We start from the raw sequence: 72,089 nt of genomic DNA on the forward strand, positions 1-72,089 counted from the left end.
GCTTATGACCCCACCATATTTTGGACCATAAGTAAAACCTTGTGTCCCAACAGGCATTCTGGGAGGTGCTGGGCATGGCTTCATGTGAAATTTCAGGGCACACAGTTCCTTGAGCAATCAGATCTGATATGACTACAATCGTCATCTGCAGAAGTTTAACACATCTCAGACCTTTCTGACAGCGCTAGAGTTTTTGCTGATGCTGAGAACATTTTGATGCTAGTTTATATCTTTTTCTGAGGAAGCACAGAAAGAGAAGCCAAAGCTTTAATTCTTCTAAGCTATTCTTTTTATTTTTCTTTTGATATGCATTTTTACCCATAGGCCACTTGGTTTCTAGCTGTACTTGCCAGTCCCACAAGTGCTTTGGAACCCTTCTCAAAGGAAGCTTCTTCCTTGTCATTTGTTTGCAGAGAGCTCACTGAATAAAACACACTCATCTCTAACTTCTCCTTACTGTCTTTTCTAGGAAGACATACTACTTCTAACTTCTGCAAGCTTCTAGGGTACGTAGGGTACTACCCATAGCACTGCAACACACGTTGTGTTGTTGGGAGAGGAGGGCTGTGCGAGTGTCGCTCCTCTGTGCTATTAAATACCACAACCAAAGCCTAAATACTGTGCTGACATGAACTTCATGAATACAAAAAAGAGACTCACAGGTTGGTAAAAGCAGCAAGGATTCTAAAAAGCACATTCCCACACCCTAGGATATCTGTGCTCTCAAGAATATCTGTTTGCTTCTGTTCCTGCCCTGAGTGAAGAGGGACAGAAACAAGACTTGCTGCCATGATCCACAACTGAAATACAGAAATGTTCTACAGGGCAAAGGAGTGGTAGGATAAGTGCTACAATAGACAAGCAGGCTCAGTCAGCACATTGTTGCGAGCAGATGACGTGCCAGCAGAAGAGAACAGCAGTCCCAAGACAATTGTGGCTGGCCCACAACCTCAGTCTATGTCAACTCTGTGGCCTGTAAGCCAAAGGTTTGCTTTTTTTCCCACTCCCTGGCATACCACATGGCATCTCCAACTTTACACAATTACTGACTTCTCTCTGGATCTTTGGGTGAAGGAAACAAAGCCAGGAACGGACTCCAGAGAGCAGCAGACAGTATGTTAAACATCTTTCTGAGAGCTGAACAAGGGTAAAAGCTGCTCTGACTCTGAAGAACCCTCCTACCTCATTCGACCCAGCTTCCTTGAACCTCCTGCACATGTGACAGCAATCTATATCCAAGAACAAAGCAAGTCCCTTTTCTGGTCATCCAGGTTCTTTTTCACAGATATGTAGAAGGTTTTCCTTTTTCATGATGCTCTCAGTCTTTGCTGGTCCCTGTCGTAGGTGACTTTGGTTCTTCATGCAGTTCCTGTATTGCTGGAATTCATCCATTATAAGAGGCTGAAGAATCCCTTGATTCTTGTGGAATGGCTTGAAGAAAAAAACCCTCTAGTGGATTACAGCTCACTGAACATAGCTGAAGTTATTTAAATGAATGAGAATTATACTTATACCCAGGCTGTTCATTACTTTCACTGCAAGGCCATTACTCTAGCTACTGTGCCTTTGTAAGTTGTGCATCCTCTAACAATGGTTGTGGTGTCAAAACAGTGAGATACAAACATTATTTTTTCTCAGCCAAGAAATCAATTATAAGGCTGCTCCTGAAGAATCTCCACATGTACCAGTATGTAACCAGCATTAAATTAATCAGATTAACAGGTCTGGGGCTCCTCTGCAGCAACACACACTGTTAGAACCAGGTGCTTGGAAGAGATGAGAAACGATAGTTCAAAATGATGCTTCCTTCAGAAGAACAGAGCAATACTAAGGGGCAAACCCAGACTAATGCCTATCTCCACACACTGTCAGAGAAGCCGGTGATAGAAAAGACGTAAGGTAATTCAACCTTTCTCTGGGACACTAAACAACATAGCTGAAAAAGGGAGGATTTTCAGCTAGTGGGGAGGGGGGATAGGAGGAGTCTGGGAAACTTGACAGGCCAAGTTTGAGTGCTCAGCAACATCCCACCCACAGTATGGGGTTCTACCTACATACACCATAGGGCAGGATAAAGGCAGCCCCCCTTCCCTCCCCTGACAGTGTCCCCCGCACGGGCGGCGCGGCGGCCCGCGCCAGAAGAGGGCGCTCCAACACCAACCAAATCCGGGAATTGCCTTAATCAGCGCTTCGAGCTAATTAACGCTCGGATTAAAGGCTCCGGTTTTGCGGGCACTAGCTCGCTCGCACTGAGAGGCGGATGCAGGCAGCGGACGTTACAGACGTGCTGCAGCGAAGCAGCTGCAGTTTATTCACAGAAGCCTCCCTTTTTGTTTTCCTTTGGTAAATGCAGGCCAGATTCTTTGCCAAAGGCAGAGATTGAAGAACATGACTCAGGCAGGGGAGCAATAAGGCTATTTCATACCCTATTTTATTCCTGGGGGCTGTGAGTTTCCTCATTGATCCCATTGCTGCCCCTTCCCCAGCGTGCAGTAGCTACAGGGACAGACACGCAGCGAAACCACAGCTGCTCTTGCAAGAGCCATGGCATGCTGGCTCCTGTCCTCTTGCTGCTCTCACATGTGTCACCTCTCCCTTAGGCTTGGCATGTCTCCTGCACAGTGAGGAGACAGCCAAGGGGCTTCTGGAGTGCAAAGCCCACATCCCACCTACCTGCAATGCCAAACCCTAGCCTCCTGTAGTGCCCAGGATGCCAGAAGCATCCCTTGAATGCCTGCATCAGGGACTAAACTGCCCTGTGGGCTCCCCCAGCCCCTTCCCCCTCCCCCATAATCTGAATCACAAGGTCTCAGTGCTGGATAAATATAGGTAAAACATCCTTATTCCCATTTCATACCACAGAAGCAAAAGGTTTATACAGGTAGATCAATTTTGAGCAGATCATAAAATAACTAGGAAAACTTCAGGTGGAGCCAGCCATAACAGGACCGGTAAGCTGATAGCCCCAGCAAATCACTGCCTTCCCCTCTGTTAATGTTTCTTTTATAAACTCTCTAAAGAGGGGATGGGATAGGTTATGTTAGATTATATATGGGTTACGCTCTTGGATTCACTGTACATATGAACATCAACAACTTAATTGATGGTGTATGTCCATCCCGTAGGAAAATACGGCATTTGCTGATGGGCCAACCAGAAAAATATCTCATTTGAAATGATGAAAAAGTTTCTTTCAATGCTAGCAGGCAAAGGACTGTCACTTTTTGTCACTGCAGCTGCTCACTGGTGTGCATCTGCTCGTTCACTCCTTTAAGTTCCACTACTGCCATAAATCCAAAATTTGTTTATTGAAGTCCCTGAGGTTTGATCAGCCTGCTTTTGTTACAGCCTGGTAAGACAACCTGCCCTTAGCTATCGATTTGATTTAATTGCATAGATATATTATTTAGGAAGAACATTATCCATGCTTAAACTTATTTTTTAACCATTTTCAGTGTCCTGAGGGGCCAAACTTAGAAGTGTGTTAATGTATAACAAACAAGGTTGCTCTTTGTTCCTGCAACTGCTCTGATAATATGGTGACAGGATAAGCTTCACCTAGTGGATGCTGCTATGAACTTGTACTTATACATCCCAGGAGTCCCTGGACAGGCCACTTGCTCTGTGCTACACTCCAGTTTCCCATCTGCAAAATGCAGCTGGTACTTCCCTGCCTGTCAGGGGCAGTGGGAATAAAACCCTTCTAGGATTGCAAGATGTTTGAAGACTGCATTAGTGAAGGCCATATAGGTGCCGAGAACAGATATGTATCTACATATCCAGACAGCTACAGACTTATTGTGACTCAATGAAGTTTAAATATTGTAAGATAAAAGCTGCTATTTCAAGCTTATTAGTCTCAAGGAAATCCATAATAAAAACAAACCATCAGCACAGAAATAACTGGGATTATTCACACCCAGAAGAAGTGAGAGAAATCCCTTGTCAAGGTCACTTCTGAGACCTCGACAGACTGAGGAGAAAAAAAAATAATTCCAATGTATGAAATCCATGACAGAAAAAAGATGTAAGATTAAAGCTTCTTTCCCCATTACTTATTCAAATAGAGAAAAAAATCCAATGTTTTATCTCCAGCTGAATACTCCTGAAGGCTGAAACACTGAAAATGAGTTTATATATACCAGGCCAGATTTACCTTTTCTACAATGCCTTGAGGAACAGGTCTGCGGCATAGATGTGGTCCAGAATATTCACTCTTCAGGGAAAAATCAGTTAATCTTGAAAGCACACCAGCCTCTCATTTGCTATACATTGCTGGAGTGTCAGGAGACAACTGTCTCATGATTTACCCTCTCCTCAGCTCTGGCCCGGTTGAAACTGATAAATTACAAGGCTGGCTAGCCTTTAACCCCCTGGCTAGAGATTGTCCTTCTAAGTGCTGGCACACAGGAAATTCTTGTTTTAAAATATGGGAGTGACACTAGCAGAGCATTTCAATCAAAAGGCAATTCTGATCCAGCAAAAGCACAAGACTGGTCTTATTGCCACCTTGGCTCTATTGTTTTGAAGCCTTAGATACACAGTCGCTTGTACTGACACCCATAATCACCACCATTCATTCACCCACAGTCACACAAGCTCTTACAGCAGAGATGAGCCCGAGCTACAAAATACTGCTCTGGATCCAAAGTCCACCCTGTGTCTCCCTAATCGTGGATTTAGTTTTGTTCAGCCTCAACTCTAATACACAGTCACAATTACAGACACAGCACAGAAACATAGACATATGAATCTCCCTAAGGGGGAGCCTGTAAACATATATGGGCTTAATCAGATCCTTATCCCTGTAACTAACAACTAAAGGAGCATGAAACACAGTATTACGCACTACGTGGAAAATGAGCTCTTCAGTACTACCCTGACCTTGCCAACTAGAATGTATTTTGTGACTGCCTGTCCAACCTGGACAAGCTGTACACTCACTGTAAGGGATTACTGTGGTAACTGTGCACGAGTTACTTGTTACAGGGAAGCTCTGGGACCTTTCCTGTACCAGATCCATTGTTCTCCCACTTCTGCATTTCAGTGACCCTCTTTGGTCCGAGGCTTCCCCCTACGAGGTTGCTTCATTCCTCTGCGTCAGAGTGCATGTGTGTGTGTTACGTAAAGCATGTGGGAATGTTAGTGTGGACTATTTACGCAGCAGAAAAGTGTCATATGTCTGTTTTGCAAGATATAGAGTGTTTCATATGTAAGTTACTAGCAAGGTATAGGTACAGATAAAAACATGGATATAGACATGCACCTGTATAGTTTTGGAAAATGTCAATACTTTCCTATGGCACAGGGTAATGTGATTTAAATCTACTAATACCAGAGAAGAGGCAATACACTGTTCTTAGATGTTGTCTGAAGGATGAAAACATTTGGTGAACTCTTGGTTTGGCAGCCGGAGCAAAGCACTGCTATTCAAAGCAATATGATAAAAATACAGTAGTGAGAACCTTCTAACCAACTACGGCAAAATAATTTCTCATGCTATTTCTTTTTAACCTTGTATTACACTCTTCTGCAGTTGATTTCAAGTAATGTATTTTGCCTTCTTTATTTCAAAGGAAATGGAGATCGAAGAGCGTTGTAAATCCACAGAAGAGGAGTTACAGGGATTGCCAGTTACCTTTTGCTGCAGCTACCCTTCTACTGTAATAGAAACGTGAGAACACAGAACTGGAAAGGACCATCTGGAACCATCTGTGAGCCGTTCCTCGCACTGTAGGCTACTATGAATTAGATGTTTAATTGCATACAGTGCATAGAACATGCACTCCACATGTCACAGGCCATAAAACAGTTCCTGCGTAACACAATTAAGAAAGATGATGAATAATAATAAGCACCCACAACAGTAATGTGCCATAGATAGAATATAGCATCAAGCATCATAGCATCTGAGTCCTGTGGGCTATCATCATTTTAGGGTGGAATGTTTTTAATAAATAAAGCATGAATTTTGCTGTAAGAAGGTAAAACCAAGAAAACCCCAGCATCCACTACTCCTACCCAGGGGAGGATTTCTTCTTCACCTCGAAACTGGCAATCCATTTAGCCTGGAGCGTGTGAATCAGATTCACCTCCCACTCACTTACAGGAGAGCAGTTCATGATGAAAGCATGTGTTATTGCCTGTAATTCATCTCCTTTTCATTTCCCCCCATCAGTAGTACTACAGCCACTGTATTTCAGCCATAAGGCAGGTCTGAAAAAGCTAGAGAAGACCATACAGGAGATGCGCAACTCTGGACCAACTCACTTTACATGAGTATGTACTACAAAGGTTTAAGGGTGTCATAGCAGCGCACTGATCTGCTGCCAGTGGCCTTGTAAAGAAAATATAAGAAGCATTTGAGGTTGCGTTAAAGGTATAGCCGAAAAAGTGCATCAAAAATGCTGCTGTTTTGTGGGCTGGGCTGAAAGGCGGCCTTTCTTCCTATCCATTCCCAGTAAGTCTTCCTTACACACTATGACTATTAAATCTAAAAAGGAAAAGGAACGCCTAATGGAGCTTTTAACTGGATGGCTTTAGGGTTTTGGAGGATGTTATCTTCCAGGGTTAAGGCCAGACTGAATCCCAGCAGCTTCAGTTTGCAACAACCATAAAACAGAGCATAAAACAACTGTCCAGAAGTAAAAAAAAAAAAGGAAGCTTACTGCTTCTTTTTCTCTCCCTTGATCCTAATGGGCTGATCAAGAAAAATGTGGTCTGTGTAAATGGAAGGTATTCCATAAGCACATTGAGTGGAGCTTACAGTATCCCAAAGGAGCTATTCATCAGCTCCAACAGGAACATGCACTGGGAGGCCTTCACTGAATTAAAAACAACAAAAAAAGAGCTATCCACTTATCTTATCATTTGGTTATCTCTGATTTCAAGGAACGCATAGAGAAATGTTAAGCACTCACCAGACTTTTAAAAAGAGCTCCTTAAGCCCAATGTCTTTTTTTCCCAGTAAGTACAGGAGAGATATCCAAAGATTTCTGCATGTACTGTCTTACATTAAAAGTACTTTTTAATTACATTTACATTACGTGGGATTTAAATAATATTTTTTTACTGATTTAGAAAAAGCTATTAAAATCCAGACTGTGCAATTCAATACTCTATTGACAGACAGTTTTAAATACCACTGGCGTGTACTAGTGTCCATTCTGCCTGAGCTTCAGCAGAATTTTTTTAATTAAATTTAAAATTCTTTAGGGACTATAAAGTGAAAAAAAATAATTGGTCAAGGTTCAATCTTACGAAATACTAAACATTTTCAAGACAGATTGAGTGTCCTCAGTTTTATCTTAATCCAAATGAAAGTTGATGGTCCTCAGTGTCTATCAGAAATGCTCAGCACTTTGCAGGGTTAAATCCCCCAAGAACAAGCAAACAATATGCTCTGAATGCTGACAAGCCTTTAGAAAACACTCTAATAATGACCTCAACCATGACCTGGAGGGACTATTTCTTGTGGGGCCAGAGATAATTCAGCCTCTATGCGAGTTCACACTCAAGACTTTTCCCACCAGAAATGGTCAAGTTGCACAAATTATGAGTTAACAGTCTTAGGTTTTAAGATACAAATTCCTGTCTGTCAGGAAGCAAGAGCTATAAATGAATTTTATTTAGGAGTTGAACAATGGTGAAAAGAAGGGTACTCTATCTGCTAAGTTGCTGTTCTCGGGAGACTTCCAGCTTCCATTGAGAAGGTATGGAAAGAAGAACCTTGTTATATTGCACAGCTTACTCAGTTCACAATCAGTAAGGCATGTTGACTCCACGGTACGTATGTAAGAACTTCCGCACTGTGTTGGTTACTGATCTATGGGGTATACAAAGAACAGACGTGTTTTAAATTTCACTGAGGTACACAAACTTTTTTTGTCTACAGAGTAACAGGGGAAACTAAGGAGACAAGTGTTAGAAATCCACTGAGACTTGTGGAAGTTATTAAGGCAGTTTTGAAGTCAGCTGATCCTTCTACAATCAGAAATGAAAATGAGCATTATAAACTTCACTGACTGCACAACCTTTTTCCCAATAGTTGCGTACAATTAGCTCAGAAGTGAAGGGTGACAGCTTCTAAACATCATACCTTTGCTGTGCAGAAGGGCTTTGGAAAGGGTAACATGCAGGTAGAACTGTGATGGAATGTTAGATCAGTGGGATATAACTGTCAGGCAGAACTGGTCAAAAAGGCAAGACTGAAGAGGATCATTTGTAGAAAGTGCCTTTAAGCTGGGAACCTTAATGACTGCAAATGGGCAGAAATTTGGCCTTGCTTGTTTCCCAAAGACATTATCTCTATTCCAGGATTAATCCTTTCAGCTTCTGACGTACTGGTACAAGTTCTGTCAGGAGAAAGAGCCTCTTTTTCCTCAGCCTCCTCCATTCACACAGATACCTTTCAGCTAACGTTGACCCACTCACGTCACTTTAACTGGGTACGACACAGAATGGTGGGACTGCCAGGAGGCAAACCGCTACACTTCTTCTACTTTAGCTTGTATGATTAAATCCCTCAGAATCAGAATACTACAGCATATAATGAACTTGCATCTTGTCAAATCAAAGGGATAGCCAAGTGACTGAAGGTAGTGGCTTAATATGACACTGCATTATAATGTGGCCCTGGAGAATAAAACTCAGATGAAATTATTTGGATAGAAAATTTTTGACCATATAAAGGTTTTTTCCAGACAAAGATGTTGACATGTCTAAACTGAAGCTTAGCAGAAAAGGGCAGCTTCCTGAATATCTTTACTGGGAAACAAAGATGGAAAAAGTACCTGGAATTTCTGTCCTAGGTAGAAGTGCCAATTATTCAGAAATTGACAAATGGGTTTTGAAAGACTTTTCAAATTACATTCTCAAATATTAATAATATGGACATTTAGAAACAATACAAATGATTGAAGTAGCCAGAAAATGTCATAAACTGAGTAGTCCAGAACTTTATTTTTTGAACTTTCAGTTTGATTTTTTATTCTGTTGCAGCTTGGGAAAATTTTAAAAATTCTAGCAGCTTTCATGCTTTATCCTTTTCTGCCAATCCTGCAGACTTCAATAGATACAAAACTTACTTTTCTTTAACCATGGACTTGTATTCTATAAAAGTAAAAATGACATCTGACAAAGGCTTCAGACCTAACTGGGTGGACAAGGATAGCAGAAGAAAACCAGTAACAAAGTATGCATGAATAAGACTGTATTTTGGAGGTCAAGAAGAGTGAAAGTTGCGAAAAGTTATATTGAGTTACACAAACTTCATGAATTTCCTGACTTTTCTTAAAGCAAACAGCAAAAGGCCCTTTGTTCAATACAAATGAGAATAATTATTATTGTTGTGCAGAAAGGTTAGGATAAGGCTCAAGATACGGCTCCAAAAATGAACTGTGTTGCCTCACTTTTCACGGAAGATGCATCTGTTAAGTGTAAAGGGCAAGGTTACAGAGTGAATGCAAATAGAATTCCTAACAGACACATCTGAAGTAAAAACTAAACTGAAACAACTAAGCATGCTCAAATCACAAGGTAACTGCCACCCCCCCCCTTTTTTTTTTTTTTTTTTAAATTGGCCTGTTAAACAGTAAGCCTGGTAACAATCTGTTAGTAAATCTGTCAAGCTGTGGGAGCACTGAATTACTAGCAATTTTTGAATGTGGCAGCCAGAGATAACTGAGGGAAACGTGATCCAGGCAAAAAAGGGCATTTGACTGATCTTAGGAGTACTTTAAAGAAGAGAATAATTGAGGGCATGCAGCTACATGCAGCTGAGTAGCAAAAAGGTAAAAAGTAGACACAGTTTCATCAGAGGTACTTCATGTCAGAACACCCATGAATCTTTCTTTGATACAAACAAAAATTTCCTAGAAAAGATAGTTTGTATTTCAGTAAAATATTTGGTATGATGCTACAACAGAAATTACTAGGAACTTGAAGAGGAATTGTGCTTTAAAGATCAGTCATGTCCCAGAACAGAGTATGTCCCATTTCTGACATTTCCAAACCTTCTCCTCTGTGTGGAGTAGAACTTCTTTCCCAGTGATTTTCTCAGGAACAAAATCTGGGAAATAAAACATTTTACTTCAGGAACTCCAGGAGAATATGATGCAATGATGGTTGAAAATTGGACCTGTGAATAGTTAGGACTAACAAAGGACCGTTAGAAAAAAAACCTTTGAAAGACAGCTACAAAGGCCAGAGATAATGGTTATAACGATATTTATATTACTGGCAACAATCTGAGCTATCATCAGAAGAGGCTTTAAATCTTAGACACAAGGAAGAAATATCCAAGAACAAAGATGCCAGTTAGGAGTCATATCCAGCTTGGCAAGCATTACAAATGCACTGGAGCTAGAGAACTCTTCCCTGAAAGAGATGGGAACTGAAATGGCCTAGCAGGTGGAGTCATCATCTATCTATTACACAATACCAACCATGCCACATTTGATGGCACTGAGCACACAACTACTGAAATAGAAACGCGTGGTGTGTGACCACAGCTGATAGATCTCACAGACCCATGGTGACAGCCATGCCTAGCATCAGTGCCTCTGATAAACTCAGAAGTCTCTTGACTTCTTCTTGACTGGCATGAAGGATGATGACCGGTGTCTACACTTTCCTGCCTGACGTGTCAGGAGCTGTAACAGTGTGGATTGCCCTGCAAGCTCTAAGAAGTATGATATTCCTACTGTGCAATCTCTGCCTTGTTAGCACAAAAAGAGAGGCTAGTTTCAAAAAGAGCAGAAACCTGTTTTAGAAAAAGAATCTCAGGAGAAGGGACTCCATAAGGGTTAGTCCCTCAAAAATAGTCTTAAATGAATGTCACTGGCTGAAACTGAGAGAAGATGCAAGCCCTTGACAAGGGGGCAATCACAGGAAAAATGACAAAAAACATTCAGCAAGACACTGTACAAACTGATGGCTGCTGTACTGGCCAGGTGCACCTTCATATGAAAAAAGGCAGTCTCAGTCATCTATAACTATATCAGAAGATTCAATGAAATTAAGTGGGCCTCATCTACTTGAATGCTATACAATGCAATGTTTCTTACTGCTCTAGTCTACTATCACAACCATTAGGAGGATGCAGAGTGCTACAGGGGCAGACTCATTAACTCTGCCCTTGCCGTTTGGTCTGAAGGAATGACATGGCATTTGCAGTGCATACACAGCCCAAAGAAACTGGGCTTAATAAGCATAAATTGACATGACAAAACCTGCAGGACACCACATGTAGATGTGCTTGAGAAATCCACCTCCCTTCTGTTACTTCCTAACACCTGGCAAGTGAAGCACTTGGCTTCACACACACAAAAAAATTCATCATCATCTGTTCATGTCTCTGTATATATATGTATGTAGATGTAACCATATATGAACATACAGAAACTGATTAAAAGAAAATAAAATTTCTTACAACTCAAGTTATATAATGTTGTTTGGTGCTACATTATATTTTGCAGCATGATGCTAGTACATCTTCAAGTGTATCATCTTAGAAAATGCAAATACTGGAGTGAGGTCATACAGGGGCAAGTTATCAAATCTAGGCATACTGAATTTATGAATAAGCATGTTAAGTAATTCCAGCCAAATTCTAAACTGGGCAATTAACTTCTGACTGCCTGTATTTTCCTTGAGATGTGAAATGGATACAGACTTCTTTATTTCCTAGGCTGAACCTTTTTGGCTTTGAATTTAACGTTCATAAAAGGTGCCAGATTAATGGCCTGGAGACTAAAATGCCTTTTATGCACAGAACAAAGTACATTACAGGCAGAAGGAGCAAAAGTTCCTTGAATTGTTTCAGTAACACTGTCCAAACATGACATGGACAGCTTCTCTTTAAAGGTTATAGCATATTTCAAGACAGACTGGAGTAGAAAATTAGGCAAAATGGTAAATATGACAAATAACATGATGTTAAATTTGAATCAGACAGCCTTGAGAAGGACTGACATTTAAACGTTACGGCAATTTATGGTTAACCTAAGTGGACCAGAAGATTAAGCGTGGTCAGTTGACATGAAGTTAAGCAGTCCTTATCTATAGTAGTGTGTATTTCTCTAAACTGCCTTATTTTATAGGTGTTCTTTAGTGATACGATTTCTTTTTTTCCTAAAGCCCTTTACTACCTATTAAAACCATAGATTCTGCTGAAATATTGAACAGCATGTTATTTCAATAAATTAGACACAGAGGAATGCAAATAATTGATAAGGGAAGCTAAAAGTACTCATGAAACTCCATGATCAATAGGAGTTAACTTCAAAAATAAATACTTCTTGTCCCAATTAGTTTATAAATCAGGCAGAAAAGGAATACTAGCAATACATCAGGTCAAATTCTATTTGAAGTTTTTCTGTCAGCAATAATGACAGAAAAAGGGCAAACATGTATGATAAATATTTCTCTTCTGTATTTTTCTGTAAAAAAGAAAAGAGACTGCATGCATGTTTTATAATGAATTACTTTGTGTTTTAGCAATAACTACAGATATTGTTCAACTTCACGTATTTATGTTAACCATTCCCAGGTCAAATGCATTTTTCCAAGCTATTTTAAAGGAGTTGACTTCAGTGCTCTCTTATCTCCTGAGTGTTGGGTTTTAACGTTAATAAAATAAAGAGAGAATTCAGATTATTACAAAAAGGACCTAGATTCATTACACTCTGCTGGATTCTTAAAGATCCAGATAAGTCAAACTATCTTTTCCTATGTTTAAAACGGGTACATAGGATGAGAATCATTATTGCACATTGGGCACATTGACACTGAATAGGACAAAATAACTGGTTTTGGATTCCTTCAGTAAAAAAATTAAAGAGTGAAAACATAAATAATACCAGTCTCTATGATTTTATGGAATACCGATCTGATGAGTATTTGGAATGGAAAATCAATGTGATAATATCAACATAGCAGACATTAAATGTGTTTATATCAAATTAAAAATTGGTTGATAAACTTAACTATTCATGAGGAACTGTACAGAATAAGGCAATTAATTTTAATTCCACTGAACCTTCCAGTGTCTCAGTGTTACTTAGTATAGCAGTTGAAAACATTACATGGAATATAATATTAAATCACTACGGGCAATGGCTAAAGGTAATGAAAGTTTGGTGCCACAGTAATAGTAATAAGAGTAGATCACTTATGCAAAGTACTCAGTTGACAGTGATCTGTATAGATGACCTTGTCTTACATACTGACCTGACTTCCTAAGTTCTGCTCAAGTGCATTACAGGTGTCTTAGTGCCGCAGAGAGTAGTGCAATACAGCTTTCAACAGAATTTATGTCATACCCACGGCAAAAGGGGTGGGGGTGGGGTGGGGAAGGGGAGGGGATGTTAAAGAGGGGCACAAAATCAGAACGGTTTCAGGAAAAATACAAGAATGACTTGACCTGGGAAGAGTGTTCATTAGTGACAAACTTATGAAGCTCAAAAAATTAACCTTCCAAAGAGAATGTTAAGATCTAATTTTAATGATGATTTCCAAATCCCTACAATAAGAGAAAGTATCAGACAGTAAAAACATCTCTAAGTAGCTGACCAACACATGACAGTGTAGAGTGGCTGGAAGCTAATGTTAGCTAAATTTAAACTGGAACTAAGGGGCACTTGCCTACTAATAATGACAATTATTCACATCAGTAATTTGCCATGGAATCTGTCTTATTCTGTATTTGTTTTATTCAGATTCAACAAATGATTTTATGAGAACTTAGGAACTTCTTATGCTGTTGAACCTGGTCCTTAGGATCTTTGTCATCAAGAGTGGACATATTTGTGAAAACAGCATTTGGTCACATTGGAGAAATGGGAATGCAGGTATCATTGAATTAATTTCTACATCTTTTATCTTATAGAAGGTGAGACCGGATTATATAATGATAAATTTATTATTCTGCAACTATATCATGTTGTGATGTTTTCTTGAGGAACTACACAGTCTACTTGGAAAAAGAGACCATTATTTTACAGAAGTTTAAACACCACAGAATTGAAGAGCTAGAAATGACTGTTGGCCATATCAAGAACAACCCAAGACTTACTCCACTTCAGCTGAAGTCAAGGAGAGTTTTGCTATTGATTGAAATAGAAATTAAATTAGGTCTTTAGAGAAAAAGGTATATATCTGTGACCAATCTCTCCAATAATCTATACTGCCCAAAAGGAAATTTAGCCATTCTAACATAATATGTGGAAAAAAAAAACCAGTCAAAAGCTATAGAAATACCAATCTCAGATTGCCAGGTGTTTTGTTGAAATTCATCTACCTTTATGTTTGATCTGTCTGCCTAGTACTTCCCATTCATCCCATTCTTTATTCTTTTCCCTGACCCTTAACAGATGAAAGCTGTCTAACTCAAAGTCCTACCTGTATTTCCTTCCCCAGTGTAAATGAATCACCTCCTCTAATGAAAATACTCTCCCTTACTGTCTAAATACCCCTTCTCAGCTGCAATTCTCTTAAAGTAAGAAGGTGTCTTTTGGCCTCAAAATGTCTGCAATATGGAGTTAAAAGTAAAGGGTAGAGTTTGTCTCTTCCTTGGTCTTAGGCAATAGGTCAGCAAGACTAGAAAGATATTGGCTTCTTAGCAGATGACTAATTAAATATCCTTCAAAAAAATCATCAACAACAAATTGCCCTTGGAGTTTGGTTTATTTGCCTTTTTATACAGATAGATTTACAAGCAGGCAAACATTTTATGTTATCTAAAACAAAAAAGGAGAAAATACACAGTGGAATGTACCAGTGCTGAAACCACATTCAGAGTATGATGATAGCCTATGTCTGAAGAGCTTTAATATGTTATACGACAGAAGATGATGTTTTCACTATAATAAATACCACTAATGTTTTATATAGCAAGTGATTTCATCCTATGAGGATCTCCTGGAATGTCCCAGCTTCCAGTTAAAGATATTCTCTTTCATCTCTAAATAGATTACACCTTTAGCAGGTGTTTGAAATAGGCAGAGGCCTGTAGCCTCATAAAGAGGAAAAAAGGGGATGATTGGTCAGACATGAAAAGTGAGAGCTGCTAATTATTTTCATATGACACGCAAGAACTGTTATAGCAAAGTTGACTAAAGCTGAGCATGAGTTAGCCAGTCCAATTCAACAATGATGTCACCCAGTTTTTGCTTTCTGCAAATTTATGATTAATAAAAGGGAAGGATTATTACAGTAACTTACTCTTAGTGGGCAAGGAGTGACATCAACAGCAGCTGAGCAAACCGACCAAACTTAGTTGTGTGTTGTTGAGGTTTTTTTTCTAGCAGTGACTAACAAGGGACTAACATCATCTAACAGCACAAAGGGCCCTTGAAACTGGCAGGATGCTTCTGGTGGAAGTTTTGAATAGAAGCCACCATTTTAACTCTTCTACTTCATTTTACAGTTGCAAGATATTTTGGTTGGCCTGCAGCAAGCTCCTGCCTTTCTCCAGTCATTATACGCACACACACGCAAACTCCAAACTGGCCAAAAACTACCAAAAATGCTATTGCCTTTCCAACATAAAGCTGCACGACCCCTGTTTTTTGCCTCATCTGCTGCTATAATAACTTCTTTCTTCATTGCTAATTCCATAATATCTTTGCAAAAGGAACTTAACGCATCTTTGGAGCATGGATTTTAAAAGGAACAACACAAAAAAGCTAGGCGTGGAATGTAGAATGCCAAGCCTCTGGTTAATCTCTGCAAGAATGCTGTGTTTAATTACATTTTCTTTTTTCAAATTGATAGAGACTTACAGCAATCCTGCTTGCTTTTTAACCTTTGAAAATTTGCCCTCCTAAAATTAGCCTTGGCCACCTGGAAATATTTACCAACGGAACTGAAATTCTCTTGTGAAAGCACCACCAGTGTAAATTGAATTCTTACCTTTGTAGTTTAACAGCACTTGCATTATACAGCCCTGAATATAACTATGAGGTGCCCTGAGAGAAGGTCAGATACTTTGGACTCTTTCTATCAAGTTAACTTTTTCATGTGAGGTGGACAGCATTTGCACTGATAATAAAAAGGGCATATGATGCTACTTTCAACTTCTCTGTTCTGCAGGCACTAAGAAAACAGCTCCAAATGAGAGCCACAGAGGTTTGATGTTACATTACTAAAAAGTTCTCTGAGCTGGGACAATTCAAATGCCCTTTTTGAACATCAATTAAACAAAAGATAGAGTGTGCAAGCTAATCATTTACTTGGCCAAACGCTAATAACTTTGTGCTTCTCATTTTCACAAAGACATCTTTTGAGCAAAACAAGAACTTTCTAAACTGAATCAGTGAATAATAGTCCCAATGGTAATATCTGGAAACTCAGCCAGAAGATGAGCTGTGGAGTACTACAGATACTGAAATGTTCAATCACAGAACAGTTAACTGTATCCTAAACATTTTCTGTTGGAGGCTTTGTGCAGCTTGGAATGGTTTTACAGTTCATAAGTAGGTATCAACATATTTTAGCAAGTAGGAAGACAAACTTGGGAAACATGGAAGGTTCCAATTTCCATCCTGACCACAGGCTTCTTTGGTAGCCCTGGACAATGAATTAAGCACTATGACCAAGCTCCCACGTTTTATCTTCCAAGTTAAAAGACACATACCTATTTCAGAGGATACAGTGGTGATTAATCAGTTGATTTCTGAAAAGATATGCATACCATCTGAATACCAAGTATTCATGCTACCAGTGATCAGTCATTTTATCCCTTATACTTCACAGTTAGAACCAAAAAGACAAGTTTAGATTCTGTGCAGTTCTTGCTGTGTTTTAGCCTGTTCTTGAATCTCAGAATATGCTTGGGAACATTTTTCTTGGTTTTTTTTTCATGGTGTGACCAGATTTTCAGCAGACACCTAAAAATGTCTCACACATCTGCAACTCTAGTAATATATGCCCAAGAATGTCAATATTTGCATGTCTAAATAGATCATTGTATGTAGAGATCAGGTAATGAAAACTATCACTTAATCGGTTATTTCATTTCTATGAGCTGGAGCGGTCAAAGGAAGCTACTGGGGTAGCTTTACATAAAAGAATCAACTCCTGACTTTCACCTTTATTTCTGATTCAGATATCGTCCTGCACTTCCAGCCTTGCTGCCCGCCCGTGTCTGTTTCCAGACAGTGACATGCACCAGGCTTCCCATAAACGTTAGGACATCCAGCCATACCTGGGCAATTTAGAACAGCAGAGGCAGTCTTTCCCAAGTGATTCAGCTTTGAGACTATGAGAAAGCAGTCTAATGTATACAAAAGATGTTTTCTTAACTTTTCATCTTAACCAAAGCTTGACGTACTGCTTCAACATCACTGGTTAAGGAAATGTTTCCAATTGCCTGTGATCAAAGTTAACTAATAATCCGATACAGTGGTTTTGCTCTTAAAAACACTCACCAAAATGACTGTGAGGGGTCTGGATTGAGATTTTGTATATGACACTTTTTTTAGTCCTTGATCAGCCGTTCAAACCCAGCCTGTGTCAGTTGTGACTAACGTGGTTATTCACAAGACTAACTTTTGTCTACGGTAGATTTTCTTTGAAATTGATGGTGAGATATAGGCTTTTCTGAGGGTGATTCAGGGCAGGAACAGTTAGGTTTTGCTGTGAATCACCTTCAGAAGCTTTCTTCTTCTTTCCACAGCATGAAGATAGGAGCGCCTCACTACCATGTAAGGACATGAGAAACTTCCTGCAGGGTCCCGCTGGTGGTCCATCTAACCCCCTTTTCTCATGCCAACAGTGGCAACAGTACATGCTATTTGGAGAGAAAATGTGAGCCTGGCTGCTTTCCGTGGGCCTGTCCCTTCAAACTCCCCAGCATCTGCAATTGTTGTATTAAGGATGTTAAAGGATATGTCCCTGCCTATTCCCTCTGGTAGTTTTTTATGGACTTTTTTTGAATCTTCTGATACTGTGTGCCTCCACAGCCTCCTGTGGCAACAAATCCCAGAAGCTCAGTCTCCATTGTGTAAGCACTGTATCTGTTTTAAATCTTCTACTAGTTTCAACGAGTTCTCCCTAGTACTGCAGGATTTGGTTCGGCATTCACCTTATCTGCCATCTTCATGATTTTCTAAACTCCAAAGCATATCTTCTCAGCCTTCTCTCTTCCAAGCTGCCTTTCAATTTCTTATTAAGCAGCTGCTCCACAACCTTAATTATTTTGATGGCTCTTCCCTAATGCTGCTATGTCCTTGAAATGCGGAGACCAGCACTGCATACAACACCCACCTTGTGGGGGCACCAGGGCTTTATATAGTTGCAAAGTGGTGCTCTCTGTCTCGCTCTCCCTCTCTTCCTGACACCACCTAACATTCTGTTGGCTTTTTGGTCTGCCACTGCCCATTAAATTTATAAGTTTGGAGACCTCTGAATACCTCCAAGACCCTTCTCTCCCTAGGCTGCAATTACCCATTGGGAATACTTCCCTGGATGTCACTTCCAGATTGGCTGTTTGCTGGTTTGTATGAAAGGATTCACTTCTCTCAGTTCAGTTCCTACTCAAAGCAAGATACTAGAGCAGGCAGCTCTGCTAAGAATCCCAGAAACTTGTTGGACCAAGGACATGAGCTAACTTCTGCATACCCAAGAACGAGGGTGAGGAAGGCTGTCCTGTGGCTGTCCCTGCTGCACCTCTCCTGTAAGCAAGCAGATTAAATTATTGTTCAAAGCTGTCAATTTGGCTCTGATCACATGAGCTAAATTCAGTTTAAGGGGAAAAAAAAAAAAAAAATCAGAACTAACCCTCCCCAAAAGAATCTTCTTCATGAGAAACATCTGAACACTTCTTTGTTGGTTTTTATACTTCCTAGATGCTTGGTTACTGTCCCTGAATGGGCAGCTTCAAAGGAGCAATTAAAAAATGTGTGCATGGACACACAGATGAGCCCTGTTTGCACACAAAAACTTTATTCTGAGCTACCTTATGTCACCCCTTTTAGCAGGAGTCATCACGAGGGCATGACACCAATAAGCAGACAATGAATAAAGAAAATAACTGTTTATAAGTTCATAGTTGGCATACAAAAGTTATTGAAGAGGAACTGATATTCTAGGCAACTGGCCATCGCTGCTGCCTATCAGCTCTCTGTTCCTCCAACTATTACTGGGTGTTATAACGCTCATTTTAAAAACACTTTTACAAGACCTCTAAGCTTGGCAGGTACAATTTTGTGCTCACTAATAAATACACTTAAACTTTATTGTTCATGCACATTGTAGTCTGTAGACAGACACCAGGCAAGTAGGTATTTAACTGTCTATGTGTTACACCTCCCACCTGCACAGAACTACAAGTATAAAATTTCAACCATAAAATGTGAAGTCACATGAGGAAAATTAACGGAAGTGGATTAGTGAATTAAATCCAGATTTGAGGATCTTATATCCATTCCAAAGATCTAACCTCAGTGCTACTAAGTCAAATCTCAACTGTTATAACCCCAGATTTGAGTAAAATTCTAAGAAAAATTCTCAGAACTCAGGCAGGTTTAAATTTGAACCTGGAAACTGAAGGTCATCTCCAATGCTTGCTAAAAGGGGGGGGTGGGGGGGTGGGGGGGGGGCGCGCACAGCTTTATTACATAAACAAATGATGACTGCTTATTTTACTCCCGTCACCTCCCCATATGTCAAATGTTTTCAGTAATTTTCTGTGTTTCCCTGAAAATAATCACCAAACTCCAACCCACCCTTCAGAGGTGACCTGTGTCTGTATTGGACATCAGTCCAAATGTTACTTTAAATAACCAGCATGAAAATCAGTGCTGGCAGTAAGAATACAGCATGGTGCTGCTCATTGCACATTACGTGCTTTAACTGGACATCGTGTCAAGTTGAGGAGGTTCTGAATTGGGTGATTAATGGCAAAAATGCTAGACTGAGATTTTCAGTGAAGACACAGATATTTGTTCATGCTCCTGGGGGAACCCCCACAGCTCTTCCTTCCTGTGTGATGCAGTGTTGGAAAGTGTCTCCTAGAAGATCACTGGCACCTCAGAAAGGAGCACTGAAGGACACCAAGAACAAGTGGTGCCAAGATGGTACTGAGGCAGTACCAAGGAAAGGTAAAAGGCATGGGGAGCAGTGACACTCGGCTTGATGTCAGACAAGCTCAGCTGGTGCCTATGCACTCACCTGCACCCTGCCTCCCCTTATGGTTTCTTTTATTCAGATCCCAAAGGGTCATGAGAAACCAAACAACAGCAAGAGCTTGTTTGTAATTTCTGACCCACAGATCTCAGATGAGATCTTGATTCTTTCCATTTTACAGGTGGGGAGTTGAGGTAACTCTCTTCAGCAGTTGAGGACAGAGCCAGAGAATTCAGATTTCCTGGGTCCCTATCTAACACACTCTTCAGTAAACAGTTGTAAGCAGTCAGGTTTCCCCTTACCATTTTCACTTCAGGATATATTTCCTTTTACATTGTGATTTGCTCCACAGGGGATTTGCAATGGACAAAGCAGCAATGATGCACAAGATCAACATATCTGTTCTAAGCCACCTGTTGGTGTCCTCAGTATTTCACTTATGCCAATTCTTTGCTGGCCACTCTCACAGACAGGGAATGTCTGTCCATGTGTGACACTGCAGCTTTTCCCAATGGCCTGTCCATGACTACTGCCTTGGAAGATTTGCCAGTGTACCCTCTTGTTGAGTTCAGCTCAACGAAAGTGGCAAGCTTACAAGCTTCATTCAATTCCCTCCCACACATCAGCAGATTTAGAAGTAATCAAAATATAACAGGTAAAATGTATCTCCATCATCAAGGGAGTTAAAACAAGGTGAAATTGGACCTTTCTTAGAATACAAGAACTGGGATCTGTTTTAAAAAGGAAAAGCCACAAGCCAGACATTAATATGTAGAAGTTAAGAAAACAAACAAACAAAAGAGGGCTTTAGATAGGATCTACTGATGTAACCCAGTCTCTTAAGTCAGGAGAGCTACCCCAACTTACATTAACTAAGGGCCCAGCTCTCCTCTTGCAAACAGACTGGTAAATCTTTCTCAAATCCAGAGGCAACATTACTTGGGAAGTACATCAGTGAGAAATTATCTGAACAGTTTTTATGTAAGACCCAGTTTCTTGTTTCTCTTTCCATCCACCAATGGTTAATATTAACCTTCAGAGTCAAAGCTTGATTCAACTGACTTCTGCTCCCACAGTCAGCACTAGCTTCAGTGGCATCAAGAATTGGCCCCAAAAGCTGAAAGATAACACGGTCTGTACTTACACCATTGTGTCTGCTGTGATTTGGCTAACTGTAGTAAAAGGAACACAGAAAAGAGAATTCAGGGCTTGTCAGAGAAATAAAATAATTCCCTGTTATTTTGCAGCTGGCCAAAATATATCCTTGATAAAACTCCACTGATCAAAGTGCAACTGCATAAGGAATAATTTTGATTTATGTACTGTACAACAGTCGAAGTTTTCAACAGCATGCAAATTAATTTAGTGGAATCTACCTTTCAATAATAGCTTTCATTTACCTATAAATGTTAAAAGCTGCTCCAACTTTAGCCATAAATTTTTCACCCTCCTTGGAAACAAATAGAATATGTCATTTGGGGCTCCCTCCCTGTGTGGTTTAAATAATCGATGTGACTCTAATCATAACCTCTGGAAATATCTTTGAAGACAGCATCACTCAACATTTTACACATTACAGGGCTATTTCTCAATTTAAAAATATTACTTTTCCAGTAATGTACTGAGAAATCACCTGTCAGATGGACAACCTGTATGAACAGATTTAGCTCTTTGGACCACCTTCTGCAATCGTAACCTAACTCCATACTCCCTATAAATTCAAGAAAATTGTCTTTGAAAATAGGTCTTCCCCCAAATGCAAAGTTTTGAACAAGCTCTGATTACAGAACACATTTGTGTCTTATCACACTAATAAAATCGTCTGTGTCACCTGACTTATGCATTCCTATCTCCAGGTTTTTATTTTTAACTGTAAAGCGGTAACACATATGCTAAAATAACATGGACATAAAAATATCCCTGTAAGAAACAGCTCACTGTTCCATGAGTTGGCAAGAAAAAAGATCAATGAATGATACAGCAGACGACATAGGTATAGTTTAAAGAGAAAATTAAAATACTTGCTTCTATTAGTCAGATTGACTTTATATAATATTCTCTTAAAACAGACTTACCCTTCCCCCCCTGCAAAGTGTCATCCATTAATACTAAAAAAAAAAAAAAAAAAGTCGAGAACTTGAAAGCTATTCTTTACCCCACCCTCTAGACTGAGTTCTTATCCTCAGATGAACTTTATTTTTTGACCAGCTCACTAATTATGATTGAAATCACTGGCCCCTCTAAACAACACATAAGCATTAGAGTTAGCAGCAACAGCAAGATTGGCCTTAATTGGTCCACTTACATAAAAGTAGAAACATAAAACTTCTAAATATAAGTTTCTGGCATATCTTTTCTTGCTACTACAGTAAAATAAGGTACAACAGAGTGAGATTCCAGCTGATTTGCACAGAAATCTGTGCCAATGTGTTTTCTAGTGACTGCTTTGCAAAGCAGGAATAAAGGTGCAGAAATACTGTTGTGAGCAATTCAGGATTCCAAAATAGCCAGTAAATCACACAATCTCCACTAGGTGAATAATGAAGTGGCACTGGGTCATTTTTCTAAATGACTTGTAAGATAAAATCCACAATTAGGAAAAAAAGAGACAGGTTGCTGGAATACTAACCTTTCTTTCTCATTCCTATTCCTTTAATTATTTCTGATCCAGCAGGGAACTAAAACATGCCCGCGAGCCAGCAAGATAGGCTCAGCATCACTCCGATGTTTTATGTGGTCTCAATCGGTGGCATCAGAATTTAAGTTAGAAATCCCAACTTCCCTAAATGAACAATGATTATCTGAATTCTGAAGCTGCCAGAAAAAAAAAAAGAAAGAAAGGAAAAAAAACAACCAACAACAACAACAAAAAAAAAAACCAGCTACAGTCTTTCCCAAGAGCAATTGCCCTTTCTGGCAGGAAGGGGTAAAAATAGAGGCAGCTCATTAATATGGCTTGGCAGTGCTTAATGGCAGCTGGTCTGAAGAGTTAGATCAGTGGGTCTTTCCAGCAGTACTCCCGGACCACTGCCAGCAGGTGTTGCTGTGTTCAACAAAATGAAAAGAAGTGGAGGGGTGGGGAGAAAAATATTTGTAAAGAGAGAAATAGGTGTGAAAAAAAATTAGTCACTGAGTAAAGCTTTCATTAGGCCTTTGGTAAAGCTATATACAAATTCCCTGAGGCAATAAGGAGCATGCTCTGAAATGAGTAATGCTTTTCACTTCTCCTAATCTCCTTTCAGAAGTTATCCTGCACTATAAATCACGTACATGTTTGCTGTGCTTCACTCGGTAGCCTTCTCTTTTTGTTTGTCACGGACCACACACTTTCACACTGGGAATTCTCTGATCTGCTGCCGTCGTGGGAGAAGCTACGGACCCGCTTGGGTGCCGCATCAGTAGGGGTGTGATGGGCAGCAGCCGTCATGCCAGCTGCTGCGAATGCAGCACCGTGCTACCCCGAGCCCAAGGAGAAGATAACTCTGTTACTTTCAGGGCAATTTTTCTATTCTCTGTAAAACTAATGCAATACAAGATCTCTTGCTGAGCATATGTCTGCTGCCAAATTACAGCAGTCACTGCACTACCAGTACATAACTAATTTCAAAGAGTTTTAGGATGCCAGCTAAAACCAAACTCAGCCTGGTCCTGAGAAAAACAGAGTTCCATTCCTTTGCCAAAACTCATGTTTAGGTTCCCTGTTAAAAACACAGTCCTGCAAATAACTAGGTATGTGCATGCTTGTTATTTGTTTCTTCAAGTGTGTCTTGCACTGTCCCTGAAGGAAAAAAACAACAATAACCAAAAAAAAAAAAAAGAAGGAAAAAAAAAGCACTGTTCTTTGTAACAACTGGAACCACCAATGTCAGATCGCAGGAAAGCTACTGAAACCTTTTTCAAGAGGTTCAATCCACAGCACGTTACAGCCTGAAAACTTATTATATGCATATTAAACCTGGGAAACAAAACAACCTATCTGGTCATATGTTTCATATTAACTCCTGAATTTTGCTCATTCTACCAAAGCTGTCGTGAGAATACAGCACACACACTGGTTGGAATCAATGTTGCTATTAGGATTCCCTGGTATCACTTTAAATTGAAATTTTAAAATCTTTCTTCCCTGATCCAGATTAAACGTACATTACCACAGGACATAAAAATACAATTATAAGTACGATTCAGGCCAAAAAAAAAAATCTGAAGGATGGGGATTTTCTGGTAATCAGTGGGTGTTTTGAATGAGTAAAGACTGCATGATCATGCCATTTGTCATAAATGGTACCACATAAAGCCAGCTATTATGTGTGTTCAAGAAAGAAGATGGATTTTGGATTTACTTTTGACCTTATATATATTACTTTTGTGCTGCCTAATTGGCATAGTTGTTTCTGATTTTCACTAAACTGAAATGAAAATTGCATTTTATTTTATTCCACATGTATTAATATCACACTTGCAAAAAATGTGACTTGTCATTCATTGTAACTTATTTTTAGATGTCTAAACAGTTTTTAATAGTGTGATGCAATCTGCACATCAAGAAGCCAGGAGACTTGGACAAGAGCAATATGATTCATTTTTTAAAAGTGTTAAAGAGATCCCTAAGTTAACAGAAGGACATATTTGTACAAAGATTGATTTAGAAAAAAATAATCCACAGAAAAAGGATTCTTAATCAAATGCATTTTCCTGAATTTGAAAATAATCCAAATTTGCAAATAGATTATCTGGTATATCCTTAAGTATGAAAGAAGAAGAAAACAATTTGGAAACTAGTAATTAAGTATCTGGCAAATACTGTAGCTGAACTAAATCAATGATATCTACATCTAATAATATCTATATCTAGCTATGCAATAAAACAAGTTGGAGTATGTCTTCCTGACTCATAATGTTTGCTTTCAGTCTGATTTTAAGTTCTATTCTTTAAATGGATACAGAGATCACCACTACAAGTTGAATCCACGATATTTTGTCATGCTAGACAATTAGGAGTTTCCATTAGATAATTACCAGAAGTATGTCTCATACAGGAAAAACAGTCAATTGCTGATGTAACAGGATTAACCAATCCAGCACAGTGATCCGGCCCACTTACTTTTGACAGACATTATATGTGAGTGTACACATGAGAAGTACAGTATAAAGCTTCGCATTATAAATACCACAAAGAGGAACTTCAGCAGTTCTTAATGCACAATACAGCAGTCTCCTTCTGAGAGTCAGGACTAGAGAGGTAAAACTTTAAATCAGCTTTTTTTCTTTTAAAATTAAAACTTTTAATTCCTGTGCATGCTGTTGCATACTGTTAGGGCTATATTGAATGAATGCATATACAAAGCTTTGCAGCTCAGGTAATTTTACAGAAAGAGTCTGAACCACTATTTCTGTATTTATTAAAACACTATGCTTTTTCCTACATATATCTATATGTATGTATGTAAGTACAAATGAACTATATATAAGCGGTATCAGTGGACTTGCATTTAGAAAACAGTGGTTTTTAGAAAGTTATGCTTTAATGTTAAATCTGTCATCATCATGGCATGCAAGTAAAGTATGCTATACCTATATGTAATAGGGACTGTTTGTGATGTGTACCTGTTATATATGGCAAGCAACGTATACCCCACAGCAAGAACCTAAATATACCTACCTGTATTTTATATTGATTTATGCCTATCCCTTACTTTTCATTAGACACTGTTGGGATAGGTGTTATATTAGAACTATAAATAACTCCTTTAATTATGTCTTCTGTTAGTACATCTAATCATGAATGCATATTTTCGTCTGAAATTATTTTTTTCGTCCAATTAAACTTTTAGTTCTATTTCAAGCTGACTTTCAGACTTCACATAATTACAACAGACTTTGGGCTGTTCACAAGATCCAAGAAATTTAGATGTATTATAGCGAGGTTTGTGTTACAAAGATGTGTTTATAAGAATGGCTGCAGGGTTTATAATGCTGACAGACCCGTAAGTGTAACAGTATATAACAGTATAGCAACTGAGGTCAGTAAAACACAGATGAGGGTGTACTGTGGATGCCTTATAACAGTGAAAGACTTATAAAAGAGCTTAATTGAAAAGGACTTGCAATATATAACATTTGTAAAACTTTGGTTGATTATTCAATTACTTCTGTATGTTTCATTTACTCTAACTATAATTCCTTGCCTGTCTCTCAGCCTATGTGCCTGTAGTCATCTCATGGAAATTAGAGACCTTACAATGCTTGTATTTATAAATTACTCCTTTCCACTAAAATACAATGGTCAGCGGTAATATAGCAAAAGTGGAATAATTGCTGGGTAGGAGGTAAGCACACCTGAGAAGACAGAGATGTGTGAAAGAGAGAGTGAAAGGAAGGAAAAAAAAAGGGTAAATATTAAAAGAGCAGAAACTCTTCCAAGAAAATCTGTAGAAGTTAAAGTGTGGAGGGGAAGAACCTCAAAATTACAGTCTATCAGCTGCAGTTTTCTCATTTTCCATTACCATGTTCAAATGTGAGTGCGTCTGCTAGCTAAGGAACAGAATGGCGAGGCTACAGAATGTAAAGGCGACATGAAGCCATGGCAGTGACACAGGGAATGTCTTTTCACTGCAGAGCAAAACCTTCACTGGCATAAACTGACAAGGGTCTACCAACGCTGGTTGAAACTCCAGCTTCTACCAGTGTTGTAGATTGCTTTTCATTCCCAGTGTCTTATTCTGATATTATGATTGCTCTGTGTGGTTTAAATGAATGAAAGAAAAAGTGCCTTCTAAAAACAATGGGCCAAATGTAGAAGATCTTACTAAGTCTTCAATCAGGCAGAATTATTATTGGCACCGATGAGGGATTTGCCTGAGTCAGGAGTATGATTTGGCCAGATGACATGTAACACTTTTCACCTTCAAAGCATTTTTCAGACATTACTAAATTAACCCCAAACCTAAATATATCTGCCTGAGAACTTCTAGGCACAGACTAGCATAGAAGTAGTGATATTTCTGGTGGGAGAGCACAACCTTAGCATGTCACAAATATGTGCTGTACCAACTCCTGCTTAGCCTTTCAGTGCCTGACTGCATATTGCAGCTGGGGAGTGTATCATGTATTATATAGCCCTACAAACAACAGTGTTATTTTGCTCCTGTCAGATCTCTTGCCAGTGTTGATAACCTCCAGCATTTAGAACTGAGGATGAAAGATCTTTTTTCTTCTACTCAAGGCAGAATAATGTTCTGCCCAAAATATTCAGAGCCCCTGCCCTCATCCCCATCTCATTCACAAGCTATTTAGCATCTCCTGCTATCCTAACAATAGCAGGCAGGACCAAGAGCAAGGTGCTTGTTAATATAAGGTTTCTCTCTTTTCATTCATTCATATTTCCTCTGTTTAGTTAAGCCAGTGATACCGCTGAAGGAATAAAACAAACAAACAAAACAAAAAAAAAAAAAAAAGAGGAAGAAAGAAAGGGGGAAAAAAAGGAGGGGTGGGGGTGGTGGGGGAGCTAGGAGGGTCAAATGGAGGGGAAAAAAAAAAAAAGAAGAGTAAATTTACAGGCATGAAAAGAGATTTTAGAAAGGGGGGAGGGCAGAAACCACGAGTAGTGATATTTGAAGAGAGGTGTGTTAGGGGAGCAATGAGCATAAGGAAGCCAGCCTGCCTGTTCCTCCCCCTTCCTAATCATAGCCTTTACTCACAGACAAAACTCCCTCCCTCTCTCATTCACTCACTCACTTTAGGCCAATCCGTCCTCTCTCTCTCTCCCCCTCTCTCTGTGTCTCTCTCCTAGTCTGAGACAGAGTCAGAACTCTTCTCCCTGACAGCCACAAACATCTACAGCACTTATTGCATTCAGAGAGGGAACCTGCAAACAAAACTTCACAGAAAACTTTTGGTTCTTGTTCCAGAGAATTTGCTGAAGAGAAGGAAAAACAAACAAACAAACAAACAAAACAAACCAGCCCCAAAAAAAACTGTGCGTGAAGGGGGAGGAAAAGCAGGGCCTTTTAAAAAGGGAATCACAACAACTTTTGCTGCCAGGATGCTTTTGCTTTGGAAGAGAGGATTTTTGTTGGTGCTTTGCTGGATTATAGTGAGGAGTTCCCCAACCCCAGGATCCGAGGGGCACAGTTCAGTCACTGACTGTCCATCATGTGCCCTCGCCACGCTCTCAAAGGATGTGCCCAGCTCACAGCCTGAGATGGTGGAAGCAGTAAAGAAGCACATACTGAACATGTTGCACTTGAGGGACAGACCTAATATCACCCAGCCGGTGCCCAAGGCAGCACTTTTAAATGCCATCAAAAAACTCCACGTGGGAAAGGTGGGAGAGGATGGTTATGTGGAAATAGAGGATGATGTTGGAAGAAGAGCCGAAATGAATGAAGTTGTGGAGCAAACCTCAGAAATCATCACTTTTGCAGAATCAGGTGAGTGCTTGAAAAACAAACCTGTAAAATATCCTTTGTGCCAGAACTGCAATTAACTTCTTTTCTTCTCCTCAGCAATAATGTTTTCTGCAAGGTTGTAGGATGAGACCTGGGGGAAGGGAGAAGGAGGAATGGGATGGGGGGGTGGGGGGTAGGACTCTGAAGGAATTTGATTTTTCTGACTTAGTCTTGGCTACAGATTACACTTGCTAAGCACAGTCAGCCACACAGGGAGGAAGCTCTCTAACCAATCTTGAGCAGAAAGTCAGGCTGCAGCGGGGTCCTCCAAACTGTGCCTGTGAAGCCAGAGTACTTACAGTAAAGTACTGGACTGCAGAGCTGATGGTGAAAGAAAAAGGGCTGAAGCCTTTTGGGGAGTTTATCAAGACAGAAAGTGAGCTGCAAACTAGAGAAACAACCCTTTCATGTAAAAAATTATAGTGGAAGCTAGAAAATCAGATGAAGCAGCTTTAACTTCTAGAAGTGAGAGGGTTTTATGTGTTTGGCTTTGGGTTTTTTTTGGGGGGTTGTTTTTTTTGTTTGTTTGTTTGTTGTTTTTTTTTTTTTTTAATTTAACACAGCATCTTTGGCAATAAAGAGTTGCAGGGACTGTCAGATGACTTCAATAGAACCGGACAAGTTGCTGTAGCTGATCCAATTTGTAATGCAGACTTCTGCATACTGGAAAAAAGATTCTGTTCCTAAAACACTCCTGCCAAAAAATGTAACCTTGGTAGGGTGTGTTTTGAACTCTTTCACAGTTCTGTCTTCTCTAACTCTTATACAGTAAGAGCTCAGAATATAGATATTTACTAAGTAATAGCTTAATAATCACATCAGCTGCCTACAGGAAACAGCTCTAAAGTTTTATTTTACTGTCCTGTTTCTACATGAATAGGACCAGAACCCATTTTAATTCAATGTGTATGTATGTGCATATATATCGGTTAGTATATGAGAGTATGTTTATACATGCATCAATAGCAGTATCTTGCAATAACTCTATCATCTAACTAACAGCAACTTTTTATGATGCTGTCTAGCCAAAGTATTTTTCTTGTTGCCAAGATGGTTTTAAAAGAATGTCATTGTTTTGTTTGGTACAGCATATGGTAGGCAAAGTATGCAAAGGAACTCCAAGCATTTTTGTTTAAAAGTTTGCTGCAGCAGTATAAACAATTAAGACAACACTCAGAGTTTCCAGTCCTGAAAACCTGTTGACTCAGATGTTCTGTTTGCAGGGAAGCCATGCACAAGAAGTGTGCATGCTTTTAAGAGCAGACATTCCTGCTGGCTGTCTGATTTCCAACTGTACAAGGAGCCCTTGATTTTGGAGTCCTTGTTAATATACACATTATCAGTTCTTTCAGTATCAAAGTTCAGGCTTTTCGGTTTTTCCATCCCCTCCACTTCAGAAAGCATGCAGAAGGTGTCAATGCCAGTGGTCATTAGAAGCAGGGGCAGCTCAAAATTAGTTTAGAAATGAGTTTTTAAAAGCAAGGAAATCTCTAAGCTGTCTATGCGTCGGATTCCCCACCTGGTTTTCAGCAGCTCGCTCTAAGCACAGTGAAACACATATGGCATGAGCAGTGTTTTCTCTTCACTGTGTGAGTCCCAATCATTTGTAAACACATTATTGTCTCTCCTGAGCTCTGACACAAAGGAATTTGGAATTTGATATATGCCTACTCAGTACGACACCCTCCAACAGCGACTCCTGAAGCTATTGGCTCTCAGGGTCACGTGAGCAGCAAAATTCGTGCCATTACCCACACGCTGGCCAATAGTCCAGTCACCGATCCCCCTCCACAAACTACCCAGCATTAACACGTCACTTTGTTTGATTTGCATTGCATTGACCTACCACTGCTAGCCAAATTAGTTTAAGAAGACATATGCTATGGCGTTGCACAGCTGAAGGATGGGGGGCATCTGCTGTGTTCCCATGCCTTTTCTTCCCTGCTGCTCTTCTCCACCTTCACACTAAGCCCGTCCTGCAAGCCAAGGGAGGAGGGCTGCTCCAGCCTTTTCCTATACCCACTAGAGTTTGATTTTGGGAGAGGAAGGAGTACTTAGCAACCTAGATACTGAGCTCTAGGGTTTGGGCTTATAATGGAAATGATAACTCCACTCTGCGGAGTAACGTCAGACTGCTAAAACACATTTCTCATCTATAGCCATTCATATCTGGTGTCTTGCTAACGTCAGAAGATCTACCAGATGCCAATGCTGCAACAGCTTAAGGAAACTCTACCTGGGATCTCTTCCACTCATGCAACAGCAGTATTGCATGGCAGATATTAAGGCATTCTTATTTTTCCTTACTGAGGAAAGTGAGGCAGAAAGAAGGCCAGTGACATGCCATATAAGAAGTGTGTGTTATAAACATAGGAATAGAATCTAACCACGTGGTCAGTCCCCACTTTTCACTCTGTGAGAACTGGGAAGAGTACGGATAAGTTCAGAGCAGCGAGCAGGAGAGTAAACATGCTCCTCTCACAGTCAGGTTAATGTTCTTCCTGCTTTTAACATGAAACTCGCTGTGTCGCGAAAGAGGGCAATGGGAAATCAATGAAAATGAATGGAAACATCTCACGTTGTATCAAATAAAGGTCTATGGAAAGAGAAATAAGACTTTAGGCTTTTTGTTCCTTTGGGCATGACTTGACACAAACCAGCCATTCCCCTGACCTTCCAGAAGCCACATTTACTACTTGCCTTCATAAAAAAGTAGTATTTCCATCTTTCATCAGCTGTATCGTCAGACATACAATGAAATGGTGTGAATGAACAAACAGTGCCCTGTGCACATGGCTCTGGCTTGAGACTGCTATTTTCTAAAATAGACCAAAAATCAAATGAGCACAGGCTTTGGACAATTAGAGGGGAAACTAAATGCAGTGAACTTGTCTGAAGCACAGGTGTAGTTATGTCCAGGAAATCAGCAAAATACTTGGCAGGTACTTTTCACAGCTAACAAATCCAGGCAGATCTTTGCAGAACTAATGACCGTGAGTATTGGGCAAAAGTTTACAAATGCACCCTACTGTCCTTTGGCACTCTTACAAGTAAAACATGAAAATGATTTTCTACTTGCATATCAAAATAAGATTACTAACCTCGATTAGTTCTTCTATGAGGGTAGCTGTGCCAGAGTTGTGGGTTGCTTCAAGGTCTTAAAAATAGTCTTTTGAGGAGAGGGGTCATATAATTTTGTGACAAGCAAACCCAACAAGTTCTATAACTGAAATACCTAATGCCCATAAAATATGCTTGGCTACTAACTCTTTCATTATTTTAAGTAGATAGCTTATTAGGCAGAGCTGGGATTTTGCCAAGTTAATTTGATCCTGGCAACTAAACTACCAATGAAATGGGTTGATAACATCAGCCCCCGAGAAGGTGATAGGAATTACTGGGTGGAAATACTGAAATCCAAAGGCTTATCTTTATGAAAACTATAAGGAGAAAATGAGAAGTCTGACAGCTGTTTCGACTGCTTCTACCTTCTTGTATCACTTCATACTGACTTCAGGGTGAACCGACTTGATCATGTGAGACCTACTTTCATGTGCAGATACATGCGTGTACACACTCATGCCTTTTCTTAGGATGACACCTACTCCTATATAGCCAGGCTGGTAGTTCAGGAGGAAAAAATGGATGGGTTGCTTGTGTCTCTTTAAATCATTTAGTCAATTTTCTTTTGAAAGCGAATGTATTTAATGGCACAGGTATCCGTGCTGAATAAAGAATGGCCACGAGAGGGCACACTCCAAAGACTTTTTGCTCCACGCAAGGCAACCTTCCTGCAAGCTCTTATGCTACCTAATTAGATCCTGAATCCCAGAGATCTTTATGCTTATCTGTAGCTTCTCTGAGTGGAGCTCATTTCTTACTTTTAGCTTATTTAAAAGGCAGAGATTCACTGGAGTGGAAGACTGCAAGTAAAATAGTGCAGGAAGGAAACAGGCAAAGGGAAAAAGATGGACTAGACACTAGAAGTTCTGGGAATCTAGAGAGATCAGAAATTATCATTATTATTTTTTACAAGATACTGAGAAATGTGACCGTGAATCATCATCTGAGCTGATTTTCTCACATTTTTTTAATGCAATCTCCTTGGGTTTTAGAAAACAAGCCTATTTCCCCTGATTTTTTGGAGGTTTTGGGGGTTTTTTTGTTTGGTTGTTTTTTGGGGTTTTTTTGTTTGTTTGTTGTTGTGCTTTGGCATACTGTATCAAAGATTTCAAGTTTACCAAATGAAAGGAAGTTACTTCCAGAAGAAGAAAGCCATTCTGTATTTATCTGTTTCATTGTAACAAAATGTGAGAGTTCAGGGAGGTTGGTTAGTTTGAGAACAACTTAAGAAAGCACAGACAAATCTGAGAACATGGGAACCAGTTTAGAAAAAGATACCTGAGAGAGAGACAGAAAGTACTATGTGTGCCAATCTTTGTGTGCAGTCATGCACACAGTTTTGCATGCAAATGTAGTTGCGAATAGCTGAATATGCATTTTCCTGTATATAGTGCACATATGTCCATATGTACAGGTATGCCAAGGCAGACATGCTTATACACCCATGTAGCTATACCTACATCACTGCAATATGAATAGATTCCTGCAGATAAGTACATGCATCCATGTGCTCTGCTGTGTGCATGATGTCTCTATATTGCATATGTGTAAATGATGCATGGTGAGGAGTTCTTATAGCTAGATATGTCTATATGGGTATGAAAAGGCAATGTCATTTAATGCAATGGAGCTTTGCAAGATTGATTTAAGATTGACCATTACTCTACTGGAAGCAACTGAAATTTCTGTTATTCATTTCAATGGGCTTGGGATTTCAACCTTAGCGCACAGAAAATAATTATTTTCATGAAAACAGACTGGCAGCTTCTGATCCACTTAATGTTATGATTTAAAACAAATTATTAAAAGTATGTAAAAAACCACAAAATTCTCCCTTTTATTAGAGAGAGTATGGTAATGTTTTTACCTTGAAATATATTATTGGTGCAAGTGACCCTAAACTTTGCTTGAGCTATTTTAGAGGTAAATGCAAAAATCAAGTAACAAAAAACTTCAACCAAACAAACACCTTTTTTGTCTCTAAATATTTAAAGCCATGTGGGGGAAGGGCTTTCAATTTGGAACAAACTAGGCTGTGGATGTAAAGTACTTCCCTCCTAACAAAATAGCAGAAGAGAGTCAACGTTCACTAGAACTGAATTATTTCACATTCTGAATGACCTTGTCAATGCTCCTTTGGGTTAACTTTTCAAGAGAAGGTATTTAAATAAGGTTGATGCTGCTTTTCCCCCTCATGAACACTTGGGGAATAGTTCTTTTTCCTGTTTTTCTTTTTTGGTTTATTTTTTCTTACAAAAAAAAAATCTCCTTTTGCTGGCAGCAAAGGGTATGTGAACATAAAGATAAGGTGTTTGTTATTTGTGTCATAGTTGCTTATCCCTTTGTAAGAGGCAAATGTCAGGCAGTCAGGGAGCAGGAACAAAAGTATGTAACCTGGATGACCAGTCACACATGAGGGGTGATGAATAGTTAGAATAAATCGTTTGCCAGTAATCCATAGGCTGAAACGCATTCACAGAAACAGCCACTGTCTAATCGTGGTAATAACACATTTGTAATAATCAGTCTGCCTAGGGGATAATTGCCAGACGATAACAGTGCTAAATTCACTGAATAAATTCTACACTGTGAACAATTCATCTAACTCTAGTGGTCACTCATTAGTAAACATTTTGAGCAATTATCTCTCAATAACCATGCTCTTCTCTTCACTCTCTTTAGAGGAACCTTTCTAGTAACCTATTTTTTTCTGTCTCCTGGGGAACGGAAATGAGAAGTGAAGAAAAGGATGCTTTTGAATGTAATTACAGATTGGCACGCGGTACAAATTCCCCCAAATCTAAACATAGGCAGTAGTAAAGTTAGCAACTAAAAAAGGGAAAAAAAAGGTTGCTTTGTATGGAAAAACAGTTCACTTACAGTATAATGCAAAAACAGTTCAAAATTAAGCACCAGCGGAGCATGGAAATTTAAAGTAACAGCACCTTCTTACACAGTGAGCATTTTTCAAAGGAAAATTTAAATACTGTGTATTAAGAGGAATTAAGAATAAATCATATTGTAATGTCAGGAAGGATAATCACTTTCATTACAAAAAAAAATAATCATTTAACAGCATATAGTAAAAAAAAAAAAAGTAATGTTAAGTATAGTAGCATTTTACTCAAAAAAAGATCCTCGTAAATCATATAGTTTAGACCCTACCTAGTGTATGTATATAGCTTGAAGTAACAGGGCTCGGTCTTGAATCCCACTGCAAATTGCAAATAAATCAGTTTCAATTGCATAAAGCCAGCGACACCGACGGAAGGACCCTTAGCCTCAGAGGCAGAGCGCTGGAGCCGCAGGCTCCTGCTGTGAGCCCAGTGCGAGCTGCCCCACACAGGGCTGCCCCACCAGCCTCCCCGCGCCTGGGCCCACGGGGCTCTGCCAGTCCCTCACATTCTCCTGTGACTCGACCATGCCCATCGCCCAGTGCCGCTTGGGAGTGGGTCCCGAGGGCAGAGTCCCATGTGTGAGCCCTGAACAGCCCTTCCAGAGGTGGGGAGGAGGGTACCTGTGCAGGCACACCTCTGCTCCCATGTTCAGGGCTCTGGCCTAAAAAGGTGCGCGAGCACCACTGAAGAGAAAAACAGATACGAGCAAACTCTCATGCTATATATACTGATGCTACACTTTCTTTCCATTCAGTAACTCCTTCCATTAAAGCTTTTACCATATATGCACTACTTCTTAGGGCTTGTATTTTTAACCATTTCTCACAGCATTTGTCGGTGTCACTTGTGCTGCTAGACTGCTCCCTAGGCGTAACAGCCCTCTTCCTGGAAGGGACTTTGCTCAGCAGTAAAGCAGAGAGGTGGCCTCTCCAAGGCTTTGGGAAGGGGAGATGAGGAAAAGCAATCAAAGGGGGCCCAAAGTAATCCCTCATCTCCTTTTTCAGCTGCTTTCCGCTATGATAACTATCCAGGCTGTTGACATCGCCGTTTATATGAGCATGGAAGTGATGAAGGCATTACCACTGTTGGGCTGTGGGTCTTTCCACAGGAATCAGGCAGGAGGAGCAGGATGATTAGAAATGGAAAAAGACCCTTGCAAATCAGCTGTGTAGATGAAAAGGCAGGACAAGAGGATAAACAAAGTGTAATTATGGAAGTGATACCATCCCCAACTTTCAGGAAGGTCTCCTTTTCACTTTCAGTTAGATTAACAGTATATATTGCCAAAGCTTTGAACCTGGTCATTAACTCAGACCAAAAAGGAAAGACTGTTAAATCCCTAAGCAATATTTGTAGAAAATGAAATACAGCATTTTTTTTTGTCTCAGAGCATTTAAAGTATTTATTTTATTGTAGCACCGAACCTATTGGAAATAAAGGTCCTGTTATAAAATGCATGTGTAATCATTACAAGCCGGATCCAGAGATCTCAATTCAGTTTTATCACAGGCCAGACTCTGATTTCAAAATGAGCTTCTCTGAGCATAGTGACCTCGTAAAGACTGCAGGATTCATACAATTTGTGCTGTGTGATCGCAACAAACTAGTTGTGAATGTGGAGAGAATTCAGAAAAGCTTCGTTTTTTCCTAATGTGAAAGCATGCTTTTTATCCCTAACTTTTCACCATTCCCAGTCTCCTTCTAAAAAGATCTGTGAAAGGGAAAGGTTTTTTTTTATTGCTATAAAACCTTTTATTAGCTATGCAGGTTTGAGGACTCAGGATTTTGTTTCTTCCAGAAATATTAGGCTCATATAAGCTTCCTGCATCTTTTTTCTTTAAAATCTGAATCAAGCATTCGTATGTGAAAACGTAACTAACCACATCCAGAGAGGCTGTTATTGTAGCTAACAACCTACAGGGAGGCTGTTATCCTTGTATAAGGACACGTCTTATACTACCTTGTTCAAGCTCACTTCTTCCCTCAAGTGAAGAAAAAGCAAGTACTTGGGTACTTTCACCGTACTATTCTAGTATTTTTCGTAATGAGGAAGAATTCAACTTTCACACACAGAGAAGTATATGAAAAACTAATTAAGAGAATTATTGAGGGTCCTGTTTCTTTCATGTTATATCTGCCAAAAAGACTGGTTGTATTGCTACGCTTCTGACCAGTGCATAAGGTAATATGAATATTTACTGTTGGAGATAAGTCGCTTCATAACTATTTTCACCTCCCACTAGCATGGAAATAACAGAATGTGAAATATCATGCATTAGCACTTAACAGTATTAGGTCATTCTGTAACACACGACTGCCTGACTTTTCTGATCGGACGGGCCATACAGCTTCTTCTCTTGTTGAGCCAGGTCTGAACACCCCCGGCTCCTGTCTTCAGAGCATATGACTGGCCCAGTTTTCCATGTTTATGTCCAGCACAGCTGATCGGCTTATGCATGGGAACCCCCCTAGTGCCAGAACTGCTGTCTGTGCCCAGCTTGGTACCTCAGGAACACAGAATAAGTTTTGCACTTCCCAGTAGTATCTGCCTATTCCCTGCACCAGTCTGTGAGCTCTGGGGAAAGAAACCAGCTGGGAAGAGGCTGCTGGTGCCAGAACACTTTCTGCAGCTTGGTCTAGACCACCATTTTCCCCTCAAGGCTTCCTTCACTAGGGACAGCAAGCAGAAAGGGTTTGAATGGAGAGTCTTGGAGGCAACAACCCAACCCACTTCTGGCAAGTCACCTGCCTTCAGGTTCCCCTGAAGCTCAGGTCTCCCTCAGAAAGGGTTTATTGTGACTGTGCCAAGGAAGGGGATAAGATAACGTTAGAAGCTTGCTTTAGAAGAGTCAGGGGAAATGAAGCCACAGGCTGGCTGGCTGGTCCTTGCAGGCCTTAGAAGTCTTCATTCTCATAAAACACACTCTTTATAGCATCCCTACATACAAAGCAACCAGACTCTTTGACCACACTTCCTGGGAATGAGGAATGTCGTTGCACATCTACATCCTCATGGTCTGAAACCTGGGCAGGAGTGGGATTAATGCCTATTTCCTGCCCTTTGCTCCAACAGAGCTGGGAAGTTTGCTGTAGTTTCATTTCCAGAATGGAAAAAAATTGGTGTTAGCTGGTAAGAGCTGACTAATGAACTTTCCATCAGTATTGAATGAATGTTATTTTAAAAATAATAAAACCCGAGTAACTCTACCATGCCTTGCAGTACTGGTTGGCTTGCTCTGACTTTTCTATAAGGCACTGTCCCACTGGTTCGTGTAGCTCCCTGAGAAATCAATGTAACTCACTTTGGAGACTGGCATCAGCAAAGCCTGTAGAAGCAGTTAACACAAACCATGTGTTTCCCTATCTCAGCTACAGTTAAAAGTCTACAGTTTCACACTCTCACTTACAGGGAAAACAAAACCAAAATGCTGTGCCCTTTGGCCACTGCAATTCAGAAACGTCTGTCTCTTTGACCTGGGAATGCCACCAGGGAAAGCTGAGTGTGTCAGTGCCAGGACTTCACAGAGAGGGAAAGCAACAGGTAGCTCAAAGGGCAGCACAGCCTGCCTACAGACTTTAGAAACCAGGAACTCTTGAATTTGGAAGTGAATATGGGATAGATGTCTCTTGTGATTTTGCCCCACTTCTGCCTCACCTGAGAACGGGGGAGCAAGGAGATGGACAGGGAGCCCCTACTAGCGAGTTCAGTGATCATGGGAAGCAAGGAGGAGAGCCTTGCTGCTCTGAGAGCAATTTTTCCTGTACGTGTCCAACCACTTCACTTTTGGTCACCACTTGCCCTTTCTAGAGTGCAAAGTTCTAGTTCTGTGACGAGTAGAACCACTGCATAGAGAATTGGGTCAACAATTGTGGGCAGCTCAAGAATAATATCAATGACAAATTGGTAATTGTGAATACCATTTCTTTCTCACTAAGGCCAGATATCTGTGCATTTCAAATCTGTGACCCCAGTCCATCCTGGCCTCCACACTGAGAAAGAACAAAAGATGCCAACACAGCTTTTCCTTTTGTCAAGAAAATAGAAAAGTACCTCTCAAAAAAATAATGCCACCCACCCACCTACCTCACCCCACCCCCACCCCCCAGCTAATTCATTCTCTCTTAACTTTTTCATGCTCTAGTGATCAAATCATTAACGAGCCCTCATTATTCATTCCAACTTCTGCCAGGGATATGAGCTCTGTATCAGAGAAACACCTCCTCACCATCATAATCATCATCATGACATCTCAGCAAGTTGATACAATTATGCCAGAGAACCATCCCCATAATTATACAGTTCTTTAGCTCATTTCTCAGTGTACTCACCATTACTATAATCACAGTGAGTACAGCGTGTTAAATTAAGAACAGGATCTACAGCTAACATCTCACAGGATGAAGAGTTTGCCTGCTGCAATTCTGAAATTCTTTACAAAGTAACTCTGCAAACCTCCAAAGCCAATGCTCATGTTTTAGTATTTCTTTGTTTTTGAAACAATTGAAATCTACAACTCTCTTTAAGATGCATGTGAAGAATGGCATTTTACAGAGGGAGAAAGGGCAGACCTTATCCCCACATAATGTCCAAAGTACTACCAAAGAATTGGCAGGGCTGGAACTCGGTCCCTAACTTTAGCTATTAGGCACAGATTTCTATGTATATGGTACGTACAGTCACAGACTGCTGTCGAAAAAGCCTTTTTGCCTTTCAGCTAGCAATGATCACAAAGATAGCTTGGGCAAATGAACTCTTAACAGCTACTGATGCTTATTTGCCATGAGATGCTTTACATAAATGACTGTATCATTACTATAGAACAAAATGTTAAAATGTGATACTGGAAAATAACAGGCAAATAAATACCTTTCTAAGGAGATAATTTTCACAACAGACAAGCTGAGGAGGGGATCAGGTGAATGAAGGTTAGAAGACAAGAATCACAAAAAATCAAAAAGTCAAGTAGGAAACCTAGGGAACTTCATGCCTGTGGAGACAGTAACAGAATTCTCTTTAACAGAATGCAAGCAGACATACTAACAAGTTCTTCCTGTCTATTTCCATTTACCAAATCAGGCACAGCCAAGAAAATGTTGCACTTTGAGATTTCCAAGGAAGGCAGTGAATTATCGGTGGTGGAACATGCTGAAGTGTGGCTTTTCCTGAAGGTCTCCAAGGCCAACCGGAGCAGGACAAAAGTCACCATCCGCCTGTTTCAACAGCAGCGGCAGCCAAAAGGCAACTCTGAAGGAGCAGAAGATATGGAGGATGGGGGCCTGAAAGGTGAAAAGAGTGAGACTTTGATTTCAGAAAAGGCAGTGGACACCCGTAAGAGCACTTGGCACATCTTTCCTGTCTCCAGCAGTGTCCAGAGACTTCTGGACCAAGGGAAGAGCTCTTTGGATGTGCGGATTGCCTGTGACCTGTGCCAAGAGACGGGTGCCAGCCTGGTGCTACTGGGAAAGAAGAAGAAAAAGGAAGATGATGGGGAAGGGAAGGAAAAGGATGCTGGAGAATTCACAGGAGAAGAGGAGAAAGAGCAATCACATCGGCCCTTCCTGATGATGCTTGCCCGACACTCAGAGGACCGTCAGCACAGGCGGCGGAGACGAGGCCTGGAGTGTGATGGCAAAGTCAACATTTGCTGCAAGAAACAGTTCTTTGTCAGCTTCAAGGACATAGGATGGAGTGACTGGATCATTGCACCTACAGGTTATCATGCCAACTACTGCGAAGGAGAGTGCCCCAGCCATATAGCAGGCACATCTGGTTCATCGTTATCTTTCCACTCCACTGTCATCAACCATTACCGCATGCGGGGCCATAGCCCCTTTGCCAACCTCAAGTCATGCTGCGTGCCCACCAAGCTGCGGCCCATGTCCATGCTCTACTATGACGATGGCCAGAACATCATTAAGAAAGACATACAGAATATGATTGTGGAGGAGTGTGGCTGTTCATAGACGCATGTGTGCGCAAGACCCTTCTCATTAAGTTGAGAAGAAAATTTATCAAAAGCCCAAGAGGAAAGACCAGACACGGTATAACCTTTTTTGATGAAACAAACATCAGAAATAAAAGCTAAAATAGAAGATAGAGAAAAAAGAGAGGGGAAGAAGAAGGGAAAAAGAAAAAGACGACTTATGGAGGATCAGAAAAGACTTCGGCTATAAAAAGGAAGAAAGTTTCATGAACCTGGGCTTGAATGAGATACGTCTGAATGGCGGTATGGGTTGGGGATTTCCCCTTCCTTTCAGTATGCTCCTTATGTTATTACATAGTATACTAAACATTAGTTATTACTAGGGGAGTTACGTTCCATCCCTTAGTTACCTATCAGTTCAAACCATGGTAGCAGCTCATCTAACCTGCAGCAATTTGGACTACGTCCAAAATATCATTGAAATTCCTTGAAAAGCCATGTGTATGAACATTACATTCATTGGCACTTCCCCCCAAATTTCTGAGGGACTGAGTAGGTGTGTAGTGTTTGTGTGTATATATATATGGCTATGTATTTATATACATATCTCTATACATATAGACACTATACACATACATATACTTAACATTGGTAAAGGGACAATATTGTGCAGGTGTATACACCTTCATCTTCTGCACTACATTTACAAAAAAAAAAAAAAAAGAAAAAGAAAAAGAAAAAAGGAAAATGAAGAAAAAAGAATAAAAAAAAGAATGAATGAAAGAATAAAAGTTACATTTTGTAAAGGTGCTTACAATGTTAGAACTATGCAAACTAGTTGGTTTGAACCTGTTTACCTGCGAGAGAAAGAAAAAAAAAAAAAAAAACAAACCAGAAAGACTTTTTTTAAAATGGAAATAACTTGTTTTAAAAAAATTCTTCAGTGAGAGATACTTGAAAGGAACATGTTTGTCCAGTTACTGGAGCCAAACATTTCTATATTTTGTAAAAAAAAATTTTTAATCGTTTACTATTTGCACTACAATGGTGTCTGACCTGTCTAATCCTTATTTAACAAATATTTGCAAGGGAGGGTGGTTGGGTGTGGGAGGGGTTGAGAGCTGCACTTATTGTGAGCTATACAAGAACTGCTACAGCACACAAAATAGCTATTTTTATTATTATAATAATTATTATTATTTTGTACCTTAAAATGAATAGACACATACACCAAAGACATTTGTGCGAGCTTCTAAACAGTCCGTTTGTGGTTGGTACCATTCAAATGTAATAAGTTAGGGTTTGAATTAAGGGTCAGTGAGTTGATTACATTCAGGCTGTTAACCAGTTAAATTCAAATAATGCCCTCGTCAGAAAATTGCCATTTGAAGTAAGCCCAGAAAAGCCCTGGGATTTGGATCCAAGGTCTAGGATCTGAGGTCCACCTAAGCATAATTGTACTTTTTTGCATGTACAACACTAAGACTTGTCCCTGGTGCACAGGAACTGTGCATTGTTGGGAAACATCATGCAAAGGATATACATATATATATGTATATATTTCTGTATGTATATATGTATGTATACACAAAGTATAAGCACTTCTGGCTTCACTTTAATGTTCTTAAATCAATGAATGTTTGTGTGCAAAGCACAATATGTTAAAAGATTGTTTGTTTGTTACTACCAAGTGGGAGGTTACATGTTCAAAATAGTTTTTCTGTGAGAGAAACCTAAAGTGCTGGTGTACACTTAGAAAGTCTTGACGTAAAATTGCAAGCAGCTTTGGGCCCTGCCCACCATCACCCCTGCAAATATCCAGAAAATGGCAGTTGTGATAGGATTTCTGTTTGAAATGCAAGTCTTCAGCGAAAGACTGGCTGTCTCAACCACCACCCTCTAGCATGGCACCTCTTGATGGGTTTGCGCTTTACCTGTAAGACCTAATTTTCAGTGTCAACACCTAACCTGAAGGGTCCAACCCGTAGGGCATAGGTAGATAGTTTTAAAAAAAAATTCTATTGCTGTCATATTTCAAAGAATGTTTCAGTTAGAACATTTGTCTTTGAGTAGAGGGAGATGATAAGAGGCAATGGGAGAAACCTTTAGGCCCTGTTTACACTGAGTTTGATAACCCTGAGCCTGAAGCTTCAGACTCTCAAAGGTTTGCAGGACCAGGCCCCTGTTAGCTGCCTTCTGATGGGACAAGCTTCAAAACACCTCTCACAGAAAGAAACGCTAACGCGGCTCCCCACCTTGTTGAGAGCACCGTCTATATATATATAAATATATGTAAAAAAATAAATAAAAAAAGAAAGATAGCACAATTTAACCCTGTCACATTCGCTAGGGATAGCGTGTTAGCACCTTCTTGGCAAGAACCATGTTTAAACAGTGTAATCAGGGCCTTAAATTTTTGTCAGCCAAAACTGTTTGTGTGTGCATGTGTGCGTGGCTGTTCTCTGTGTGTGCATATGTATGTATGTGCACATGGGCACATGTCCGTATTTGTACGTATCAATAGATTAAAAAAAAAAAAAGAAAAAAAAAGAAAAAAAGAAAGAAAAGGAAAAAAAGCCCTTTCCTCTGTTGAATAGATATCAACATACATGCTTATAGCTAAGTTTTCTATCTAATTTATTCCACATTATTTAGATTGCATAGTACAGCTAATGGGTTATACATTTATGTACTTTTTATACAATGCATTTTTTACAGACTTGTTTGCAATTTGCAAAAAAAAAACTATTAAAAAATTATAACTATTGGGTAAACACTAAATTTGTCACTAAAGTATTCTGTAAAATATCAAGGCTTTCTGATTTAAATTATTTGCAGATGTTTGTCGAGTTTTTTGTGTTTTATTCCTGGGGAAAGGGAGGGATACCAAATGCTAGTAGAAAAACTAAAAAAAAAAAAAAAAGATGCACAAATAATTTATCTTTCTAACTTAAACAAACCAACTTCCTAGCCCTGCTTCGTTTGAAGCAGCTGGCAAAATTACTGTTGATTTTTCTAGAAGTAGAGCCAGGCTCTGGAACAGCAGGAGCAGGGACACAGTCTGTGACAGTTGCTGAAGGGAATACCTTTTACTTCACTGGGCTTTAGACCTGTCCTTAAAATTGGATGCATATTGTCCCAGAACACTTACTCATGTTAACAGGCTCTTTGATGTCTACTGGTCTCCTTACAAGAGTAGTAAAACTACTTACACAAGTAAAAGTAAGCCAGGGTGAATCACAGGTTCCTTTTGCTGTAGGCAGTGTGAAGGGAGAGAAAGGATTTTGAATGAATGGCCCCATATCCAACATTGTTCAATTCAATTATTTAAACCAGGCTGCTTGCATCATGGTTGATCTCTGAACAGAGTGGCAAGGGAAGCAGGTGAGATGGCTCATGTTGCTAAAAACTGTTCTCAAGTGTGATTAGTTAGAGAGCATTGGGAGGACCTGAGATCCCAGCACCTTCCTCTAAATGACAATGACAAAACTCCCATTAGCTGCAAACAGAGTATGTTCAAACTCACGGTTTCCCTGGCCAAAGCAGAAATTGCCTTTAAAAAGAAGTCTGATAGCAAGCATGATACCAGCTTTTATGTTGTGAATGGGGACTGACCCTGAGACAACTTAAAAGTGAGGAAAGAAAACACAATTTTAGATGTGGTGAGCATGTTTCATTTTAGATACACCAAACCCAAGAAGGTTTTCAAATCAAGAAGCAACTGTTCTTAAGCCCTGTTTTTTAGCTTTCATTTGTGTGTATACTAGTCACAAATTTTAAAGGTTTCTCCCTCCGATCTCTAGATTCAGTCATGGGGTTTCGATTTGTGGTCAGTTATTTAAAGTAGGGGGAAATGAAAAAGTATATGATAAAATAAAACAAGAAATCGGGAAGTTAATCAAAACTGACTGATTTCAGCAAAACATCCCATCCCTGATAATTTGATTTAATTAAAACTATATGCACTTAAAATAGCATTAGAAATTGTTACCATATTTAAACAGTTGTTTAAGGGCATGCAGTCTCAAAAATTACTTCTTTCAGGTATGAATACACAAAAAAAAAAAAAAAAAAAGCAGCTTTCAACTACTAACACATTCCTTTCCATATAACCTACTTCCTGGTTATATTGAAAATGTATTTTCGGTATATATTTAATCACAGAGATGTATTTATTTAGTACTTCCACAATCTTCTTACTTCACAGTTGCCCACAATTCGTTGTCTTTTCCTCTCTCTAAATCAGATGCTCACTAGATACAAGGCCTAAGAAACTGGCAGAAGTGTATGCTAAGATGTGTCTTTGGGAGGGCTGAATGTATTTGTGTTCTTAGGGTTTAGCAAAAGGAAATGCTTACAGATGCTTGAAATTATTTTGCACTCATGTATCACAGCAGAATACCAATCTAGGGCCCAATACCTTGGAATAGAATAAAATGGGAGTTTTGTCATTGACTTTAATAGAAACAGTCTCTTACCAAATCACTGCAAAGTAGGGCTCCGTTATATATACCTCCTTTTTCTGTATTTAGTTGAGATTTAAGCCATCAAGTTCATTTACTGTGACACCACAGGGCCACAAAGAGGCTAGCAGCAATATCTCTGAAGAAGAGAAGTTCAGGCATCTGTAAAGTCTATGTGCAAAATGAAAAATTTATGGACTATAGTTACTCTTGTGGAATAGTGCCTTACTCTGTAAGCAATGCTGTTAATTTCAGAGGGTCTCCTTTCCTAGAAAGTTACAAGTCAGCATCAGTAAAGTGAGCAAAATCTGTTTCTGGAGTGTAGGTAGAAGAGATGAGCTGGAAATGATTGAGTTCTTTAAGTTAAACCTCATGTCAATAGTGTGCATCAGTATAAGAATCAGATGCTAGTTACTTTCCTCACACTGAAAAAAGCTTTACTCCCCATCTGCTCTCACTGCATTACATGTGGAGTAAAAAGGTTTTCAGTATGAGTAAATAAAATCATAATTTGACCTTTCGTGAACAACTATAAGCAACATTTTCATGGGCAGAAACAAACAGCACTTCTGGGTTATATAGCTATTTATTTTTTGAGATATAGTGAATCTGTGTTAATTCTCAATGGGTTTCTTTGTATTTAAATACTTTCAAAAACAATACATCGACGATGGGTTGAAGATATATATATGTATGTATATATACATATTATATATATCTACAGTATATATACACAACTATATATATGTATATACATATATATAAATTATGAAAGCCAAGATATTATGAAGCCTATTTTGTTTTTATCATTTTGTGTTTTGTTGTTGATATTATTATTATTATTGTTGTTATTATTATTATTTTGCATACTACATGCAGTGCTTTAACCAATGTCTGTTCGGCTAATGTAATTAAAGTTGTTAATTTATATGAGTACATTTCAACTATGTCAATGGTTTCTTAATATTTATTGTGTAGAAGGACTGGTATTTTTTTTATTTACAGTATGTTTAAAGAGGTAACAGTTTGATATGTTCTCATTTGTTTATATTAGAAGTTATTTATTTTCACGGCATTCCGTCTGGTATTTTGATATTTGGAAGGCATGCTACCTATACTTTGTACAGTTAGTGGGCAGTATTCAGCAGCTCCCGGTAGATTTTTAGGCCCTATGTTAAATAAAAGACCTGTTTGGGGTTTTTATTTTAGATCTTTCCTATTGGTTTGCCAGGACCACTCAGTGCACTTACTGCCAGACACTCTGCCTGTGTGACCAATTTATTCCTACTGTATTTACCCAGGACAGAGGACCAAAACCACCTCTGGTGTAAGTCCAGTGACTTCAGTGAAGTTATACCAGAGATGTATTTGGCTCACAGAGAAAATGCTTGTGCAAATCAATGCAAAGAAACAGCAGAAAGAAAGAAATAAACAGCAGAAAGAAAGAAACAAACAGCAGAAAGAAAGAAAAAGTAAAAGTCTTTGCATTTGGAGGGAGATTTCAACGTGTTAAAAATGTTTGGGTCAGCTACTATTTTATTTTACTTTGTTCTTTTTGTTATTTTGCTCTTTCTTATACAACAGCAGCAAAACCACAAGTGAAATAAATAAAGGGAGTTTCACCAAGCATTGTGTAATTGTCTTTTAATATGCATTCCTGGTTGGGAAATTCACAGAGGCTGGGGAAATAACAGAAAAAAAATAGAGGTGAAAAATATCAGTGCCTCTTTGCACTGAACAGTGTGATGTCTTCTCTTTGGTGTGACTGTGCTAAATGAACATTGGAATTCATGGCCCTACGTGTAATGGAATTTTAGGTTGCTCACTTCTCCTTGTGACAACACACTGAGCAGAAAACCTAAAAGCAACAGCAACTTTTCTTTGCCTGCAGGTTGTAAGGTCTTCAACTACCATCACCACAATTCCCCTGGATAATCCAGAATTCGATGCTTACACAGATAAAAGGAGAATTTGTATTACCAAGACAAAACTGCAAGGTTGTCTGTTCACATGCACTAGTTTATAGATTGATTAGTAGTCAAATGAAGTGATCAAAGAGGCCTGATCACAGCAATCTGATCCCTAGTGGTCTGAGTGAGAAATTATCTGAATACCCTCATATTTGAAAGTAAAGTGAATTTATGACAGGTTTTCACCAGTCATTGCATTCCTATTGTGATAAATAGACTCCTGCTACATTCCAGTGGGGTGAGAATCAGGGAGCAAGAATTTTGAGGTTGATCTTTAAATGGATTATTTGCACCGTGCTCAAGCATAGGCTACCACAGCTATAAGCAAGCCTTTTACTAATAAGGCACTAAAAGCCTTTCTACGAAGGGTGAATTGCTTTTCTCTTACTGAGAATAAGTTTTCAAGAAATCAATGCAATCCTAGAGAAAGCCTTTGTTTCAGATATAATTAAGACATGATTGAATATTGCTTTCTTTCCTTTGTTATAATCACTATTATTATTATTGTCAGCAACTGGATTTGGAAGTTGCTTAAGAGAATAAAATCATAAGGGCTACTTGAATCCCACTGCTATTGTATTAACCTGGTATAAATGAAGCTTACACTTCAGGTGTAAAATGGGGAGTTACCCTTTCTCTGACATAAGTGCAGTACTGTATGGTATAATCCAGTTTTTTTTCCATTATCTCCAGCCGTTTGATTTTCTTTTTATTTTAAGAATGCTATTGAGAAGTGTTGCTATTGTACAGGCCTGTTGAAATGCCTCATCCAAAAAGAACAGTGGGGAACTAAGAGCTGCGTTTTCCACAAGAAGAACAATCTACTAAAACTCAAAAAGAACTGTCCTAAACAAATTAGGCCGAGCCTTTACTGGCTCTTTACACTTTATCCGAGTAATACACGGATAAAGACAGATAACACCAAATGATTTTGCGAAACAGATACACAGATAGTGTCTACTCAGTGTGGATTTCCTACCTTAGAGGAACATTTTCAGACTGCTGCTTTGACTATTGAGTCACTGAGCTAGTTTCTGCACATATCATGATTCTTTCCGTGCTTGTCACCGGGCTAACAAAGTCTATGTTTTGGTAGTCTTAATGGCTGCCCTCAGTGAGCCCTTTCTTTCTTAAGTTTGTCTGTCTCCCTGAAATACAACCACCAGACTGATTTCAAGTACTGCCTAAGGCTCAGAGTGACTGTTCTCCCTTATGCTGCTGATAGAAATATAGCACAGTGATCAAATACATGGCTTGCAAATACCTGCTGCCCAGCTTCTATGACCCCTGGGCATTTCATGGTTTCAAAAGAGCTATATTGCACACTGTCACCATTTGATCACATCTCTCCCATCTACTATTGCTTCTCATCAGCTTTGCTAGAATTGCAAATTGCACTGACTGGAAAAAGTGCAGAAATTCATCAGCTTGTTACAAATCAGCTCATCATCAAAGCATCACAAATCCTTTCTGCAGGACAGAGTTATGTGAACAGTGAGATTTCCCTTTTCTCTACGACAGTCAGTAACTCTGAGTACCTGAAGTGAAAGGGTTGGGAGAAAGGTCCACAGGAGTGTACACTATCTATGTATCTTTGTCTGATGACGACTATGAGAGGGAATCAGTTTATTTTATCTTTGAATAGCAACACTGCAATGTCACATGGACACCATGGCAAATTCAATGTACGCATTACAACACCACATTAGGAAGTACCATAACAATTATTTAATACAGTCTCTATTGCATGAGAAAGTTACTGTTTCTGAGAAGATAGAAATGCATATCACCAGAGTTATGGCCTCCTGAATGTCATATAACAGCAGACAAAAACAGCATAGCAGCTTTATTTAAACAAGAAAAACATTCAGAGGAAAGTTGGCAAGTGATACTAACGGAGTTCCCTAGAGGAGCTTCTGAGCAGACTGCTCCTCCACAACTTAGACACACACAAGAATGTCTCTTATGGCTGCATTAGGATGCAGTTTATAGGCCTGGGTTTGATCGTAATGAAGTCAGCAGGGTATTACAGACCTGGATGGCTTAACTGAAAGTAAAATGAAGTCCTATTTTTCAAGAAAGGTCGCCGAGTATAAAACAGCAAAGAGTAAGATGGTAGATGATGTAGGCACATTAATGAACCACATATGAGAGTGATCAGAGTTGAATGCCTTTGAAAAATGTGAAGATAACCAAAATCAGGGTAGCGGCAGAAAAATCTGTAGTTATAGAATGCGATTTCACAGGATCTTTCTACATAGAAAGAGCCCATTCAAAAGTCTAAATTTTAGTTATCAGCTGAGCTGTGTGTTTTCTACTTCACTGACAGAGCCCTTCCCAGCATCCTGCCAGCCTCAGAAGTGGTGCAATGCAGGAAGAGGATGCAGCACCATTTTCAGGCATCAGACACTCACTGCTTTTGCCACCCTGGGTGTGTACAGAAGCCACAAATCTACTTAAAGACTGAGCAGACTGATTGGTTAACAAGTGACAAATCACACTATTTCAATTTTTTGAAATTTCTAGCACATGACACAACTCCTAGAAGCAATTCAGGCCTGTCTCAGCACTGGCAAGTAACCTTAGTATGAATCAGGTTTAAATTTGTCATGCTTTCAAATGCATACCTTTTTGTGCAAATCCTACTCCTTTCTCACGCTTTCAGTGGACAGCCTGGTCATTTGTACACAGCTGTTGTGGTGAAATTGGCTCTAGGTTTAGGCTTCAGGCTTCACTTCTCATTCCTATTTCCATAGCATAAGAAAATACCCTCAGGCACAGGAGCTTTATGCTACCCCAGCATGTCCAGGCAGGAAAGAGAGAGATCAGATAAATAAGCTAATTATGTCAACAAATAAGAGACATTCTCTATGAATAGAAACTCCAGGTCCAAACAGGAGAAGCCCAGTACTAGAACTTCCCTGCAAGTAACCCAGCCCAGGTACCGAGAGGGTCTGCAGGACCTGCGGAAGAGCAGCGGAACTGCAGGGAGAGGAAATGCAGCAATGGGGGATTGGTTTCAATTACTCCCATACAGTAACTATCACATCAGGTCATGATGAAGAGATTAAATATTTTGTTGTCACAAATGACCTCTTCAGCTAGGCAGGGAATCGCACAAGAGAAGCAAACTGCTATGCAGAACCTGGCTCAAGAATCTATTACCAAAACATTGTTCTGAAACAGTAACTATACCACACTCAGCAAGAAGGTAAGTTTACTTGTCCATCTTTCTATCTACCTACCTCTACTAGAGCAGAGTGCCTTTTCAGAAAGAGAAACTGCAAAAACCTATGAAAACTTGAAGGAACTAAAAGGGACAGCTGGAAGGGTAAAATATTTCAAAGCAACTTGCAGACCATTTATTTATTGCAGAGCATAGAAATCTGAAGAGTGGATGAAAAGTCAGATGACAAAGTCTCCTAACAATACCAAGTTAATCAAAATAGCAAAGGCAATGGCTGGTGGCACAGAATTGCAGAAGGACTTAGCAGAAAGGACTTGCAGAAAGACAGGACAATGAAAAAGCAGCTGAAAATCAGTATTGATAACTGTAAAGTGACAGGAAACACAGGACATGTATGACAAAGTCTTGACTTCACATGGACAGAAGTGAGCTGCACCTTGGGAAAGGGACTTGAGCATTATGACAAAGTGGTATCAGTGAGAAAAGGAAGCTGAATGTTAGGGATTACTAGGCAAGACAAGGTTCGTTGCTTATGAGACTGGTTGGTATAGCAGGAAAATGCAAACATGGTTTTGGCTATCGAAAGAGAACGGCAGACTTCAGGGTAAAACAGAAACTCTCCTTAGCTGGCTGAAGACCACAGTTAGGCCTCCCTTTTACTTTCTCTCCTCCAGGCTGAGAAAGTCCAGCTCACTCAAGCTCTCCTCACACAATTTCCTTTGAGGGACAGACAGAGGGAAGGAAAATAAGACCTAATTTTTAGGTAATCATGTTTCTGATTGGAAAAGCTCATTGCTGATTCTCCATTAGTTACTTCATGTTTACCTTAGTAGTACTCTTTCTCTGGTAGAACAACACGGAGGATCAGGTTATGAACAGATGCTGATTCTGTGTGTACAGAGAGGATTCACTCAACACAACAAAACAAAAATACAGTTATGCTGCAGCAAACCAGACAGCTTGGTTATCCTTCTAATGAACCCAGTTGGTTTTGGTTTTTATGTGTGTGTTTTTGTCTTTTGGGTTTTTGTTTGTTTGTTTGTTTTGGGTGGTTTTTTTTTTTAAATGCATGTTTTTAAGGTCAGAAAACTGTATTATCCTCATTGTTGAGAGCTACAGCCTGTGATGATTACCTCTGAGCCCTCTTCAAAGGCCAGTCACTACTTCAGTCACTACTTCCTTCAAGCTCAAGTTCAAGTCCTCCTAGCTGTTTCAGTTGCACAAGCCATATGCATCCCTGAGGAGACTGACTGACAGGCAAATCAGCTTATGAATGGCCAGGTTTGCCTTGCTGCATTCATGCAACAGCAACAGAGATGGTGTTTACATTATTATTCCTGGCCTACACTATCTAAAAAGAAAAGGAAGGGAGGTAGGAGGAAGCAAGACAAACTAAAACAAAGATGAAGCTAAAACAAAATTAAACTAGTCTTGATAGTATTTCCACATAAAGAAAATTGTTTGACAAGAGTTTTTTTTTAATAGGGAAAAGGAGGAAACATAGACTGAAAAGAAGTGGATGTAACTTCAAAGATCAGAACACACCAGTAGGTAATAAATATTTATAAAATAAGACATGCATCAGCCTGCCACATACGCTTTCTACAAAATGATATATGGATGACTAAAGTGTGATAAAGAAATGCAGAGTAAAGTAACACAGACCATAAATTTAGACACATGTAGATTTTCCCAAATGCTGCATTTTCAAGTATATTAAAAAAGAGACAAGGAGGTAGGGGAAAGATGAAGTGTTTTGTTCTCCTCCCCGCCCCCCCCCTCCCCAAACTAAACACAACTGTTTCACATCTTCATTTTTTCTTTGTTTCTTCCTTTTTTTAATTTCCCTCAACTTCCAGCCTTTGTTCCTTTGTCTTATAACACGTTGTTATTCTCAATATGACAAAAGTTGTACTTTTAATGCCAAATTGTTTGATACATTTTATGAAAGAAAATGAAAGACAGACCTTTGACTGCAAGGAGATGTGGAAGTGTGCTTGGTGCCATAATATGCTACATCCACCATTTTCAGTTAACCCCTTCCCTGGCCAGCTGCCACCTATGCACCCTTAGCAATACATTTCCTGTCAAAGCAGCTGAACAGATCACCCTTTCTACAAAACTGAGAGGTACTGCTTTAAATTTCTTAGACACTCCTTTGAGACCAAATGAAAGTTTTCCTGGTACATTCAGCAGAACGGTGACCAGATCTCTGTGGTAAAAGTGCTATGCCTCAAACCTGCCCCCCCAAGAATGACCTCAAGCAGGTTTATGTTTGCCTCTCGTAAGAGAAGTAAAGTTTTACTGTTACTAATACTTGTCATTTCTGCCACTCTAACACAAAGCCTGAGCTGCATTTTATTCTGTGTCGTGTATTTCCCTTGCATAATGTGATCCTTTAGTCCTGTAACAGGCTCATGCAATGCAAAGGGCCTGACGGTGTCACCAAGGGCATGATATGAAGAAGACAGGGTGGTACAAGCAGACAGAGGCTTTACAATATAAGGTGGCCTACACTGGTTGCAGAATCTGATGATGGTATGTCAACAGCTTGAATCATAACAGCCTGTGCATTTTGCAGGGCTAAGTGTTAGGAAATCGCTTTTTAACTTATAAAATGAGCACATTTGCAACAGAAACAACTGTCAGACAAATATAGAATCCTGAGATGTCATTTTTACGCTCTTTTTTCAAAGTAATACTACATTTTAAAGTACAGTAGAACATAATGACAGTTTTAAAGAGAAAAAGAACAAATTTGATTTTAAAGGCTACGTATAGGAGAAGTGAATCAGACCTGATCTCAGGGATACCAGAGGAGTATTGAAGTTACTGCATTAGGATTATTTTTGAGGAAGGAAAGTATAACTGAAATCAGGATCTAGCAAACTCTGGAATAAACAAAGGCAGAAATAGCCTTCATTATGGAGCACTTGAAGACAGTTACACACACACACACACACACACACACAAAAAAAAAAAAAAGAAAAAAAGGGCAAAGCACAAAGCATACATAAGCACAGGCATAGCGCTCCCCAAAAAACTTTCTGGTGTCTGGACCCAAGCCCAGGTAGTTTCAGCCAGCACAGAACAGAGGTGCTACAGTTCAGTTCTGTCTGTTGAAGAACCTTAATTTTGGATTGTGGCAAGGGCGTTCAGGGTGTTATTGAAGAAAACTCTGGCGTGGAAGGAGAATGGTAAGCTACTCCTCAGGCTGATCCTTGCAATACCTCTCTGTACAGTTATCAGGCAAGAGAGTAAAGAGGCAGGAGGTCAGGGAAGTATTGTAAAATATAGCAAGCAGAACAAGACAGACTTTGAAGACTAACATAAAAATTCTGATTTTGAACTGAAGCGGCATATAAACATCATATTTATTTGTTTAGATGCAAAATTACATGTGGCCCTATGCCTTGTCTTTATAAACAAAGAGGCTATGGTGCTTCTCTAGAAGGAAATCTTGCATCTACTAAGGTAGTTGTTGAAAAGTAAAGGATTTGGTGCTTTAGTGATTTGTGCAAAGCTAGAAAGACACAGAAGTAAAGCATAAATTGTCACTGAAAGATAAAAAACATGTAGAAAAATAATCTTTCAGCAGTATACTTGGCCAAGATGATATATAACATATAACTAATAAAAAAATGATGGCTCGGTAAAACCATTACGTAGAATAACAAGTTCACCTGATCAGATTATATTCCCTAGGATTAGGAGTATTTGTCAAAATTTGCCTGATTTTGGAACACTTTTGTGTGATCTGGCATAAAAGAAGAAATGGTAGAGGTTGCAGCCACACACACACGACCCTTTGCTTTGATCCATGTGTGCTGCACAGCCATTCCAAAAAGGAAAGGCAAACAAATAAGTACAGCTTGCTTCAGTCTGCCTGCACTGCTTCAATTCCTGATATCACATGACCTTTTATAATTGGGCAAAAAAATCCTGCTGTAGTGGGCAGGAATAACTTCTTTCTACTGCAGTTATTAAAGCTGTTATACTTCACAAGAAAGTAACCTCTTCAGCTTTCCAATATATGTACACTCATTGTACCTTGTACTTGTAAACATATTTTAAACAGTGCCCATCAAAATGGAAAGCATCCTTTGTCATCAGAGTATCTCGTTGCAGAAACTGTTTCTGACAGCAATGTTAACATTTTTCTCTACTTGGACTGCAAGAAATAGTCTAAAAGGATCTACAATGATGACAGTGATGCATGGTATCTGGTGTTCTACACTCACTATATTTTGTTCATTAACTTCTCAGTTACATGACATGTTACTCACTTTTTGACCTAAATTATTATGCAACCTTACTTCATGCTATTTAAAAGTTACCTCATTTCACCTTGAATACCACTGAGCAATGACAGCTGAAGTGATTCCTAACATGGTTTGTACTTAATTTCTGGAATCTATTCAGGTAACAGGCCGTATCAATGTAAGATCTTATTATGTGACAAACTCCTGTATGCTTGGAATTAGTCTCAACATCTAGTTTGGACATCTGAAACAATCACACTTTTCAGGAGATAACTAGTGAGAGAACAGTGTTCATGACAAATGTAATGATATTATTTCAATATCAACTAACAGAAGGATTTATGAATATTTTTTTACCAGAAATGTAAAGACAGTATTTTGGATCCTCTAATAGAGAGATTGCAGAGAAACTGATGAAAAAGTTTATGTTTAATAGTATGGTACCCTAATTACAGTAAAATTTAATCATGCAGCTTGCGAAGACAATTATGGGAGAGAGACACAATTATAGGCATCTCAATCTCACAGAGCTAGTGGGGTGGATCCAGCTGTCCTTGTTAAATCTTTTTGCTAAGGATTTCCACTGAACTAGGTACATGTTTCTTGTCACTTCTGGCCCTTGCCGCAGTGGGACAGGATCATTCTCAAGCCACTTTACCACACTTGGCAGTTATAGGCTCCCTACACAGGATGCTCATAACAGAGACAAAGCCAGTCATGGGTGCAGAAGCAGCATGAGTTCCTTGGCATGATGCTGCAGCGAGGCGGTTGATGTCAGTGCAAGGCAATGCTCACTCAGGCATACAGCAGTGATGCAAAAAATCATATATGCTCTTCTAAGATGTGAGCACGTACCGGGGTTTGGTACTTTAATCCCCAAGTGGCTTGTGGAGGCAGAAATCACAACCAATGGTCTAGTAGGCTTCTCTGCCCATGCAAAAGAGTTTCTTTGTGTATCAGACAGAAAGGTTGGGGAGGGGAGACAAGCCATGTATGAAGCTGAATCCTGAGGACACTGGTCAGTAGTATGTTAGAGGGCAATGTGTCATTGATGCCCTTGGGAAACAGTTGAGGATCCAGATGTGATTTCAATTGTGACTGAAAAATTCAGTGTGGTAGCAGTGACCATCTAGGTCTCTGTGGAGTTAGGTATAGAAATGCTCTATGGTTACTAATGCCTGTCCACTGGCACTGCTGGCATTTGCCAAACTTGTACCTAATCCTGTAGTCACACAAACTTTGATGGCTAAATTTCAGTGGCTGTCATCCCACAGAGGCCCATATAGCTGCCAGTGTGCAACTTCTAGCCACACTGAATTGCAAAGGGAAAAAGCTCAACAAGGCATCACAGAATAGAGTTCTCCTAGCTGTTTCACTTTGCCATGGATATGATCAAACATAAAACAATCTGTTAAAATAATCTCTATCCTGGTTACCCAGTGGCAAGAAAGTCAATCAGGAGATCTAAAGCATAGAAACCAGGGCTTCTATAGCTCTTCCCTGAAAGGACTGGAATTGTTGTCCACGCTAAGGCCTCTACCAATGGCAAAAAATACGGTCATTTTTGCCACAGGTCTCACTTCCTCCAACCTATTCAGTTTTTACTGCACCCAGAGTAAGACAGCAAAGGGTCTGAGAGATCCCCATCCAGGATTATTTACAACATGACTACACACTACCAGGTGAAAGCTTCCTCTCTGATACTTACTTGAATCAAAATGCCAAAGAGAAGCTCTAGTATTTTCCAGCCACACTACCCTTGGCTATTACTTCGTAACTCCACATAAAGTTTCACTGCATCTGGTAAATATCTAGGGGGGCTGGATGACTCAGTCGCTTAACCATGTAGCATGGTTCCCCCTATTTCTGCTTTACAGCAGCACCCCAGTCTGTAACTCTGAGCATGTCCCAGGCTGCCTTTCAAATGGTATTTAATGTGAGGTTCTCACTGCTTGCTAAGAAAGATCCCCTGGCACTTTTCACAAAAGTAGGGCTATTAACCTCTCTGACCTGACCATATTCCACTATTCATTAAGCACCATGGGGGAAAGAACTAATTTAGTACTGACTGAGAAGGAAGAGTGCCACCCACTGAACCAAAAACTTCACACTTAACAGCAGCCCGAGTATATACGTACATAGACATATGTGTGTTTATAGTACATATACACAGTGTATGTTGAACAGAAACCAAGGAGCGATCTGATGTTGTGGTTATAATTCACTGAGCCTTAAATTAATGTGTTACATCGTTCAGTAGCAAAACTGACAAGATGTTGCATGATCATGTTTAGTCACATTAAGTATGTTTTAAACCAAATGCAGAATTTTCTCTGATGCTCATCGTTTAAGCATCTAGGGAAAAATCCCTAATCTGTGACTGTAACCTTAAACTGGTGGATTTACACCAGCAGAAAAAATGAAGCAGGGAGCGAGGCCCACGTTATTTCTCCCATCCCACTGTTTCCCCTACATTGTGGCTGCTAAGAACAACTTTCCTGCTTGAGATGTTGTTCTTTCTGCCAGCTGCCACCTTAAATTAGGCTTTCTTATGTCATTTTGTAGTAAGGATCTTTAGGTTCACATCAGGAGATGCATTTAACATGCTTCTGATACTCCAGCATAAGCAGCTGTGACATGTAGGCAACTCTGAACATCCACAAACATCACTGCCAATTATGTCCTTTATTAGTCTAACCTTGTGGTGGATATCCAGGGAGAATTTCTCTGTCAGTCTAAGCATTTCACAGCTTCCTATGTTTCATGAATATATATATATATATATGCTGTGTTTCACATTTCACTTGTTTGCTGCCCTCCCAAACACCAGCTTCTTAATTTTAGCTGCCTCGGTAATAAGACATAAATCACTTTTTTATGGCTGCTGCACCATTTTTCTGCTAACAGCTGTCATATTGCATTAGCCTACATTATACATGATGAAGAACGAGCGAGAGGTGGAGCACTACATGTGCAGCCTAACAAATTTATTATGCTGTTCAGTTGATAGGCCTATTCATCTTTCAACACTGAGAATACAATAAGTCCTACTAACCCAAACTAACAGCACTCCAGGAAAATGTTAAGAATGTAGGTTATATACAAATCAGGAAACTCTGATACTGTGTATTCAGCTGGGATAATCTACTCCTTGATAATGGAGCCGATGTATTTTAGGCATCCATTACCCTTAGGATGCTTTTATGAAAAGGCATTTATAATTCTGTTTCCAAGCACAGTAGAAATCTGTATTCAACAATGGAACTGTTTAGCCTGTGGTTATGTTTATACAGCTCAAACACACTCAGGAGTTGTCTACACTGCAGGCTGTGAGGTGATGCAGAGATACTACATCTCAGCTGAGGTAGCTCATGGCTTCCTAGTGTGGTGTGACCATTCCCTGGGCCCACATTTTGGAAGCAGGTGAGTACACACCTAGTACAATGCAAAAAGTCCCTAGGGTGCCAGAAGTGCTGCTCTCCCCTTGCCTGAAAAATCAGTCCTCATTCCTGTGTTTTGAATAGGTCATCCACAGTCCGAAGCATCCCTAGTCATGTTTATCATTTCAGCACAGCTGGGCTTCTCTGACACTAGCACATATTTTTAAAATGGGCTGTAAAAACTGGCAAATGTGAAAACCTGTTTAAAAGTTCTGACCTCAAAAACAGCAGGAGTTCCTACAGCTATTTTTATCAAATCCTGAAACTGAACTTTCCAAGTGGAATTCTTCTAACAGAAGAAACAAAAATTTCTGCAAGAGCAAAAATTAAGTGATTACAATATATACATTTGGAGTTATAGTATAGATTAGTTAGGCTATAATAATGCAGACTATAGAGGATTTTGTAAATCAAACAAATTTTTAAGAAGCTCTTAAAAGAAATATTATTTTTCCTTTCCCATGCAAAGCCTTCTGTTGCTTCTGCAGTTATTGGGAGTTAAATCACAACATTGAGACTCCATATTAAGGAATACACAAATTGAAATTTTTACAATTCTAACTTTTACCTAATTATCTTTACAGCAGCATTCATAGTGTGGGGAATGCTGTAAACCACATGCTAATGTTAATTACGTGCAAATGGCAATTGTAAAGGTTTTAATAGTGACTTCTGTAACTAGAAACCTTATTGATCATGTCTGTGCTCCTATGTGTAATCCCATAGTGCTGGCTAAGGCTAAAACACCAAAATTGTCTCTTGACATGTACTGAATTCTGTGTAAAACCTGGGGTGGACTCCTGAGGAACAAATTCTTGTTTGCTTGCTTTTCAGAAAGTGTTAAGTGTCTCCCCCTTTCCCACAGTGAACTAAAATTTTAGAAGTTGGGCAATGATTCTGAATTATTTTATAGAGCTGTGAAGAAAGCTGATAGAATCAAAAATTCATACAAAGTTATCCATGCCAGTTTGAATTAAAACATTTGCAAAACAGTGCTTGAATTAGGACTTTGGCAGGTTTTGTTTTCTATCTGGATATCAGCAATATTGCACCTAATGAGGCCTTTTTATTTCTTATGTGTTCTGAGACCTATATATCATTCTTTCAGTCCTTTGCTAGTTCAGATGGTTCTGTATTTAACACCCCCACACCACGCACATACTTATTTAAAAATAAATGCAGTGGAACATGCACCTTATTTTTTGGGTCCGTTTTTCACAGTTGTTCACAGACTTGGGACAATCTGGAGAGATCTATTTTAAAATCCACAGTGCACCAAAGTACAGATTTTATGCTTTCCACCTCTGTTACTAAGATGCACAGGTAGCCAAGATTTTACTACAAACCATGGAAGTTTTTATCATTCAAATCACAGCACTGGATAAGCAAGGGTCAATACCATGTCACAAATTTTGGGCTATCTTTCAAAGAGTCTTCTCTGGCACACAGTAGCTAAAACTCCTGAAAATTCAGATTTTTTTGCTAAGACTCAAAAGCCTTGGATATGGCTATGCCTGGTCAGCTTTGCTGGCTGCAGTGAGCAATAAATGAGACCATATTTTCTGTTCTCTTCATCTTTAGAATTAAGTTCATGTGAGCCACCTTCTGTACTGATACATGCTCAACAAATCTGCCGTTACAGCTTGCTGCTACATAGGGGTGTTATTCCTCACCTCTTCAGTGCAGCCATGCAAGACCTAGGCACATTGTTTTGAAGAGGTTAACCATCTCTGAAGCTTATGAAGTGTTTTGAGTGTTAATGGTCTCTGTTCAGTTCTGCATTGCTTTGAAATGGCCCAGCTTATGCATCTGTTTATTTGAACTCAGATTAGCTAATGCAGTTGTTTATTTTTCCTTAACTAGAGCACTAAAACATTTATTCTATATAGTTTTAATCATTAATTCCTGAGAAACACATTTTTTCAGCATAAGAACTTGGAAAAAGTTGTTCACTTTGAGTGGGAAGAGTAAGATGATTTTATCCACATTTGGGTCTTATTGTTTTAAAAGCGGAAGAGCAATGACAAAATGTTAAGACCATGACATATGTGCAAAATTATTTGTTTATTTGATTTTTTAACCTAGTGAGATGCATGAATTTATTTCAATTTTGTTTGGATAAAACTTTCCCTTGACACTATAGTCTATGTATTTTAATTTGGTTTATTGCCTGCATTCTTTGAATAAAGCCAAAAAAAAAAAAAAAAAAGGACATTCTCCAGCTATATCTAAGAAGATTGCTACTTAACCACTTTTTAACCATTCCAGTGCTTTGTAAGGAATCATCATCAGTATCAAAATGCTTCCCCTAATTTTCTTACATAGAACAATCTTTATTAGAGCAGAATGAAATTCTTGGGTCAAAAGAAACATTTTGAAATGTCAAGATGGATCATATTGATGTTTTCAAAACAGAAACTTTCACTTCTCATTTTGCACTAATGGTTCCTTTTGAAATTTACCTATATTCAGTTTTAATGAATGCTAAAAAGCCTAAATGAAATGTCTTCTGACCTGAAATGACATTTCTTTCAAATTTGTGTGTTGCTGGTTGGCAAGAAAACTGACAAGTTTTAATTCTGGGTGGACCAAAAGAAATGTTTTTATTGTTGATTTTTTGGTTTGGCCAGCACACAAATACAAATAAATTTTTTATACGACTCTAGTCTTCAGATTAGGAAGAACTAACTCGACCAGCAAAACTGTCCCTTCAGTTTTATACACGTAAACAACAAGTAACCAGATTTGTTTTCATGGGGTTACTTCATTCTTATGCAAGAAAAATAGGAGAAAGATTTCCTGTCAAAATAGTAAAAACAAAAAAAAAGGTTAAAAAAAAGAAAGAAAAAGAAAAACAAACCAATGTAATAGAACCACATCTCTCCTGTGTGTTGCTCGACACCAGCTGAAACAAAGCTGACTTGAGACTCTGCAGAAGCATAATTTGGAAGCGAGCAAAATAAATTCAATCCTGCAGCAGTAGAGCAACACCCCCGGACACCGCACTGGGAGGAATCAGGGGAGTTTCAAGGGGCTGTGGGTGGAAAAAAGGATTAGGAAGAGCCAGCGGGACTTGGCTGACCTTTGCTAACTTCCTGACCCCCGCTTTCCACCCCTGGGAGCTGGGCTCTGGTCGTGGGAACAGCACCTGCCTTCCCTAGTCCCGTCTCCACAGGGGCAGCTGCCGCCCCATGGACACCCTGGGCCAGGAGTGACCACATCTAGGGGAAAGCCTCTTGTGCCTCATCTGCCCTGCTCCTGAGTCCATGGGGAGGGGATATCAGCAGGGTGGAAAACATCTGAGGTGTGGTGGAGCAACATGGTTCATTGTTGCAGGTTGTTCTGCAGCCCCACGGAGCAAAATGCCCAGCCCCAGCTCCCTGGGGAAGTTCTCTGCTGACAAGGTCCTGTGGGCCCCAACCCAAAAGACAGCACAGAAACAGAAGCTGCCATCATCTTTAACTGTGGCCTGTGTCCAAAGGTGGTTTTGGGTCCTACAAGTGGATACCAGAAGTCAATGACATGTCTTTTTCAGTCATCCATAGCTATACCATGAGTATTTCTCTTACACTAAAGGTCTAAAGACATCAGCTACAAGACCTAGATAGGATCTGAATAACATAAACAAACTGAATATTGAATACACTTTCTATGCCAACCTGTCTCTCTTACAATAATGCAAAGAACTACAGTAAATTACACACATATTTCAATACACGTGCATGCAACAGGCAACTTCGTCTGTGCTATAGACTGAAAACAGCCCCACTTAGGTCAACACCTACACCTCTGTCAATTTTTATATGGACAGGTTCTCATATTTAATGTTATATGTGTGCACTCTGAGCACACATGTGAGTCTGCACACGTGTTTGTCTAGTGTACACATTGGTTGTCCTTAAATTCCTGTTCAGGGGAAGATAATTTACCCTATAGTAATATAAATCACATACCACATAACATGTCCACACAGTGCTTATAAATGACTCCATACCTACACAAAACAGAGGCCGGTGGCATCACTACTAGCAAACATTTGGGCCCTGCAAGGTCGATTGCAGACCCGGGACAAAAGCTAAGGAGATTTCTGTTGAAGGAGATGCTTTTTCCCTCGCCCTGCTGTCTATTATCTCCTTTTTTTTTTTTTTTTTCTTTTCCCTTTTTCCAGTTTCCTCCTTTCTCCTGCTCATCTTTCCCTTACTCTGAATAATGCAACTATTACATGTTTTTCTAAGTCTACCATCATGCCTAATCAAGCTAACAAATTCTAATAATAACATTACCGTAGTTCTTTTTATATCTTTCTTATATAATATTTCTTTCATTTCTATGACTTACACAAAAAGAGAAATTATATTTGCTTTTTTTCAACAGAAAATTAGTAGAATATTTGTCATCTAAGACAGGAAAGACTTGTAAATGTGCAGACATAGGAGAATTAAAAAGAACATAGAAATGTTGCATTGTAACACATGTACCCATACGTATTTTGTATATCAAAACACAATAAGGATATTTTAGCAGGGTTAGTTTACAATTTGTGCTAAATAAGGGGCAAGAGCAATGCATCTCTGTGATTGCCTAGCCTAGGGTCAAATCAAAGTCAATTAAGTTAATGTAAAAGTCAAATCTTCCTTTCTGGTTCCCCATCTAGTCTAGAAACAGAAAAAACCCCTACAGCACTGGATCTACCTTAATCACAGATGATAGTTCCCTTTCCCGTCATGACTTCTGCATAAGCTCAACCCAACAGCGTGGCACTATGAGGAACAGATGCAAAACCTCCTCAAGCTTCAGGAGCTGTGGGTGCTACAGGCAAGTTAGACAAGGGGAGGTGCTCCCACCTCACTTGTGCTAGAGGGGAACTTGGATAAACTAGAAAGGAGGTAACAGACTTCAAATACAGATGTGCAGGAACACTCCTAATATTGTCATGAATCTTTATTCATTATTTTCAAATGAATAGTCAAACCAGTCTTTATTTTATGATTACTGTGCTATAGGTATAGTCATTTTAAAAAGTAGAATGCAATAATGCAAATAAGATACATTGTAAAGCATACAGTTATTCAATATTCAATTCTACATTAGGTACTAGAACCTGAAGTGGAAAATTATTAATGCAGAGAAAAGCTGGACAGGTTGATGTCTGCAGATCAGTACAGGTTTTGATATAAACAGTGAAGCAACTCATTGTCTGAAGAATCAGCAAAGGGAGGGAAAGAGCTGTCTCTCAGAATATCAGATCTTGGTGGTTACTGCAACCCCTGTTAGGTAAGTAAGATTTGGATCTGTCTAGAACTATACAAGAAGCAGGAGGAGGAAAGACCTCTATTCTGATTTTGATCTTGCATCTTGGGACATGTCCATTTCAAGATGTTTTTACTTGATACATTTCTCTCCACACCTGCTGCCCCTTCCCCATCCTTGGAAGGGCAGAAGCTGACAGAGATAAGCACTTGTTTATGGTCCTGCGTGGTTGCTGTTCCTCAGCTGCACAAGAGCATAGTTCACACAGGCCGTGGTCATAGGTCTGATCTGGGAGTGGTGCTTCCCTTGTATTCTATGAGATCTCAACAAAAGTGAGTTGAGGAGTTCCCAAAGTGAACTGCCCTCGGTGGTAGTTAGGCTAATACCATAAAAGTAAAACCTCTTTTTATGAGCCCTTAGTGAGAAATAAAAGTGCGAGTAAATTGCTGAGATTATTTTCCAGAAGGCAGCTCCAATAAAGTCCTATATCTCATTTCAATAACAACACAGAAACCTGCTGATTTATTGCAATGTGCTTTCAGAAACTTTGGGATGCTTCAGGTGGCTACAAGTAATGCTGGAGCTTTTAAGCAGCAAATGCTTGGATGAGCTCAAACATTCCGGGTTTTCCTGTGCTTAATATGTTGCATTGCTATCTTGATATGTAATGTCACAGATGGTAATATTAGTCATGAAAGAACAAAGAAGCCAAGTCCATAGACAAATTAAGGTGGTGGAGGGGCAGAGAGAGGGAAAGGAGAGAAAGGAAAGAGAGCGAGCAGTGAATGCCTACAGCAAACAAGTTTTATTTTAAAGCCTCTTTATATACACTGAACACCTCAAGGTTCATGCACTGGCAAGAGTCACCGTAGAAGGCTGTAAATCCTTAACCTGGCTGGTATCCACTGCAAAAAGTAGAGCAAGCAGTGTCATGAAAATACTTGGAAATGAATGGATGAACTTAATTTAACAATGGGCAGCCATCCCACAAATTCTCATGCAAACCAGTGGTGTTTCCTCTCCACTTTTTTTTTTTTTCTTTTTTAAATTAACTACATAGCCCTTCTCCAACAAGTGAATTTAGTGTCTGCTTCCATCTTCTCTGCACCTTTCAAATGTCTTTTGTAACCATTTGGATACAGTTCATTTTACCTGCCATGAATTGCTTAAAGAAAGATTCAGATAGATTAAATTCAAGTATGAAAAGAAAGAATGAGACAGTGATTGAAGGCACCATTTGACAGAAATTATAGGCCTCATGAAACTACATGTGCTATATGGAGTTGTGGGAGAACTCCCTCCAGCTCAGCACACAACATGACCACTACAGCTTCTGCTTGCTAAGTTAACTCTTTTTCCATGAACAGAGGATGTGGAGCTGATGTTAAACAAGGTTGCACACTTTTATGAAAGAAACACGCCTCAAGTAATTTCTAAATTCAAATATGCAAACCTATTGAAATAAATTTAAGTGTAGAACTGTACCGTTGAAATTGCCCTTTTTATCTCTTAGTCATCTAAGTGTTTGGGAAGACAGTGAGAACGATAACAATTGGGCCAAAGAGCTATGAACTGATACAATTGAGAAATTTTGTGAAAGGAAAGGAGAAAAATATTTCATCCATAGTAAATGTAGCAGTTTGCCCATAAGTTCAGCTTCAAAACAGATTTACCACTTTCCTTTTGCACGTGGTTGACTTTACAGAGGTTGGCGTATATATGATGACAATTTACAAGAGTTTGGTGTCTGAACTCTCAAGGAGGAAGGACAGAAAAGGGTGGCTTGCAGGTGTGAGTAAGGCAATACAAATGAACAAATCCATTTTCAGGCTGAGCAGTAGGGAAAATTCCCAACACTGTTTTTATTGCACTATGGAATAGAGTCCTCAAGTGAAGGAATAGATGCCTAATAGCCTGAGATGGAAAATACTATATACTTTAGAGTACACTTTCACTGGCAAGGAAATGCATAATTTAATAGGTCTTTTCCATTTCTGTGATCTTATAACTTGGAGCCATTCCAAGGTGTAAGGTAAAAGGAAAGATATATTGAAGTTCTGCGTCTCTTTCATAAAGCACTTGATCTATCTTGGCATACACAGGAACATATATTGAAGCTATTTTGTGTGAAAGATTTTACTATTTGGAAGGAGATTTGATCATTCTCCAGAGATTGGACAAATACAGTGAAAGCAGAAATAATGGCAAGTGTTACCCTCTCCCTTTCATGCCATTTATTTCATAATCCAGATTTGACAGTCTTTCTGCACTGCCTGGTTTCCCTTGAGAAAGAAATAACAAACTAAGTTTTATTGCATATGATGATTTTGTAATCTTACATTTGCATACGTCACTCTCATTCTCTATATCCAATGCTTTTACATAGTCCACAAAGCAGAAGGTCTGATTTCCATATATCACTTTGTTTTACCCTATGCTTAAGGAATAGGAAAGTAACTTACACTCTTGATGCTGCAAGAACCTGAGGATACACAGAAATTGGGCTCATTGAAAGCCTTCTATTCCATTTAAAGTCCAGAGTGCAGATATACATTTTTGAAGACCCAATACTTGTATTAACATCTAGCAGAGACATATTTTACAGAAATAAATTTGGATTATTTAGATGGTTAGAATGGCAGTTTCTGAGTGATTTGGGGCAACATAAATGAGATCTCAGCCTTTCTGCAAAGCAAGAATACAGGAAAATTGATCTTTGGTCAGCTGAAAAGATATTACAATTAAGTAACAACATAAAAGTCCATTCCATAGGGTTTTTTCCAACCTACCAGATAGGCACAGAAGTTGACCTTTCAGGACACTGACACCAAAGGGTCTCCTGCCTCCCAATGTTCCCTCTAATCGATGTAATCTGCACAGTTGGGCTAAGTCAGATATATTTTCCCAGACCATGTATTACGTTAATTACACTTCAGCAACATGCGGAAAAAGCACAAAGAGCTGCTTCTGCTGCAGAGCAAACTTAAATCCTTGGACATCAATGTATATTTCTATTTAGGATTATACTTGTTTCCAATGAAAAGTAAGATCTGAGAATCTTATTTATTAAAAGAAGAAACTACTAAAACATGTGTGGATAAAAATCCTTATTTTCCTTCATGCTAGTAGGATGTACAGTTCTTAACAATCGGATTCTCACACATCTCTAAAGATGTGGAAGCATGAAAAAGAGTTTTTATATGTGGATAATCGAGCAAGGTAGATTATATGAAAATCTATGGAGGGAAAGAAAAAAGAAAAAAATATGAAAACAAGAAAAAATGAAACAATATAAAAATATATGAACTGGCCTTAACCATCTTGTGGTGTAAAAAGTATTTAATGTGTTGATGGCCAGCTGACTACCTAGCACATCTCGGGCTGTGGAAAATGGCTCTGGTACTGCGGGTCCCAAAACACAATACTGAAAAACACCTAACATAGATATTTAAGTAAGTTCAAGAATTTTTTCTCCTGTAGTTTATGAATGAATGCTATGACAGTTCTGAAGATTAGGTGTCAGAGATAAAAGTACATGGCAGAGCCTTGTTAGAGAAGGTGTTCTTACAGCACATGAAATGTAGTGTTATCCACTATAAAGTTTACTCTAGGTAGTAAAGAAGTTAAAGTGCTGTGTTTTGTGACATTGCAGGATTTGATACAAATGAACAATATTCTAAGGATATAAGCTTTAATGTTGTAAGTTGTAGAAAATTTCCTTTTCTTACAAGAGACCCGAGCCTCCTGTTTGAGCATCCATTTGTTCTTGGTGAATTCATCCCAGTGGTTTGTTTCCACCAATATATTAGTTAAACAATGGCCTTAGAATTATCCAGAAAACAAAAAAAAAAACAAAACCAACAACAAAAAAGAAAACCAAACCCCACAACTTCTATTATTTTTCCTTTTTTCTATTGGGATCCATTGAGCAATAATTGATTTAGGCTTTACTTTTAAATCTGTCTGGTCTTGGAGAGAATATAGGTCCTTTTCCTCTTTGGCACTACTAAGGTTAAAGATCTGTTTTGTTCACCTGGCCTGAGAGTCACAGCCCCAGAGACAGCATGGCATAAACAGTACCGCTTCTGGGTTTATTTCCTATTTCAGCACTACCCTGAGGAACAATGAAGAGAGACTATGAACTCATAGACTAAGAAACTTCCTGAACTTTGTATCGTTTAACAACTCGCATCTGAGGTCACAAGATACAGACATGTTGCATGATGCTTCTTGTTAACTATCCTGATAGCCAAAGAAGTCAGCCACCAGCCCACGAAGCTATGCAAGAAACCTACTTCTGCATGCAATTCTTCTGTATATGTTGCGTTTATCTTCCCTTTCAGCAGATGTAGACACAGAGATCAGATATATGCTCCGTCAGGAGAGCTCCTCCTGATCAGGACAGTTCCTCTTGGAGATAAAGCTGATTGTGGTCATCTGACTTGGATGAGAACCATGTCAGACACAAAGCATTGTGTTGGGACACTTGATCTCTCTGGAAGGGGCAGTGCCCAAAGATCTCAACGAGTTGTATCCTGAGCAGTCATTGTCATATTGACTTCCCTTTTGATACCAAAAATGCTCTGCCAAAAAAGGCTCCTTTTTGTCCATATTTTTTCCCAGTGTTTGGAATTCTGTCCCTCTCTGCATTGCAGCCAGTTAGAGTGGACACCAAAGAATGGGGACAAGTTATTGCAAATATATATGGCAGTAAGCTGGGACCAGTAACATGGGCATGAGTGAATAGCAGTCTGGAGCAACAGCTTGAGAATGGCATAAAGAATCTACTAATCTTTCAGGTGTGTTAGGAAAACCTTGCTGTTCTTCCCTAGCAAGAACAAGGAGCTACAGATTTCTAAGCTGAGTTGCATACATTTCAAGCCTTTGGCTGATTTTTTTATCAGCATTTTAAGGAGCTAGAATATTTTACTGTTTTCTCCATTTTGGACACCTGGGCTTTCTCCCACAAAGAAAAGGAATTGCTTTGGTGGAACTAAAGATCTGTCTTTCTACACAAATAGTCATATTTGGGGGTCTTGTTTCAATATTTAACACTCCTGCTTTATTCCATAAAGGTGCTAAACATAACATCGATTGCATCGTTAGCTTTTTTACCTCTCTTCTCTCATTAGGTTGGATAAGGGAGCAAAACTAAGCTAAGAAAACACACTAGAAAAGATGTTGAGGATAGATTTTTGGCAAAGAATCCATATTGCATGCTCCACAGAACCAAATACTAACAAATGGGTGATTACAGAGAAGACTAAGTCAGATGCTTCTCAGAGACACACGGCAAAAGGAGAAGAGGCATAGTTGCACAATCCAGTCACAGAAATTTGGCCTGGATATAAGAAAATAATTCTTCTCCATGAGGTGGTGCCGAATGGACCAGGCACCCAGGCAGGCAAGGGAATCTCCGTCTTTGGGGATATTTGAAAATCACCTTGAGACAGCCTTGAGCAACCAGGCCTAGCTTGGATTTGAGCAGAACAGACTAGACAACCCTCTGAAGTCCCTTCCAACCTACTTAGTTTGCCTTTCTATGTGATACAAACCCCCCTTTATTTCACAGAAGAAAGATGAGTCTGTGTTTCCCCTGGAGGTGTCAGTCTGTGATAGGATTCAGTGAGGGACATGAAAGGTTACAAGATGTGGCAGCACCCTGGATCCCTGGGGGGAAAGACAGGGAGAAATAAAGTTAAAGGCATGGCAGCTGATGGAGGCCCTAACGATGGCAGAGGTATGACAACACCACAGACTTGGATAGCTTGTGTGTCTGCATTGTGTGGCAATTCATCCACACATTTGGGCACAACCTGCTAAGCTTGTGCCCTGTCACATGGCCACCTGTGTCAGAGAGGGGCTGGCTATTCTGCAGTCATGGCTTCCAAATGTCTTTCTGTCTTTTCTTAAGGGGAGATGGGGGCCAACAAAACCCACCTGGCTGAGACTGTCAGTCGAGGGAACGCTGCTGACAAATTGGAGCCAACCTTCCTGCTGAGACTCTCAACAGAGGAGGAAGCAAAAGACACACGTGGTTTCATATGCCTTTGGCTTTTCTTGGACTAACTTGATCTCTGAAGTCTGCAGGAAAGCTGAGCTGAGGAGGCAAACTGCTCCAAAAGTAAATGCCGCCTGGGGACTTGGCTGGGAATTAGACAGACATGTTACTGAGCCAAACTGTAAATCTAAAATTTTGAAATAAAGTTTGGAATTTTCCTCAGAAAAGCTTGGCCACCAGGAGGTCTGGCTGTAATGCCAGTGCCAGAAGAGGCAGAAAAAACTGGACTGAACTTCAACAAGCAAGATATTTCCTGATTGCCCGTGATTGACAAGCTTGGCTTCAGCCCCACTCCTTGAACACACCGAAGCAGCTATCAGAAAAAGGCAACTATTGTAAAAAACACAGGGAGTGTTTTTCAGTGGGTGGTAGAAGTCTGCTTTTCACTCAGGCACCCCTTAGGAGTCAGTTAGGAGTAGCACACTATTCTCAGTAGCAGCAGAGGCTTATACAGTTGAGAAAACAAAGTTGAAAACAAACAGCTGCATAATGTATTGCAGTAAGGCTTTCACAGCACAGAGATAGTGGGTCATAAACAAGTCCCCCAGAACTGGAGACTATCCAACAAGGCACAAGGCCTAAAAAGAACTATTTGTTTTTTTACTCTTCATGAGATGAAATGCACACTGCAGGAAAATCCCGTGCAAATCAACATAGCGTCATGGAAACCCCGAGACCATCAATAAAAGTAATAAATGGAAAGGGTTATAATAATATATACTTAGCACTTTACATTTTCAAAGTGCTGACAGGACATTAATCCTCAAAATACCCTTGTGAGGGCAAAGGCAGCTTTAACATTTTGAGGTGGGCTTGTGAAACAATTTTTAGTCTAAAATTGATGTGACCTGACTTCTGTTCACAAGGACTATATCTATTTAAAATTGGATTATAATATTTTCACAACAGATAACAGGGTGCTTCATTGTCTTTCCTCCTCTGAACATAAGAAGCAGAACCCAGTCAGTGTTTGCTAGACTACACTTTCATGCCAGCACTGTAAAACTGCTTTCTAAGGTCAATTCTTCCTCTTAGCTTGAGCCTGTGGACCAATGTGTTTACTATCACTGGAGAATTTTATTACATTCAATTACTCAGTTATCCTTTTTCTCCAGTTAAATAACTGTGCAAGACATAGCTGCCAGTAATTCATATACCAAAATATGCAGACTAGCCATTTCAAATGAACTGAGAGAATTGTCTTCAAGAGAGCCAGAAAAGGAAAACAAGAGAACAGAAGTCATATTTTATAACTTCAAAGGGCTACTTTTTATCTTCCACAGATTACTTGTTCAACTGCAGTATTGAAGTAGCTCTGCCTCTCCTGATGCTCAAGTCAGGGGCAGGGGATGGAGGGGACAGTCAGTTGTTTGTTGCACGTTTTTGCTCCTATTTCCGGTTGTTTACATTGGGGCTGTGATTCTTCTGGTATCTCTGTTACTGTTTATGACCTCAGTAAGTCAAAATGTCATAAATGCTGGATACTTCTGTGTAGCTGTGCAAGACAGGTTTCATTGAAATAATATGGAATTAAGTAGAAGGCTATAAACAAAATACCTGTATCAAAAGCACAAAAGCTAAGATTATTTAAAAAAAAAAAAAACCAAACCAAACAAAAAACAAAGGAAGGAGGGGGAAAAAAAGAGAGTCCAAACTTAGGTCTTCAAGAGAAATGATTGATCAAAAACAAAACTAGGAGAGGTGAGTTGATGGTTGTAGAAAGAAGGAAGAGGGAGAAGGAGCAGAGATCTAGAGATCACAGACGTGTACTTCCTAAATATTTAGAGTAACCAGCAGTTCAGTGGATCTGATATTCAACCCAACTGTGTGATACTTCATGTTCTGCCCACGTAACCTTAAAACTGAACAAGAAAGTACTTCAGAAGCAGATTTTTATAATTTTTATAAATATTGGGACTGATAGCATTCGTCATGTACTGTATATGAAAACAGTGCAGGAATGCTCACCATAAGTAATAGGTAACTAAAAAGCTAAAAAAAAAACCACCCCAAAAAAGCCCCAGACCTAAACAAAACAACACTCATGCCAGCACAATGTGAGATTTCCTGAGTAAGGAAGGAATTGTTAGTGAAGGTCTTAACCAGAATTTAATAGGAATGTTCTGAGAAAAATAAGCCCAAGGTAAGCAATCTCCTTTTTTAGAATCATGGATGTACAGCGACTTGCATAAAAATGCCATAAGCCACCCATCAGAAGAATGGCTTAAACAGTACTTAGCAGAAATCATGGAATGAGTATGTGCTGCCCAACTGTGGCATAAGCAGACAGTTGATGGAGGCTGATGGGGAGCTTGTGCATGAGCATCTAGGGGAGAGAGGGAAGGAGGCTCTACAATTAAGTTTTGCCAGATCTTGCTATGCTAGGGATTCCCAAATGCATCTGTGATGTCCAGCAGATGATTTTAGCAGATGTCTGGGTTGGGTCCCTCTATATTGCCTGACTAAAGAGATACAAGTAGAGCTGAGAAATTACTTCAAAATATGCAAAATCTTTTGAAGATAAAGTTCTCAAAATGACTGAATCACTTCTTTATTATTAGTGATAGTGATAGGAGGTAAAAAGAATTTGAAATGACCAACCACTTCATATCACATGTTGGGAAATCACCTCGGTAAACATAATCAAGCAAGCTAAATGATGGGTGGCCTAAAATTTCCGTTCTGCTGTTTATTAGATGAAAAGCTATGACAGTTCTGTCTGCACACAGACTGTGGGTACAAGATTTCAGTGACCCAGGCAGATCCCAGACAGATAATAACTATTGCTCTCAGTTCTCCAAACTATGAGTTCAGAAGTTTAAGCTGATACAAATAGTGTGTTTTGCCATTGTAAGCTCTCTCTTCTGCTTATCTTTAGATTTTATGCTGTGCTTATTACAGTGGTATTCCTTCTAGGCTACTCTTCCCACAAACACTC

General features: G+C 39.5%; 1 protein-coding gene across 1 annotated transcript; it reads left to right on the plus strand.

Annotated features, from left to right (window-relative positions):
• Positions 1-27,729: 27,729 nt before the first annotated feature.
• On the plus strand, positions 27,730-40,704 carry INHBA (inhibin subunit beta A). Its single transcript, XM_037387008.1, has 2 exons — positions 27,730-28,556; positions 39,672-40,704. Exons 1-2 carry the CDS (start codon positions 28,169-28,171, stop codon positions 40,556-40,558), a joined length of 1,275 nt encoding a protein of 424 aa, XP_037242905.1. The 5' UTR covers positions 27,730-28,168; the 3' UTR covers positions 40,559-40,704.
• Positions 40,705-72,089: the final 31,385 nt, after the last annotated feature.

Source organism: Falco rusticolus, chromosome 4 (assembly GCF_015220075.1).
Source record: "Falco rusticolus isolate bFalRus1 chromosome 4, bFalRus1.pri, whole genome shotgun sequence".
NCBI lineage: Eukaryota > Metazoa > Chordata > Aves > Falconiformes > Falconidae > Falco > Falco rusticolus.

What these genes read in the sequence shown, in the direction of transcription:
- INHBA (XM_037387008.1), top strand. Translation starts at nt 28,169, where the DNA reads ATGCTTTTGCTTTGGAAGAGAGGATTTTTGTTGGTGCTTTGCTGGATT. An exon ending in CATCACTTTTGCAGAATCAG is followed by an intron (nt 28,557 to 39,671) that starts GTGAGTGCTTGA and finishes TTACCAAATCAG; the next exon opens with GCACAGCCAAGAAAATGTTG.